This window comes from Mercenaria mercenaria, chromosome 5, assembly GCF_021730395.1.
Source record: "Mercenaria mercenaria strain notata chromosome 5, MADL_Memer_1, whole genome shotgun sequence".
In the NCBI taxonomy this organism is placed as follows: domain Eukaryota; kingdom Metazoa; phylum Mollusca; class Bivalvia; order Venerida; family Veneridae; genus Mercenaria; species Mercenaria mercenaria.
The window spans coordinates 37,830,971-37,903,059 of NC_069365.1; the positions used below are offsets into that span (position 1 = coordinate 37,830,971).

The 72,089-nt window shown below is 34.7% G+C and overlaps 2 protein-coding genes across 3 annotated transcripts; one reads left to right on the forward strand and one right to left on the reverse strand.

The window, feature by feature from the left end:
* The first annotated feature begins 661 nt into the window (after positions 1–661).
* LOC123556934 (RING finger protein 121-like) lies at positions 662–25,824 on the forward strand. Of its 2 annotated transcripts, none has more exons than XM_045348034.2 (8): positions 662–748; positions 9,766–9,806; positions 15,185–15,326; positions 16,508–16,662; positions 17,693–17,921; positions 18,790–18,923; positions 21,352–21,453; positions 22,144–25,824. In XM_045348034.2, the coding sequence occupies exons 1-8, from the start codon at positions 698–700 to the stop codon at positions 22,262–22,264; spliced, it is 975 nt and encodes a 324-aa protein (XP_045203969.1). In that variant the 5' UTR covers positions 662–697; the 3' UTR covers positions 22,265–25,824. The 2 variants fall into 2 exon arrangements, with proteins under 2 accessions (XP_045203969.1, XP_045203970.1); XM_045348035.2 differs by lacking the exon at positions 662–748 and adding an exon at positions 8,518–8,592.
* Positions 25,825–30,373: 4,549 nt separating this feature from the next.
* Positions 30,374–48,872, reverse strand: LOC123556935 (WD repeat-containing protein 55-like). The gene is given in 9 exon segments (XM_045348036.2): positions 30,374–30,426; positions 30,429–30,750; positions 33,236–33,405; positions 34,320–34,419; positions 36,784–36,890; positions 40,857–40,929; positions 41,589–41,774; positions 43,832–43,950; positions 48,808–48,872. Coding segments are annotated over 9 exon segments (1,107 nt in total). The 5' UTR covers positions 48,811–48,872; the 3' UTR covers positions 30,374–30,399.
* Positions 48,873–72,089: the final 23,217 nt, after the last annotated feature.

Below are 72,089 nucleotides of genomic sequence, written 5' to 3' on the forward strand. Positions count from 1 at the left end.
GGTTCATTAGAACAATTTATTAGCCAATATTATATATGGGCTCTAGCTAGAAGTTTTGTTCAGTATATATGACGAGGTCCTATAAAAGGTGACTTGGTTTATAATGGGACTTTAAGGTCTAGCTAGATGCCAAATTTCAGAACACTTTTGCCTATTTTGCTTAAATTATTAGTGTGGCTGTTTGTCATACAGGCATATTATGCTATACTATATATATATAGTGTGTTCAAGTAGCACTTACTCTTTTAAACAGAAATTTGAAATGTTTAAAGCGACTCCTCTTACAGAGTGTTGCACTAAGGTAACAAGTTTTCTCCCTGACAATTAGAACTGATGCTGAGGCTACACAATGAGAAGAAATTTTCATAAAAAGTTAAAACCCTTTCTATAATCACAGCAACTTTTTAAAGTTATTAGCATTTAGTGTTAGTATGTAATGAATTTGTGTCTTTCAAAAAATCTATTTCTTATTGACTCAGTTGCATAATAATGTTTTGCAAAAAGTCAAAATACAATGTAACACAGCCACTGCCAAAATTGTGGTTAATGTCTAAAGCTAGTCTATAGTGGGATATAGTAGTGGGATATAGATAAAGATGAACAGTTTCTGTTGTACTTGCATAAATTTGTATTCGTCCTACCAATTCCTTATATTTGGAATGTTTGGATTTTACCGTAGTTAAAAAATCAATCGAAAATGAACCACGTAGAACATGCCCACATTCCTCTCAACTTACCAGAAAATAAGGTAATTCAAAGATATTATCTGTTTGACAACTGTTTAATCATGTCAGTAACTATATATTTCACCAGATCTTGCAATGCAGGGTTCTTCAGCGGCATGCAGCTTTGAGGTAGTGTCGGATACTGCATATATTCGGACATATGTAAAGTTTTGAGACTTGCGCTGTTGTTGTTTTGTTGAGATAGAAACTTTCAACTTCCAACACAGATAAAAAGAATAACCTCGCATATATTTGCCATCATCATACTTAAACACTGGATCTGTGTGAGCCTTAATCATTTGGCTTATCGGGGTGACTTATTTTATGATCTGATATTTTTTAGTTGTCATCCCAGGAAGCCTTACCCGTGTCTGCATTTTACTGTTAGGAAAATGAAGATATTAAAAAATCCAAAAAAGTCATAATGTACTGGTCAGACTTACTTGCTGTCATAAATTAGACATTAATATTCATGTAGAAACTTCAAATGGGTTGAATATAACTCATAATTTGAAATAAGAGACTTGAATCTTCGAAAATATAAAGTGACAGGTGCAAGGAGATATCTACACTGACACTGGTTTCAATACACAACAGACTGCCGATAATACAAAATTGCAGAAACAAAACACAAAATATACATTCATAAAATGTCAGCATGGTAAGTTTATGCTTTAATGTCAACATAAATTTATTCATTATCAGAGATGTAATCATTACAAATACTTTGTACATATACCAGAAAATGTTCCCAATGGATTTTCATTGGGGATTTCCTAACAGAAATATGCAGAATAAGATTGGACATGACGGATACAGTGACAGTCAAAAGTTGTCACGCTGTCCCGAAATGTCCTATTATTTGGACTAGATCTGTGTGTACAGATAACTCGCCAATAGCGGGACACTATCTACACTTTTAGCATGTAGTGAAGAATGTTTATTTAGACTTTCATGATATCTAAACTTACTAACACTTGGAACTATTGCTCGCATTCATATAAATGTTTGGTTTATTTGAATCTATCTTTTATGTCTGAAGTTATGAAGAAATATTTAAACCTGTCCAATTCACCAATAGGGGATCAATTCACTTTTGCCAATAGGGGGTCACCTAGATTATCATGCTTTCTATCCATTTAAAAATATTTTTTTCTGACAAAACATGACTTTGGTATTAGAAATAAACATTTCAAGGCAGAATCAGGGCGTCCGCTACCTATCGCATTTGGAGCCACTGGCTCATACTTTGGCTAAAGTGTCTCAAAAAGATCTCGAGTGGCATAACATTATTGCTCCATATATATTTTCATTTTTTCCCCCCCAGTGTGTTATTGTGTATTTGATTGGAAGTGTGGTTCCCTTTCTAATTTTCTGTTTAAAAGTTTAGATGAAAACAGCTATCTAAATTTTTGATCATGCAATGGAATAATCGGCAACTTGAGTGATCACACCTGTTAACCGGTTCCGAGCGAAACAGTTCGTGGCGGACAAAACAGTTCACCGATATTTTTGCCGGTATCTGCATTGGGGTAAGTATTCTCCATCCAAGAATCTGTTGGTGCAAAATATGTTAAAGATTTTTATTTCTGTAAAAAGTAGCATAAACGAAGAACATGCCATGTGCTTCCCGTTTAAAACTAACCTATATTTAATAAGTTATGACGAGTTAAAAGTGTGATTTTGTTGAAAAAATGCGAAAACGAAAGTTTATCGCGATATATTTAATTCACTTTTCAACTTGGGTCTATTATATTTACGTCAACCTTTATAATAATGTTTGCCCTGAATATTGTCCAATTTTTAAGCGACAAAACGCAATATTCATCAAGTTATAGACATTCAAACATGACATGGTCGAAAAAAAGTGTGGCGGCATTGCACAGCTCAAAATTCTTTGTGTGGCGAGCAAGAGCAGTCCTGAGTCTTTCTTTATTTAACTTTAATAAATGGTCTAAATAGTGATATCAAGCCTGTTACTCATTGTAATCTGACAAAAAACAAGTGGTACTAGCACAGCAATGTTCAGAAAATACAGCGGGGATGACATGATGCAATTCGTATGCATATAGTGATGTAAAATACGCGTATAATGATTATACACATCACCAGTATGATTGGTTTAGAAGGCACTGCAAAGTTTATACTTGAGTTTTGTGTAGAACAATCACGAAGAACTTGCTGTCAACTTACAACTTGACCTGTATTTTGGGGACCAGCCATGAAACGCAACAATTTCCCACGGAACAGTTTGTAACCAACTTTCCAATTTTTTTTTAAAAAATTCATGCATATATCTCATCCGGGATGAAGAGGATTTCGAAGACCATTCTACAAAATCGAGGAACAACAAATAACATATGTTTTCCATTGGGAACTGTTTACTAGCGACTAGTGATAGCCATTTTTTTTATATAATTCTAACTGACCATTTCATGTAATGTTTTTATTACCTCAGGTATATTGTCATAAATATCAGTTAAATTTACTTCAGGTGGGTCTGTTTCTTCTGAAAAACAGGGAGAGGATTGCCGTTGAGTAAATATGCTTCATTCAATAATATGATATATTCACCATAGACAAAAATATTTGGTGACAGTTATGTTACACGCCTGGAAAATCATACCAAGGGCAGTATGCATTAATATATAAATGTGCCTTCTATGGTGTATCTGGAATGTCAACTCGTAAAAAATATAGGCCAATGTATGATTAAATCTACAATTCATCGCTGTTTTAGTAAAACATTGAATAAGTGTTGATACATTTAAGTATATATGTATATGGCTATATAAGCTTTTCGTGTGCAAAAATAAAAAATATACTGAATGTTCCTGTTTTTCTTCAATTTTTCAATTTGCAATCATATCGACAGTTAAATGAAATTAAATAAAAGCTTATCATATTTATCTGCACTTCCCTCGTTAGACATTATTTGTCACATGTCACTTGTGTGTGCTTTCAAATATACTGATTAATTGATTATCAATAGGTGTGATAATCCAATCAAACTCTATCGGGGCTAATCAGAGACACGTGTTTGTTACGCTGCATACATTTAAAGGATGGCAATGAACGCAGTAAACGTTTGTATATTTATATATTAAACATGATATAATTCTTTTGAAAACAGATTTTTCAAAATATATTTTTTTCTTAAACATGTTAAATTATCAGATTAATTCTGAGGAAATAATTCAATTAGTTCCAATAATAAACATATGGTCGGTCCTTTCCGATCAGCGCGGTTTATGCGCTGACATGTGTTTTGTGTATAATTCATTTAAAAATCGAATATTGATATTGTTTTCTCAATTTCTTTTCTTTTTTATTTGTTATACGAAATCTGAAGAAATAATTAAATAATTTCCAATAATAAACACGTGACATGCCCCTTCCGATCATGTTATGCCCTTTCCGATCAGCGCGGTTTATGCCACTCGTATTTTGTCTATAATTCATTTTAAAATCGAAAAAATTGCTATTTTATAATTCCTAATTTATTTTCTGTGTTATTTGTTAAATGAAATATGAAGAAACAATTAATAATTTCAAATAATAAACATATGACAGGCCCTTTCCGATCAGCGCGGTTATGTCATGACCCGTATTTTGTCTATAATTCATTTATAAATTGAATATCGATATTTTTTTATTATAAATTATTTTCTTTGTTTCATTTTTTAAATAAAATGTGAAGAAACTATTAAATCATTTCCAATAATCAACATTCCGGTATCTAGTCACAGCGATGTAAGCGTGCAACATTTCCGTAAGCTTGCCGAATTTCAATCTCGTATAAAATCATTTTGCGTTAATTAAAGTATTTTATTTTCCTTTTGTAAACTTATTTTATATTATACTCAAATGTTTTCTGCATTAGCCCCTACAAAAATACCATTTATTATTGAAATACGGGTATATTTCGGTTATGGAAATTTCCGGCGCGGACGCCGAACTTCAATCTCGTATAAAATTATTTTGCGTGAACGTATTTTATTTTCTTTTCGTATATTAATCATTTATGATAAATATGATTGAATTATATCAAAAACACTTCAAAAATACCTTTTAATTAAAAAATACAGGTGTATTCCGATTATGCAAAGTGTATTCCGGTTTTTAGGTGGATTCCGGTTTAATGTGTGACCGGAGGATTCTAATTTAAATGTTAAAGTGTTTCGTAATTCCTTGTTTTCGTTAACATTTAGTGAAAGATTGTCTTCTGCTACTTCAGATAAAAAAAGAATTTTCAGTGTTGTTTTCTTCAAGAAGAGATATGTGTAACTGATTGTTTTCATCAACGGATAATATATGTGACACAGGTTTAATACATTCAAATATTTTTGTTCGATATCTAGTTTTTCCCGTAAGACAGTCAAGCTCAAGTTGTTTGTACTTGAACGTGTCAAACCTATGGCTATTACAGAGGTGCTGAATTAAGTGCCTATAAACGTCAGCTGTTGTATTGCAGTAGTAGCACAGGTACATATGCATTGTGATCCTGAAAGAAATATCGCAAATGATATAATAAAGTAAGTGGAACGTTCCTAAATGGGAAGGCATCACATCAAACTACCATACCACTGTAAACATAATTGAAAAATGTATGAAGAAGTGTTGATGATATATTACATTGTTAGACGGTTGTATGACTTATATATGCTTTGATTTACATCTGTTTGTTAATTAAAATTAGTGTAAATTGCTGTTGTCTGATTACAAACGTTATTTTTCAAGACTTACAAGCTGGATATCACTATTTAGACCATTTATTAAAGTAAACTAAAAAGATACAGGACTGCTCTTGCTCGCCACACAAATAACCTTAAGCTGTGCAATGCCGCCACACTTTTTTTCGACCATGTCATGTTTGAATGTCTATAACTCGTTGAATATTGCGTTTTGTCGATTAAAGGTCCAATACTAAGGAAAGTGAACATTTTAATTTCTTTTAAAAAGCACAGAAACTATTTCATTTTATTGGAAAATGAAAGTTGGTATGTAGAAATTCGAAATAAATCGCAGTATATGTACAGTTATTTTTCTATGAAGTATGAAGAAAGTTAAAAAGACCTGGGGGGTCATTCTGTCGATTCATTGAAATTTCAACATAATACACATACATTTCTTTGAGTTCCAAAGACCTTCTGTAAATTTTGACCTGCCAATCTTCATTATTTAGTGTCTTGCAGAAGTCTATGCACTGGCTATGAAAAAAATTGCCAACTCACTTTCTCTTAGTAATGGACCTTTAAAAATTGGACACTATTCAGGGCAAACATTATAAAGGTTGACGTTAATACCATAGACCGAGGTTGAAAAGTGAATTAAATATACCGTGATAAACTTTCGCTTTCACGTTTTTTCAACAAGATCACACTTTTAACTCGTCATAACTTACTAAATGTAGGTTAGTTTTAAACGGGAAGCACATGACATGTTCTTCATTTATGCTTTTTTTTCAGAAATAAATATCTTTAACATATTTTGCACCAACAGATTCTTGGATAGAGAATACTTACCCCTATGCAGATACGGGCAAAAATATCGGTGAACTGTTTTGTCCGCCACGAACTGTTTTGCTCGGAACCGGTTAATGGGTGTGGTGATAACTATTTACATTGATATGTATTAATTGAGACCTTTTTGGAACACAAATAAAGCCACTTACTGAGATTTTTTGTTTTTGTAAATCCTAATTTTCCTGTATTTTCAATCATAATTTAACTTTTAAATCCCAGTATTGAGTGACAAAATTGCATCAATATTTTGAAATAAACACGGGCACATGGCGGCTGAAGTTCAAAGGAAAAGTGCCGATTGGCATTTGGCCTTTGATGTAGGATGAAAGGAAGCCCTGTTTGACAGCTAAAAAATTTAAATGTTGTGATGTATGTGATGTAATTTGACCTAATTCTACAAGACCTGTACAATTTGTGTATCACCTTTAGAATACACTTTTGATTTAAAAGGACTGAGATGATTTATGGATTTGTAGTTGAAAGTGCTGTGAACTTCGTTTCTTTTTCCTTACTTTAAGGATCTAAATCATGACATGCATACACATACTTCAGCTTGTGTTTAAAAGTGAAGCCTTTCAGTTTTCACAAAACAGAGACTAAACAAAAGCATGAGAAGCTCCACAGCTGGTCAAAGTCTCCTAGTCTACACAAACCTGGATTCAAAGGGGTTGAGGGGTTGGATGGCCTATGCTCCCTTGCCCCTAGTGGCCCAAGAAGTTACCTGTATTTAACAAAGTTTTGACTAAAAAATGCATCAGAACCCACTGTTTTACACTTTCATTAAAAAAAATCCTGGACTCTCTATCTTCCATACCTACTGCCAAGAAAATATAAAACACAAAAGATATGACATTAGATAGATAGTACTTGTAACAAGTTTTATCTTGGATGACTTTACCAAAGTTGTAAAGGCTATTTTCCAAAAAGACCAGTTCAGCAGGGTGTGGAGATATTTTTCCCATATTTATTGCTTGAAACTTTAAAATCTTAAAATAATATATATAGCACAAATGTTTCTAACGCTGACCTTTTAGATGTGATTGTTTACGAACAGATTTACCAAAAAGCACCGCCACTACAAGGTTAGGCTATGAAGCTCAGATGAGTGATCTAGGGCTATCATGGTCCTCTAGTTTTTTTCAAATATTAGTACATGTATGTATTTCTTGAATTCAAACAATATAAATCTGTGTTATCTATGAAAACTGGAACCAACTGTGAGACATGAATCATTACAGCACACAAATGTATAGTTGGCTGCTGACTTTATCAGATAAATCAATAAATGTGATATCCATTTCAACAGTATCTATACTTCAAACAGCATGGAAACCTGAGAATAATAATAGGAACAAAGAATTGCTGTTAATGAAGACTTTAAAGAAGGAAAAAATTTATAAAATTGATTACTGAAAAAAAATCAAAGCCTTGAGTGACCTTTGGTTTGTGGGGGTTGGGGGGAGGGGTTGGTAGATTTATTTAAGAAATAATATATCTCATTTAGCGATTTGTCGCTGAATAAATCATTGTTTGGAGTTCAGATACGAAGGAATTATATCATGAGGGCGCAGCTTGAGTGATATAATAATACGCATCTGAACGACAATGATTTTATTCAAGAGCAAATCACTAAATGAGATATGTTATTTCGATTCTAACACGTTACCAAGGACTTTAAAGTACGTCCTTGACGGCATTCATTAAATATTGGCCCGTTTTCAGTCGGTTTCTTTTCCAGCGCGCCGCTATTCTGTTTGACGCTACGACGTAGTAATTGTGACGTCAGAACAATGAATTGTTGTATAATAATTCACTGTTTTCAGCCCTCTTTGTTTTATAGGAAAATGAATCGGATCTTGTTAGAATTTCTGTTATATCACAGCTACTGTGTACCTTAATGCTATTCACTGACAACAGCTATGATAACATGTGAATTTACATTTTATCCATTCCATTCAATGAAAAAACTTTATAAAACAAAAAACAACAAACAATTTGCATGCAAATCAAAACCAAAACTCCACAGTGCGAAAAATTAACATTCATCACCTTTACTTTATAAAAATCAAATTATTAAAACTCATAGAATACAGAGAACAGGAAACAATGTTATAAAGCAGATTAGACCAGTCTTGGAATAGGACCATGCCGTTGGTTAGTTTCAAATTTAAGCTCAGAATCAACCAATCAGAAGCTGTTGTTTTGAGAGTTGTTCATTACACATTAAACAGATACAAACACAAACCCTTATGCTTTTCTATTCATCTAGGCCCAAGCATACTAGAATTTGAAGTATGACTTTTCCAAAGTATTCCAAAAACCACTATGCTCTTGACATGAAGGTACATTAAATGGTTTTGGGCTGCTGTAGTATAACAGAATTTCGTTATTTTGCTTAGTTTTACTTGTTTTGACTATTCTAAGTTTTACTAAGGTGCAATTTGAATAGTTTTATCAAATAGATGTTATACACCTATTTAATGGTTTGCCTGTCAATTGTACAAACTGTTGCCCAAGGTCCGAAAACTTAACAGGTCAAATTGGTTAAAATTATTCAGCCAAGGAAAATGACTGTTGACCCTCCTCAGAAAACTATAAGTTCCATACTTCCTGGATTTAATTTCTGTTCATGTCTTTGGTATGTGGGTACATGTATATATCTTAGCTATACATGGACAGACCCAGTGACTGGCCTTTCATCGCTTTCTTACTCTGGATGGAACACTCTGAATTTGTTTTCTAGGTTGTAAACGTCTTACAAATTTTGCATGTTTATAGCTATACTGTGGTAGTAATCATGTCCTAACCTGTTATTGCTGGCTTACATTTTCTGTTTCAAGTCTGGAAGTTACGGCTTTCTTTCTTTATAGAATAGTTGGTTTTATGTTTTTAAAAAATACAATATATACAATTTCTGTAATTATTACTGTCTATGTACATTCATACACCAGCATTACATATTCTGTTAGATAATTCTTTCCTTTTTGCATCATTTATGTACCAGAATTCAAGAATATTCATTGATATATAAAAGCAAGTGTTTTCCTTGTAAAGCATGTGAAAATAACAAGTGTCACATCCTGAGAACATTTCTTTCAAGTCATGCAAATTCCACTTAAAATTTATACATCAGGTAACATATAAAATTCATGTTTACGAAAAGAAGACAAGATCCATATCTTGGTTTAGACAGATGTAGTTACAAGTACATATTTCCAGTTGGTGTCTGTTAAATATTAAGATCTACATTTTGTGTAGCTGTACTAGTATTTTAAGTAAGATATCAATTTACATGTAGTATTTTAAAAGCACATTAAGTCATGTACTGAAGATTTTATTCATGTGGCACATTCTGATTTCCATAGTGTGTATTAATTTAAAGCAAAAATACTATCTGACCCATTATAACATGATTGTATTTGAAGTTTTTGTTTTAACTAACCTTAGGCCTACTTATAAAGTTCTTATGTGTGTTTCCTGTAAGCTTATTCAGATATTTTCCTTCTGTATTTCAGACAATAGATCTGTCAAAGTTGTCAGAGAAGGAAAGATGGAAGTAAGCAGTATTTATATTTTTATTTGAACCCAAGATTCATGTTGAGCTGTAAGACTTTTAGTGTAGGTGGATTGTCTCACTCTGTGTCCGTTTGGTTTCTGATGATCAATAGTGCTTGGTCTCGCAATTATCAGACTTAGTAGAACAATAGTCTGTGATAAGAGGATGGTCTCTATTGTCTTTTTGGGTCAGGAGGTCAAGGTCACATTGGCGTTAACATTTTGGGGGTCAGTAGGTCAAGGTTCAAGGTCATAGTGACTGAGATTCACAATGGTTGCCACTTGATATCTAGACATTAGACTCATTTCAACCTACATAAGATCTTGGTTCCTTTCTTGAACTGGCCAGATCCCATAATGGGTTTCAGAGTTATGGTCCCTGAAAGGGTTAAAATTAGCTATTTTGACCTTGTCTGCACAATAGCAGCTTCATTTATGATTTGATTTTAACCAAACTTGCACACAACTTGTATCACCATAAGATCTCGATTCCTTTTTATACGCCCTAAGAGACGTATTATGTTACCGCCTCGGTGTCCGTCTGCCTGTTGGTTAGCAATTTCCCTTCCGCTCTGTAACTCTTAAACCCCTTGAAGGATTTCAAAGAAACCTGACACAAATGTTCACCTCATCGAAACGATGTGCAGAGCACATGTTTCGGATGGCTCACTTTAAGGTCAAGGTCACACTTAGGGGTCAAAGGTCATATGACTTTGTTTTGTGTGTATATTGCTCTGCATTTGCATTGCATTGCAGTGCTCTTGTTAGCTCACCTGAGCAATGCTCAGGTGAGTTTTTCTGATCGCTCGATGTCCGGCGTCCGTCGTCTGTCTGTCGTCTGTCTGTCTGTCAACATTTAGCTTGTGTATGCGATAGAGGCTGTATTTTTCAACTGATCTGCATGAAACTTGGTCAGAATGATGACCTTGATGAATTCTAGGCCGAGTTCGAAAATGGGTCATCTCGGGTCAAAAACTAGGTCACTAGGTCAAATCAAAGACAAATCTTGTGTATGCGATAGAGGCTGTATTTTTCAATTGATCTTCATGAATATTGGTCAGAATGATTGCCTTGATGAAATCTAAGCCGAGTTCGAAAATGGGTCATCTCGGATCAAAAACTAGGTCACTAGGTCAAATCAAAGAAAAACCTTGTGTATGGGATAGAGGCGGTATTTTTCAATTAATCTTCATGAATATTGGTCAGAATGATAGCCTAGATGAAATTTAGGCCGAGTTCGAAAATGGGTCATCTCGTGTCAAAAACTAGGTCACTAGGTCAAATCAAAGAAAAACCTTGTGTATGCGATAGAGGCTGTACTTTTCAATTGATCTTCATGAATATTGGTCAGAATGATTGCCTTGATGAAGTCTAGGCCGAGTTCGAAAATGGGTCATCTCGGGTCATAAACTAGGTCACTAGGTCAAATCAAAGAAAAACCTTGTGTATGCAATAGAGGCTGTATTTTTCAACTGATCTTCATGAAATTTAGCCAGAATGATTACCTTGATAAAATCTAGGCCGAGTTCGAAAATGGGTCATCTGGGTTAAAAAACTAGGTCACTAGGTCAAATCGAAGAAAAACATTGTGTATGCAATAGAGGATGTATTTTTCAATTGATCTTCATGAAATTTGGTCAGAGTGATTGCCTTGATGAAATCTAGGTCGAGTTTGAATATGGGTTATCTGAGGTCAAAAACTAGGTCACTAGGTCAAATTAAAGAAAAATCTTGTGTATGCGATAGAGACTGTTTTTTTCCAACTGATTTTTATGAAATTTGGTCAGGATGATTGCCTTAATGAATTCTAGGTCAAATTTGAATATGGGTCATCTGAGGTCAAAATCAGGTCACTTGGTCAAATCAAAGAAAAAACTTGTGTATGTGATAGAGGCTGTATTTTTCAATTGATCTTCATGAATTTTTGTCAGAATGATTGCCTTGATGAAATCTAGGTCGAGTTTGAACATGGGTTATCTAGGATCAAAAACTAGGTCATAACTAAGAAAATGCTTGTTTTATCGCAAGAGACCAATTTTTTGGTTCAATCTTAATGAAAATTGGTCAGAATATTTGTTTCCATGAAATCACAAGGTCAAACATGTTTTACACTGTTATGGTGTGTTTCTTAGGTGAGCGACCTAGGGCCATCTTGGCCCTCTTGTTTTTATTTGGCAGATCCTTCTTTTGTTCACTTACAATAATTTTTTTTAACCCTTTCATGTTACTATAAATAGCTTATTTAGTAACTTTTTTAGCTCACCTGAGCAATGCTCAGGTGAGTTTTTCTGATCGCTCAATGTCCGGCATCTGTCGTCCGTCGTCTGTCGTCTGTCGTCTGTCAACATTTAGCTTGTGTATGCGATAGAGGCTGTATTTTTCAATTAATCTTCATGAATATTGGTCAGAATGATAACCTTGATGAAATCTAGGCCGAGTTTGAAAATGGGTCATCTCGGGTCAAAAACTAGGTCACTAGGTCAAATCAAAGAAAAACCTTGTGTATGCGATAGAGGCTGTATTTTTCAATTAATCTTCATGAATGTTGGTCAGAATGATAAACTTGATGAAATCTAGGCCGAGTTCGAAAATGGGTCATCTCGGGTCAAAAACTAGGTCACTAGGTCAAATCAAGGAAAAACCTTGTGTATGCGATAGAGGCTGTATTTTTCAATTGATCTTCATGAATATTGGTCAGAGTGATTGCCTTGATGAAATCTAGGCCAAGTTCGAAAATGGGTCATCTCGGTTCAAAAACTAGGTCACTAGGTCAAATCAAAGAAAAACCTTGTGTATGCGGTAGAGGCGGTATTTTTCAATTAATCTTCATGAATATTGGTCAGAATGATAATCTTGATGAAATCTAGGCCGAGTTCGAAAATGGGTCATCTCGGGTCAAAAACTAGGTCACTAGGTCAAATCAAAGAAAAACCTTGTGTATGCGATAGAGGCTGTATTTTTCAATTATTCTTCATGAATATTGGTCAGAATGATAACCTTGATAAAATCTAGGCCGAGTTCGAAAATGGGTCATCTCGGGTAAAAAACTAGGTCACTAGGTCAAATCAAAGAAAAACCTTGTGTATGCGATAGAGGCTGTATTTTTCAATTGATCTTCATGAATATTGGACAGAATGATTACCTTGATGAAATCTAGGCCGAGTTCGAAAATGGGTCATCTGGGGTCAAAAACTAGGTCATTAGGTCAAATCAAGGAGAAACCTTGTGTATGCGATAGAGACTGTATTTTTCAATTGATCTTCATGAATTTTGGTCATAATGATTACCTTGATGAAATTTAGACCAAGTTCGAAAATGGGTCATATGGGGTCAAAAACTAGGTCACTAGGTCAAATCAAAGAAAAACCTTGTGTATGCAATAGAGGCTGTATTTTTCAACTGATCTTCATGATATTTAGCCAGAATGATTACCTTGATAAAATCTAGGCCGAGTTCGAAAATGGGTCATCTGGGATCAAAAACTAGGTCATTAGGTCAAATCGAAGAAAAACATTGTGTATGCAATAGAGGATGTATTTTTCAATTGATCTTCATGAAATTTGGGCAGAGTGATTGCCTTGATGAAATCTAGGTCGAGTTTGAATATGGGTTATCTGAGGTCAAAAACTAGGTCACTAGGTCAAATTAAAGAAAAATCTTGTGTATGCGATAGAGACTGTTTTTTTCAATTGATTTTTTTTGAAATTTGGTCAGGATGATTGCCTTTATGAAATCTAGGTCGAATTTGAATATGGGTCATCTGAGGTCAAAAACAGGTCACTTGGTCAAATCAAAGAAAAAACTTGTGTATGTGATAGAGGCTGTATTTTTCAATTGATCTTCATGAATTTTGGTCAGAATGATTGCCTTGATAAAATCTAGGTCGAGTTTGAACATGGGTTATCTAGGGTCAAAAACTAGGTCATATCTAAGAAAATGCTTGTTTTATCACAAGAGACCAATTTTTTGGTTCAATCTTAATGAAAATTGGTCAGAATATTTATTTCCATGAAGTCACAAGGTCAAACATGTTTTACACTGTTATGGTGTGTTTCTTAGGTGAGCGACCTAGGGCCATCTTGGTCCTCTTGTTTATTATTGGCCTTTGGGAAAAACCGAGACCACTTTCCTGTGGTACAACATGGATGGTACCTCCAATTTATAGGTGTATTTTGACATATCTGTACCTTTAAGAAAATTTCAACTATATTTTCTCATGATTCTTTTGATTGATCTTGATTATGATTTTTTGACCTTCTTGTCCTTAAGTGCAATGATGACAGGTGAGCGATATAGGGCCATTATGGCCCTCTTGTTGTGAATATTAGGTCAATAGTCAAGGTCACAGTGACCTCTAGACGGAATGCTTTGGCTGTTACTTAGACTTCATTGGATGATTGCCTGTGGTCAGTAGAGGTCAGATATTTTTGATGTCATTTATTCCATTGTGAAGGTCACATCATGTAAAATTACATATTCTTTTGCCTCTGACAGCTCACAAATGACTCATATCAGTGTCACAAACAGCTTTTGTTGAAAAGTTACGCAGTTATTTGCAGTAAGGTAATTAGGGACATGTTCTGTTTTCAGGACAATAGAGCTGGAACCCAAGGAACTAATAGGAGGAAATTTACATCATTTTAATGTTATTAAATTTTAGAAATCTGAAATTTGCCAGCAATAAAATATTAGCGGCATGTAAAAATATCCATTTGAAATTTTGCACTATTTTGTATTAATGTTTTCAGTGTTGAAGTGTTGAACTTATTATAATAAGTAGATCTGAAAGATTGCACAGTCTGCACCTCTAAATTGGGATAATATTACATTTGAGCCGCGCCATGAGAAAACCAACATAGTGGCTTTTCGACCAGCATGGATCCAGACCAGCCTGCGCATCCGCGCAGTCTGGTCAGGATCCATGCTGTTTGCTAACAGTTTCTCTAATTCCAATAGGCTTTAAAAGCGAACAGCATGGAGCCTGACCAGACTGCGCGGATGCGCAGGCTTGTCTGGATCCATGCTGGTCGAACACCCACTATGTTGGTTTTCTCATGGCACGGCTCATTTAATTTAATACTTGACAATGTCACTATGAGAGTGTATAGATAAACCAAGAGAGAGTTTAATGCCATAATTTTGTAAAGTTACTGTTGTATTTTAAGAATGAACTGTTGTGCTGAGGAACTGTGAAATCATTAATTCTTGTAGGGTACTTAAATTTTGTTGCGTTAGTCTGCAAAATTAATCCATACAAACAAGCAAAGTTCCCATTCTTTTTATCTCGGTAAGTGGAAATCCACAAATTCATATCCTGGTGAAAAAGCTGAACCACAAGATTTTAACTTTCAGAAATTATTTCCCAGTATATACTTACAGGATAGAGCATCAGAGGTTACATGAGAAACATCGTGGCCATGAGGCGATGCATGCTGAGATGGTTCTTATTTTGATTGCCACACTTGTTGTTGCTCAGATATTACTGGTACAATGGAAACAGAGATACTTCAGGTCATACCAGGTAGGATCTATTTATAGTATCAAGCCCCATTTTCACTAACATTCATAATTTTAAGAATTGACTCAGGAAATTGGTTGTGATGAAAAATTTAGACTTGAATAATACATTGTGTACATGAATGTAAAGGTAAAAGGTAAATTTTATTTACTGTTGCTTTGTGAAACAATTAACATAAGCTCTGTAGAGCTTTTTAGCGACCCTATATTAAGAACAGTTAAAACTAATTATACCTTACCCCCCAGCAATTTGCTGGTACCCATTTACAGCTGGGTTGACTGAGGCAATCGTGACAAAGTGCCTTGCCCAAGGACACACCGCAGTGGGAATAGCCAGGATTCGAACCAGGGGCCTTCACCTCCATAGGAAAGCGTCTTAGCCCTCTTGACCAATCGACCACTCAATGTATTATTACAGAACCTGTACTGGATATTACCAAAATTTTTTTAGATAAGTTATTGACATGTTGTCCAGTATGTAGGTACTATAAAACATTTCATTACTGAAAATTGTATTTTGTTTTTCACAGTGTTTGCAGATTTTTTAACAAAAAATTTGAAGTCAAAGTGAAAACAGTATTCCTATACATCAGGGCTTGACAAATTGTTCGAAAGCAAGTCATCTTGCCAGGCAAACTGCCTAGAATTTCCGTGCATCCTGCTGCAGTTTGTACTTATCCTGCAGTGAAGTAGGGAAAAACAGTATTAATTAATCCACTGCAATGATTTTAAAATCTACTGAAAATGGTACGTACCAGAATCTGGTTGTGGAGTATCGGGTGTCTAGCTAATGTGATCATAAAATGATACCTTAATGGAACAGGTCCTATTTTAGAGTTGCCAACAAGAAATCAACTTCTGTTTTCAATTGTTGAAATTTTACGGCTTCTATGCAGCTCTCTTTTCATTGAATTTAATATACTTTTAGTAAAACTTGCACTCGTCAAGCAGAACAAGTAACAGTAAATTCCTCTTGCCCTCAGCCAATTTTCACTCATAGTTATGAGCAGTTGAGTGGCATTTGACAAGCTCCGTACATGTCTTTCTTGGTGTTATAGTCTGAAGTCCAGTTATGTCAAATTTTCTGTACCACAAAGTCCAATTAGAAATTAAGGATTTAGTCAAATTTAGAGTTGAAAACTGAGAATTTTGTAAAAAAAGTGAAGTTATTTTCCTTTCTTTCAGAGAGCCACATTAATAGGAATGTGGGTAATTCCTGTAGGATTCTGTGTCAAGTTTGGCTGGATGAGGTTTATAGTTGTCTGGGCAATCTTCTCTATTATCACTGCCTTTATTGTGTTCAAATCCACACGGAAACCCCTGGAGGGAAGGACTCCTAGGTATGTCAGTCTTACTGTATTCATCTGAAACAGATTTGTATAGTATTGTTAAATGTTAATTAATCTGTGTTATAGAAATGGCCCTGGGAATGTCTGAGGTTATTGTGCCCATACAAAGAGCTGAGGTTCCATAATATGGCCATTGTGAAAAAGCACATGTTTACTAACAGTTTTGTTACAATTTACATTCCTTTTACACCACAAAAATATGCAGGAAAATTATGTGAATATTAAGTTGGCCTGTTGGATTTTGGTCATTTCATGAATTAGTTTGTAACTTTTGTGACTGAACTTTTACATGTGTAACATAATTCACAGAACTCTTGGTACATGTGAAATACCCACTGGACATATTTTTGTAAACTGTCTGCCCACAGAAGATAGAGCTTCTTGATTTAAAAAAAAAACATCCTGTAATGCCTGCATGAAATCTTGTCAAAGGTTTACTTCGAAAATCATATATATATATAGTGAGCTGCTGTGGCCTGATGAATAGGGCACCTGCACAGCAATTGGAAGGTCAGAGGTCAGAGCCCTGACAGAGGCTGCTAGTTAAATAATGCTGTGAAATCATTAGTATTCGTGGGGGACTATTTTCTGGGATTTCGTGGTTGAGTCAGTCCATGAAATTTAATCCCAATGAACAAGTAAAATTCCCATTTATTTTATGTTCAAAAGTTGATATCCACGAATTCATATCCCATAAAATTGCCGTTTTGGCCAAAACCACGAAATTTCATGTCCACAAAATTAAATGATTTTACAGTGGTTACTGATTGCCTACCTGCTTAAAAATTAGGAATCAGGAAGATATGCTTCCAATGTATTTATGTGTCTTATAAGCCGACATAGCTTTCCCTTTCAGTATGGGTTACAGGATCATAAAACAAATACTTCACTATATACAATGTTCAGCAACTGAATGGTCAACCTAGGTTGACTGAAAATAAACTGAATCTGCTGTTAGCAGTTTTAGAATGCTTTTTCACTAGGTATATCCTTTTAGTAACTTTTTTTTTTTAAATTTCAGACTTGTATATAAATGGTTTCTGCTCATCTACAAGATCAGTTACGGCTCAGGGATTTTGGGATACATGGTGATAATGCTGACAATGCTGGGTGTCAATATGTTGTTCCTGATAAAACCACAGTACTCTATGGATTTTGGTTTATTAGTCATGTTTTATGGCCTGTATTTTGGTGTTGTGTCGAGAGATTTTGCAGAAGTCTGCAGTGATACAATGGCAGCTCATATTGGGGTAAGAACTAGTAAGATATTGGGGTAAGAACTAATAGGGCATTGGGGTAAGAACTAGTAAGATATTGGGATAAGAACTAGTAAGGCATTGGAATAAGAACTAATGGGGTACTAGTATTTGGGTAAGAACTACTAAGGCACTTGGGTAAGAACTAGTAAGATATTGGAGTAAGAACTAGTAAGGCATTGGGATAAGAACTAGTAGGGTATTGGGTAAGAACTAATAGGGTATTTGGGTAAGAACTAGTAAGATATTGGAGTAAGAACTAGTAAGGCATTGGGATAAGAACTAGTAGGGTATTGGGTAAGAACTAATAGGGTATTTGGGTAAGAACTACTGAGGTATTGTGGTTATAACTAGTGAGGTATTTGTGTAAGAACTAATGGGGTATTAGGGTAAGAACTAGTTTGGGAAAAACAAGCGAAGTACTGTGTATAAGAATTTGAAGGGTATTGTGGTAAGAACTAGAGGGGAATGATTGGGTAAGACCTAGTGAGGTATTTGGGTAAGAACTAGTTGGGTATTAGGGTAAGAACTAGAGAGAAGTTGTAAGAACTAGTGAGGGCAGTTAAGAACGTATTTTAATCTAAACAAATTATTCCCCAACAGATAGTTTCTAGAGGTGAAGTTACACATTATTTAGAAAAACATTATGATATTCTTAAAAAAAGGTTTCAGTATGAACTAAATTACTACACTATTATTATTAATAGTACATTTACTGGAAATATTTTTCTCTGCAAATATTTCATCTAGAGACATGCTGCTTTATGCTCCAATCCCAAAAGTAGGCTATTTTCTGACATATGGAAACTATAATAGTATTAATGATTTGTATGATCAATAATTGTATGTTTTTCTATTCCAGTATTATACAGCAACTGGTCTACCAGGGAAAAGATTAGATCCTAATATCTGTGCTGTGTGTGGAAATCCAATATTAGTAATGAACAATGAAGATGCAATTATAGAAAATACATGTAAATTACAGTGTGACCATGTGTATCCTTTCTGTTCATGAAAGAAAAATACAACAATATAATATTAAAGTGTCAGTTGTAGCTTGCCATGACATGTCGTCCGTCAACATTTGCCTTGTGAACATTCTAGAGACCACATTTGTGACCCAATCTTTATGAAACTTGGTCAGAATGTTAGTCTTGGTGATCTCTAGGTCAGGTTCAAAACTGGGTCATATGGGGTCAAAAACTAGGTCAGTAGGTCAGATCAAAGGAAAAGCTTGCGAACACTCTAGAGACCACATTTATGACCCAATCTTAATGAAACTTGGTCAGAATGTTAGTCTTGATGATCTCTAGATCAAGTTCGAAACTGGGTCATGTGGTATCAAAAACTAGGTCAGTAGGTCATATCAAAGAAAAAGTTTGTGAAAACTAGAGACCACATTTTTGACCCAATCTTTATGAAACTTAGTCAGAATGTAAGTCTTGATGATCTCTAGGTCAAGTTCGAAACTGGGTCATGTGGGGTCAAAACTAGGTCACCTGGTCAAATCAAAGGAAAAGCTTGTGAACACTCTAGAGACCACATTTGTGACCTAATCTTTATGAAACTTGGTCAGAATGTTAGTCTTGATGATCTCTAGGTCAAGTTCGAAACTGGGTCATGTGGGGTCAAAAACTAGGTCAGTAAATCAGATCAAAGGAATAGCTTGTGAACACTCTAGAGACCACATTTGTGCCCCAATGTTTATGAAACTTGATCAGAATGTTAGTATTGATGATCTCTAGATCAAGTATGAATCTGGGTCATGTTGGGTCAAAAACTAGGTCAGTAGGTCAGATCAATGGAAAAGCTTGTGAACACTCTAGAGACCACATTTGTGACCCAATCTTTATGAAACTTGGTCAGAATGTTAGTCTTGATGATCTCTAGGTCAAGTTCGAAACTGGGTCATGTTGGATTTAAAACTAGGTCACCTGGTCAAATCAAAGGAAAAGCTTGTGAACACTCTAGAGGCCACATTTCTGACTCAGGTTAATGAAACTTAGTCAGAAAATTTGGCTTGATGATTTCTAGGTCAAGTTTGAACCTGGGTCATGTGGGGTCAAAAACTAGGTCACCTGGTCAAATCAAAGGAAAAGCTTGTGAACACTGGAGGCCACAGTTGTGACCCAGTATTTATGAAACTTAGAAACTTTGGTTTGATGATTTCTAGGTCAAGTATGAATCTGGGTCATGTGGGGTCAAAAACTAGGTCACCTGGTCAGATCAAAGGAAAAGCTTGTGAACACTTTAGAGGCAACATTTGTGACTCAGTCTTTATGAAACTTGGTCAGAATGCTTATCTTAATCATTTCTAGGTCATGTTTGAATCTGGGTCATGTGGGATCAAAAACTAGGTCACTAGGCCAGATCAAAGGAAAATCTTTTCAACACTCCAGTGACCACAATTTAAGTTTGAAACTCAGGAGAATTCGTCAGAATGTTTGTTTTGATAATCTATAGGTCAAGTTCGAATCTGGGTCATGTGGGGTCAAAAACTAGGTAACCGGTCAAATCAAAGGAAAAGCTTGTGAACACTCTAGAGGCCACAGTTGTAACCAAATCTTTATGAAATTAAGTCAGAATGTTTGTCTTGATGATCTTTAGGTCAAGTTCAACTCTTGTTCATGTGGGGTCAAAAACTAGGTCAGTTGGCCAGATCAACTCTGGTGAGCGATATATATGGCCATCATGGCCCTCTTGTTTATATAAATTATGCATGATAGTTTACCTTCACCCAACCCTCACCCTTACCTAACCCCATGCACACACACATTACATCTCATTTTTCGTTTGTTTCAGTTACAATGTACCGGTATGTATGTATGTATTGTGGTTTTTTTTTTTTCATAGTATACCTTCATCTGCTAACAACAATACTTTTTATTTAGATAGTTTTGTTTCACTTTGTTGTATTTTTAAGTAATTTCTGACTTTCTTACCCCCCCCCCCCCCCCCCCCCCCCCCCCCCCCCCCCCCCCCCCCCCCCCCCCCCCACACACACACACTACCCACACCCATCAGACATTACACCCTGATAACCCTCATTTCAGAATGTGCTCTTGTCAGACTTTCTATCTTTGGCAACAAACTTTGCTGTCTGCTCACATCTTTTGTGCTTAGCAATCAGTCATGTTTCAGCAAGTTAATCCCTGTTAGTAAAAATAAATGAAGAATTGTCAGATATTTCATGAGTGAAGATTTGGATAAAATTTCAGATTCTGACAGCCTAAAACTTATTTGTTTGGTCCTAAATTTTCACAAATGGTACCATATTAAGTATGAAATTTAATTTCTCTACTGTTCATGGTATTGGCTTGAAAATGAAGCAGGTTTTAGTGACATTTGTTTATCAAATGTATTTTCCATTTGTCTCTGGTTATTCTGTATCATGAGCATTATGTTCCTTAACAGGTTGTTTCAGATTTCACGAGTTCTGTATACGAGGCTGGTGCATTGTGGGTAAGAAGCAGACGTGTCCTTACTGCAAAGAGAAAGTAGATCTCAAGAGAATGTTTCCTAGTCCGTATCCTTTCACATAATATAATCATTTTCATTCATCGTTTAAGGCCCCTTGGCCGACTGGTTAAAGTTTCGGAAAGCAAATCACTTCCCTCACCAATTGGATCCAGGTCTGTAAAGAATGAAGAATTATTCTGTTTAAGGATGCAGTCTAGATGGCATGCTGAAGGTTGATAGTTCTACCTAGTTGTGGGGAAGTGCATGAAATACTGCTTGGAGGGGCACTGAGTCTTCCGCCAAAAAAAGTTTAAGTTGCCTATATAAACTAAATTGCATTGATGTGGTTGAAGCACAACAAAACAATTAATTAATTCATTGTTTTGTTGGATGTGTATGCTTGAACAACTATTTAAAGGACAGGAGACAGCAGCTTAAATAGTAGAGCAGAAGTCCTAGGTAGAGCCACTAATCTTGCCCAAATCTGCTTGGTAGACATGCTCGCAAGAAATCCGCTTTTTATGAAGCTCAGCACCTGTGAGGGGAGGTTCATTTATGGACGGTGATCTTAATACTTTTCAAAGAAGAAGCAAGGTTTTTAGGCTGGTAACTTTTTTAAGAAATAGTAATAGTTGACAGATTGTAAGGACAGATCTTTCAGAATGCTATAACCTCCATAATCTTGAACAAACATTTCTTTGAAAAAAAAAAAGTGTATTAGAGAACCAGTTTATCTCTTTCCTTAACAAGATTTTAGATGGGATAGACCACATGTAATGTATGGAAATTTCCTGGACTGGATTAGATATTTAGTTGCGTGGCAACCAGTAATTATAATGTTAGTTCAGGGAATTAATTGGAGTTTAGGGCTAGAATGAACATAATATATTAGAGCATAGTATTTATTAAATCCAAGAAATTCAAATATGAACCCACTGACCATGATTATGTGATATTCTGTAATGAGGTGTGCACAAAAAATGTGTAATACAGTACATGAATGAGTTTGAAGCATGACTAGCAGTGATCATAGCAAAACCAGGACTGCAAGGAAACAAAAATGTGATAAACTGAATGAAATCGGCTGCCATATTGTTGCGTCAAGCATTTTGATGCCATTTCAGTCTTTTTAAGACATACTAGTTAAGCTTTAGTTGATCAAATTAAGTGCATGTAATAATGTCACAGAAGGTGGGCAAAAAGTGTTCATTTGATAGTGTCAACAGGCTGTGGAAATGACAGGCTGTGAAAATTTAAGACAGGATGTGAAAAAAATGCAAGACTGTGTAAATGCGGCCATCTGAAGTTGCAGCAAAAGTCTTATTACTTTGCAAACATATGCAGCAGTAATTGAAATCATTAAATGAGCCGTGCCATGGGAAAACCAACATAGTGGGTTTGCGACCAGCATGGATCCAGACCAGCCTGCGCATCCGCGCAGTCTGGTCAGGCTCCATGCTGTTCGCTTTTAAAGCCTATTGGAATTGGAGAAACTGTTAGTGAACAGCATGGATCCTGACCAGACTGCGCGGATGTGCAGGCTGGTCTGGACCCATGCTGGTCGCAAACCCACTATGTTGGTTTTCCCATGGCACGGCTCAAATGCATAAAAGTGTAAGTGCCAACATTTTATGCTGAGGGCTAGGACTTCTTACAGTTTAAATGGTAGAACAAACCAAAACAAGGGCTGTTGCTTTACAAGATTGTTTAGAATGATAACTTGTTATTTTTGACAGTTTGAATGGTAGAACTATGAAGAAATACAATGGCTTTTGCTTTGAAAGTTGGTTCGCAATCTGTTATATTTATTAAGTTTATAAATTCCCAGTTAGTATTGGCTTCATATATTGCTTGAGAAATGCAGATCTCTCAACATTCAAAATTGGTGTTTTGCAAGTTCACTTTTGATTAACTTAAAGAGAAATTCAGGTAAATTTCCAAGAAATAGACAGGAATTTTGAATAGAATTGTACTCAAGTCAGTTGAAGGAAACATTTTATTGAAGTACATCAGCTATAGTAGTTACTATATGACTTTATGCATAGTTGCAAAAAGCATGTGACAGATCACCCATTCAAGAATTTGACCATCATATTTTACTTTTGCTTTGGTGAAAATGCGCAAGTTAAAAATAGAAGAGTGGAATATGACATTTTAAAGCAATTACCAGATATTTTCCTTACCTGGTGTACATGAACGCGAGTCGGCTTATCAAAACGGTGAAAAATGCATACCAACTTCTTAAAAGTAAGAAATTATATATCTGTTTGGCATGCCAGTGAGATGTCATCAAAGTAAGAAATTATCTGTTATAAGTATGTCAACAATGTGTGAGAAATATCATTTATACAGTAACAAGCCACATTTCATCTGTATATCTCTTCAAGTTAAACATTTTTGTCTAGTTTTTTGAAAGTACTGTTAATAACAGTGTTATACTGGCAGCTATGAGCGTTTTGTAGTTCTTTGATGTCTTTAGTGCTGCTTTATCATGTTTATGTACAATTGCTGAAATACATTTATATTTTTTCCCAGGGGATTGACACTGTGGGGAATCACAATCAAAATAATCTCTAAACCAAAGTTATATTTTGAAGAACATGAATAAATTTCCTACCATGATAAAATATGAAACATTTAAACATTGCCTAACATATGGGTAATGAAAATTGTTAAATCATTATGTAGTTGACAATAATGATAGATATCCAGTAATTACAAACACTAAGGAAAATAAGAAGTCTCACTTTCTTGAAGTGTTCCAGATAATCAGACTGACTATGATTGAAATCTATGTAGTTTTAGGATACATCTATGTTGCCATATGATAGGCTATAGTTTAGATTTACAGCAAAAGTTGCTTCAGTATTATCTCATATTATTCATAAATTTATTTTGGTTTTGAGATTATTTTGATCATATGATTGGCATGAAAAGAATGGGGACTCTGGTTTATTTTCTCTCTTCTGGCTTTGATTCAGTCTCTGTGATCCAGTCCTTTTTGCGTTTTGTCAGTAGAATCTATAGACAGTTTGGAAGTGACCATTAAGGTAAAGGGAATATGCATGCCACAGTATTTGAAGTACAGTTCAATGACTTGAAACATTTTTCAGCTTTTGGTGAGACTCAGTTCATGGATATTTACTGTTTGTTTTACGATGAACTCTGAAAAATCCACCATATTAAAGCGACTTTTTCGTCCATTTTAGGTGAAAATTCTCTCAGAAATCCATAATATATGGGTACTGTGAAAATGATCAGTTGTACAAATTTATTGTAAGATTTTTGCAAGGTGTCTTAAGAAATAACCACAAATACTGTGCAGAAGTGAGTACACCATTGCAATGTTTTTTTTTTGCAAATATGGAGAAAATTGGCATTCTTCTTGCCTTTTACCAATATCTAACACTAATTTTCACTCACTTCATCCTTTTTCAGTGTTATGCCAAACTTCATGAAAATGAACATATTAAAAAATTTCATAATCACTGTAGGTGAACATTTTTAACACTAAAACTTTTTTTCACAGCTTTTTTTCCAAAGTTATGACTCTTTTATGTTTTTATAGGTCTGTGAATGCATTATTGATTAAATAAATATATATAGTTTGTTTCAAAGTTGTCTTTTGGGCAGAGGTTGCAACATATTAATTGAAAATCAAAAATACAAAAATGGGGTCAGAAAGGTTATGCAGGCCTCATATGTTTATATTTATATTTTACAGGGTATTGTTATACACAATCATGACATAAAGAAACTTATGTATTCAAGACTTAAGTACACCCTTCATTTTTCTAAAACAGTTTTATCAGTGGAATGCATGCAAAGTGCCCAACTATACAGCTTGGCAGATTTACACTCCAGGAAAATAGTTGTGGCCATGATTTAATCTCAGAGACATGAATGGGTATTTATATGTATACATATGTATTGTATCATTGACTCTACAAAATAAATGGTGGGCTTCAGAATTGTTCATACATGTAGTTGTCAAAGCTTGATGTTCTAAAGTAGATTTTGCAATTTACCTCCAAACATAAAGAAAGCATAACTAACTACTGCAGTATGGTTTCTGTAGACTGAACCTTTGTCTTAAAGTATTTTATTTACATGCAGCGGTATAAATAAAGCCAATTCTTAAACCCTTGTCCAAAAGGTCATTTTGAAATTGAACTAGTTTTTGGCAAAGGACATACAAATGTAGCTGTCTTCTGCTATCGCTTTGTTAATTCATGAAAATTGTGATTGTAGTCTGTGTGTTTTAGATTTGTTTTATCTTCTTTGTTGCATGAACTAATTCTTGCTAATTCTTTATTGCTTAAAATAATTCTTTTTTGAACAAATGAACATGTTACAGGCACTGTATTTAATGTAAAAATTCAGTGTGTGTTTTAGATATTTGGCAAGAAAAACACAATAAAAATATATATATTTTGCATTCCATTGTATATTATCTATTTACATGTACACATGTAAATCCCTTAAATTAGTGCCTATCAGAATTAAAACATGATGAAGACTGGACAACTGTGTGTTTGAGCTTCTCTACTCAGCTAGAGCAACTAAGGTGTATTTTATGCCCTCCCCCTATCCCAAACCCTGCTTTTTATGGAGGGCATATTGTTTTGCTTATGTTGGTTGGTTGGTACTTCCGTTGGTAGACTACTTGGTTTCCCAGCAGGTGCGAGGGAACGCTTTGGCCTATAAAAGTCAAACTTCATAGAATGATTATCTGTTGACTTTTATTGATTTGAGTCAGATGGTCAAAGTCCAAGAGACTGTAAATTGTTCGTAATGAGTAACTGGAAATACTTTGATGCTGGACGGTCAAACTTCATTTAGGATGATGGCCTGTGGTCACTAGGTGACCACTTTCTTTTTGGGGTCAGTGGGTCAGTAAATCAAATGTTAGTATCACAGAGACCATGAAACTGAAAATGGTTTCAAACTAGGAACTAGAGAACACTTGCTCAGAGTGCTCAAGCTTCATATGAGCCACACCATGAGAAAACCAACATGGTGCATTTGCGACCAGCATGGATCCAGACCAGGCTGTGCATCAGGATCCATGCTGTTTGCTTTCAAAGCCTAGAGAAACCGTTAGCGAACAGCATGGATCCTGACCCATTCATTTCAGGGGTTGAAAGGCAAAGTTACAGAGGCCGTGAGACTTAAAGCTGTTGTCTGTCTTTTAACTGGATAATGGTATGGCTTAGGATTGTCGAACTTCTTAAGGCCATCGTAGAGTCCAGTTTAACTCATTAAGGACGCAGATCGCATTTATGCGTTCATTTTAACTCTTATCGAGTGCCGCATGTCGTATTTATCCGTCAAAAGATAACAGGCGTGTATGCCGAGGATCGCATAAATGCGCTATCCGCCTGATAGTACTGTATGCTGCGTGGCGTGATTTTACATCTGTATGAGTACCAACGATTGGACTGCTGTCAAAGTCAACCAATGAAAATATTTTACTCTAAAGATTTATAAAACCCGGAAGCGATCGAAACAATCAAAATATTTATTATTTAAGCATATTTTTTTAATATACTCATTACAAAATATCGGAATTAGAAAGTTATTTGTAGGTATTGCCTGTTTTATCTTCTCATTCCATTATACCGAAGAATCTTTCTTTTTTATTCAGTATTTTTAATTTTATTAAATAAAGTATAATTTTGTTCTTTCATAATGTCATTTGCTTTAACGTTTAGCAATAGATGATATTTGAATAAATATAAAATAATCAAGTAATGGCAGTTTTTCTATGTCCAATCTTTCTTGAATATTGCAGTTTTCCATATTCATGTTACTTCAGTTGGCCTGTAAAACAATTTTGCAAATCAAAATAATAGTAAATTTTAAATTATTGATTAGATCATGAATCATAGCATCAGTTGTGAAAATTTCAGTTTTATTCATCGTTTATAAACAGATGTTTGTCCCTAATTTTGATCAAAGGAGGCCTAGATCTTATCGATTATTGATTATCAGTGAAAATCCACAGGCATACAAAGCAGATAAATCGATAAGTGGCTCCGGAATATATCGGAAAATTGATACCAGTAATTAAGCGGCGATATGGCTGCAGGTGTTAATGAGTTAACAGATGACCCCTATTGTCTTTTGGGCAAAGGTCAAGGTTAGTGACTGTTTTGGCTGATGGCTATCTTTCTTCTTAATACATTTTGTATGCAGTAAGTAAATGATCCCTATTGTTTTGGGGGTCAGGATGTTGTGGAAAAAAATATGATTTGAACATGTAGAACTACCTTGAAGTAGAGATCATAGTGACCATATGACTAAAATGGTGTATGATCTTTAACTGGAGAGTGCTGTGTTCATCAAACTTCATAGCAAGACTGTATATGGGAAGTTGATGATCCCTGTAGACCAAAAATTACATCTGTACCAAGGGGCATATGTGTTTTACAAACAGCTCTTGTTATATACTACTTTTGGATTTTGTATATCCACAGACTTGTTCTGGACTAGTAGTAGAAGACCAAAGTGTCCCCTGCTACGTTATTTTGCTTTTCAGGCACTGGCATACAACTGGTTAAAAGAAACAACAACAGACACTGCCGCCAGACATCATGTCCTGCATAATTCTTGTACTATAATGGTAAACACTTTTGTATCCATTAAAAAGTTTGAACTATCACATCCAAGTGTGACCTTGTCCTTGGATGGCCTAAGTTGTGAGCTATGCAGTTTTTTTTACGAGATAAAAAACGAATCTAGCTATATGAAAACCCTTCCTAAAGTTCAAAAGATATGGAGTGGAAACATTTCACCTTCGACTTCCCAAGTGTGACCTTGACCTTGGACCTAGTCACTTGGGGTCATCATGATTGTCATTTGAAAATCCATCAATGTTTTCACAGATATGCCTCCCAAAGGAAGTTCAAGTATGGACCAACACACACTCGTTTATCCAATAGTATCTTGGGGTACAATGACAGAACATTTTCTGTCAGAAAGCTTATATTCATTGTTTCATTCCCATGAAATAAAATTATTTTCCACGAGACTCTGCTTTGCATAATTATGGTTTCATCAGTGGAAAAGCAAGCAAAGAGCCAAATTAGTTGTAGACTTCCACTGCAGGTGACTAAACAAGGCTGTGTCAGAAACATTTTTTTTAGGTAACAATTACATCTGTCAGTGAATGACTTATACAAACTGAACTAATAGACTCAAGTCAAATGAAGCATTTTACCACTACATTTTTGAAGGCTATTATATCTACTACAAAAGGAGCTGTGGTGTTGGGCTCCCTAACTGGGAGGTCATGGGTTCAAATTCGCAGACTTTGACCAAAATCTCCTATGACCAAGATCCTATACTTAATCATGAGTATGATCAGAAGTCCAGGAAGTATTTTTAAAATGTAGTATGGGTAAAAAGCAGTTTGTAGTGATAGAAATGTAGGCAATGTCCCAGCGCAGGGCTTCGGAAATTTGCCGGTTTGTCGGTTTTGGACCGATTTTTGACTTTTCAGACCGATTCGTGAAGTGAAAAAACGAAAAAAATCGGTCCCGTAAAAATGGAGAAAAGTATAAATTTCGGTCTGATATCTCAATACACGATCACCTGCCAAGTAGGAAATTGTTGGTCGCACCTTCAGATAATCAATAAACGTGTCAATAGTCTGATTGTCACTTTGATAATCGGTATGTAATTAGCGCGAGACGCAATCAGTGCTCGCGCGGCACATCCTTTAATGTTTGCAGACAGCCGACTGCGGTGTATTAAACATTTTTGACTGGTTTCCTAACGTTTCTGACTGGATCCAAATCATTTCGACGGGGATCCACTTCTTTTATTTAGAATCCGACGGATGGTTTATTTCAAAAGGCTATGTTTGATCACGGTAACAAACAAATGGTCGCTGCATTTAATCAAAGAGCTATAATTGTACATTATAGGTCTTTGATTTAATGAGACATCACACGGAAAACCGATAAAAATAATTTTTATAATTACTTGATCTGAAAAAATTACATGATTCATTTGTTGGGGCTCCAGTTGAAACAAATGCAGAAAATCGTCTTTGCAGCCCGACTGTATAAAAAAGAAAAAAATGGACGGGCAGCCACGAATGATAAAGAAAACCGGAGTGGCTCTGTTTATCAAATCGGTCTTTTAAAAAACGTTTGTTTACATCAGAAGAGAACATATAACTTTATAAAATGTACATGTAGTTGCTTACTGAAGTACAACGTAAGTGAAATGAAATATCCGTGGCCAACCCGCGTGACGTTTTGGTACTATACATGCGGGAAAATCGATCTCAGCGTTCAAATAACGTACACATTCGGTCCGCGGCAAAGTATTCTTTTAATACTGAGGCTGTTTAGCAGAGAATATGTGTCGTGTAACTCACTTTGACGCATTGTATTTTATAGAATTCCGTCAAAGAATGAGGAAACATCACAAAGTATCTGCCGTGTATACGGTATCGAAGTCACGTGCGTTGGCTTTTAGACTAGTTACGCACACGGTGTCAATGCCTCGTATTATCTCGGAAAAACATCGAAATTTAAACAAAGTAACGATCACACATAACACTGAATAACTGTCTTCATTGTATGGTAACGCGCGGTGACTGGTAACTCAGTTTTAATGCATGACATGCTTATTTCTTTACCCTATCACGTTTTACAAAATATGTAATATTGGGAATGCGGTGGGTGGGGTAGCGCCGATGTCAGGATTTTCGTTTCGGACCGATTGAGTTATCAAAATTTCCGGAGCCCTGTCCCAGCGTCAAAGTAATTTGGAATATTGGCTTTAACTTAATTTCTCTACAATAGATGTAAAAAAAAATAAGTATGGACTGATTACTACATTACGAATGAATCAAGCTTAGGCAACAACTAACTGGAATTATGTTTCTCTTGCATGTCGCAAACAAAAGTGGTCCAGCATTTTTGCAAACCTCTATCATATAGCATTTACCACGTAAGGAAATCGGAACACAATTTGCATCTTATAAAATTTTTTTTATTCAATCATCCTCATCATCGCTATCATCTTCATTTCATCACTATCATCATCATCATCACCTTCACCCTGACCACTTGTAGAAGCATTATTTTCATCAGCAGCCATGTCAGCAAAGAAATCCCCTTTATCTGATGATTTGAGAAATTTGGATTTGTTTCCTTTTTTCGCCCTGCTTTTCACATCAACAGTCTCATCCTTGATACTGTCTACATTCCAGAATTTAATTTTCTGATCATGAGAACAACTTGCTAGCCAGTGTTTGTCTCTAGAAAGTGAAAGGTTCTCCACAGGAAAATCACCTGGATGCTCCCCGACAACTCCCAAGAAACGGTTCGGTAGAATATTTACTGCTCTGAAATATGAAAATAATTTTTAAAGAATAGTTTCCAACACCTGAAGAAGCAACTACATGTACTGTAAGTTTAAACTCAAAATCTGATATCTCATCTTTTTACACTCATCCAAGTAATTCTCTATAGTCACTAAATTCCCGTATTTAGACGAAAAATTGTAACAGTAACCATATCCCAAAGGACATTTTGCATACAACATAGGACCTCATACTTTAAAATAAGGGGTTTGGCCTGTATTTTTGACTTGCAGAACACTTGTCATGAAATATAGACTGAAAAACTATGGACCAGGCCAAGTGACCTTCACCTTCGATCAAAATGTGTCCATATCTTAAGACTGATGTTTTGGGAATGCAAGGAATGATCTGTTTGTTTGTTTGATTTGGGTTTAACGCCGTTTTTCAACAGTGTTTCAGTCATATAACGGCGGGCAATTAACCTAACCAGTGTTCCTGGATTCTGTAACAGTAAAAACCTGTTCTCCGCAAGTAACTGCTAACTTCCCCACATGAATCAGAGGTGGAGGACTAATGATTTCAGACACAATGTCGTTTATCAAATAGTCGTGGAGAACAAACACCCCGCCCGAGGATCGAACTAGTGACCCAGCAATCCGTAGACCAATGCTCTACCTACTGAGCTAAGCAGGCGGGTCAAGGAATGATCTGACCTTTTGAGTCTATCACATGGCAAACTAACTCACTATGTAGAGACAGACACTAAAATTTTCAATGATAGTAATACACTAAATAAAGTCTAGAAATTGATTTCCAAGTCCTTGAAATAACCAAAAATGATTTCACAAATGTGAAGTTTATGATAGTTTAGTTAATATCAATAACAGAAGTTTTAATTTTTAATTTAAAGTTGTGATCCGCAAACAGTGACAACTCTTGCCTTGGGCTAGTACTTATAAGCAGAGATATCTGTTAGTTTACTTCGCTTGCAATTACACAATTGAGTGGAAAATGAAAACTGTTTTAGACACAATATTATACTTTTTTGCACAACAAAAACATTTAGGATTTATTCATTTGTGTTTGATTTGCCCCTCAAAACATGGTTCCTATGATTCTGTCAGCTTACATATGGTAAAAGATTAACTTTTAACAAGCCAACAGTAAAATGAAGTACCAGTAAGTATAACTAATAGTGCAGATAATACAGTATCAATATGTCACAACAGAAGCACTTTTGTAATGCAGAACACCTGGTAGGATTAGTAAAGGTGCAATTATACATGTATTGATCTCTATTTCCTATGCCTACACTATGCATAACATTTATAGCAAGTAATATTAACATCCAGTAAGGATGGCAAAGTTACGTACATGACAAACTTTATTCTCCAAAATTTTAATGTGACCTTGACCTTCAAGAGAAACAGTCATAAACTGCATCCAAGATCAACTCAATGAAACCCCATTAACAACACAATGGCTCCTCTTATTTCATGGCAGGTGAAAATTAATAACTAATACTGAGTTACCTAAAATAGTTTAAATTCTTATAGTTTTAATGTAAAAACCATACACAAATTAAGTTACAATTTGTCATTCATTATTATCCCATCACATACACCAGTATTTTTTAATGTTAATGAATTATCAAAATATTAAAGTGGAATATATCTGACATTATCACAGAAAAAAATATTGAATATATTTTTCACTGGTAAGAATCTATGAAATGGGTCAATTTAGTCAAAACATGTTCATTTTACTTGTAAGATCAAATATCTTTTATTCATGAACACCATATATTTTACATTTTCAATCGTGCGAAGTAGAGTTTTGTATCCTGCGCATTACATGTCAAATCATGACAGTGAACACGTGTGTGAAGTTTTAATCCATTCCCATTAGTGAGTACAGAGATACCAGCTTACATACAAAAACTTAACCAAAAACTGCTAGGTCGAAAAAGGGGCATAATTTTGTAAAATTGCAAAGTAGAGTTATGTAACCTGTGAACTGCATGTCAGATCATGACAGTGAAGTGTGTGATGTTTCAATCTAATTTCCATTAGTGGGTACTGAGATATCAGCTTACATACAAAAACTTAACCAAAAACTGCTAAGTCAAAAAAGGGGCATAATTTTGAAGATAAAAACAACAACAAAGTAGAGTTATGGGACCTGCTTAGTGCATGTCAGATCATGACAGTGAACAAGTGTGTTAAGTTTCAATCCATTCCCATTAGTGGGTACAAATAATTACCAGCTCATATACAAAACCTTAACCAAAAATTTCTAAGTCGAAAAAGGGGCATAATTTTCTAGACTAGCAAAATAGAGTTATGGAACCTGTGCAGTGTAAGTCAGTTCATCCCAGTGAATAAGTATGTGAAGTTTCAATGTATTCCCACAAATAGTTACTGAGATACCAGCTTACATACAATGCACGGGCGAGTCCAATAGCTCTACTATTCTTTGAATAGTCGAGTTTAAATATAAACGTCATCCTCCATATTACTGCTTTTACCTTATCATTCCATCACATGAACCAGTACACACTATGTCATCTGTTAAGGGTACCATACAATCTACTGACATTGGGTGACCCGGGAACCGGTCACTTATATTACCCCACTCTCCCCATGTGAAGATATTCAACTCTCCCATTCCACAGCCACATACTACTTTCTGACCTCTCTGAAAAGTCAAAAATCACAATTGCTCTATGAAATAAGTGGGTTCTGATATTTGGTTTTAGTTGGGATTTAATGTTGCACCTTCACAAGTATAGGTCATTTGGCAACTTTGTACCTTTTGAGGAGGCCGAGGACCCAAGGTGCCCCTCTGTGCATTAATTCTTCACAGGCAGGCTCTTAATAAAAAAGCATGCTTGACAATTCAACAACTTCTAAGTCAAATAAGGCCCATAATGTAAGTGACAGGTTATTTTTATCATAATTTAATACTGAAATACAGATTTAAAACTTGACAGCTACTAGTAGTTGCACACAAAACTTTATCAAAAACGTAACCAAATCTTTTTTAAAATTAAACAAAGGGCTATAATTTGAATTAAATTTAACCAAGCATTATCTAACTTGGTTATTTCAGTAGCTTTGATGACTATGAGGCCTTGTGTGAAGTTCCATTTCTTAACATGCAACGGTTACTGTCAGGTATTTCCCACAGTGACCATAGCAATGGTGAAGACCATGTGAGCAGAATAGGTCCAACAGTTCTTCGAATAGTCAAGCTTTTAAAGTGTGAATGCCATAATCAATGGATAGGCAGTCCCTATTGGATACCTTCCTTTGTATGAGAAATGTATCTTAAACATATTTATCTCATATTTTATTAAAACTAAGAATTTTATCATTTCAATTTGTATAAATGAGCTGCACCATGAGAAAACAACATAGTGTATTTGTGACCAGCATGAATCCAGACCAGCCAGCGCATCCGTGCAGTCTGGTAAGGATCCATACTGTTTGCTTTCAAACCCTGTTGCAATTAGAGAAACCGTTAACGAACAGTCAGACTGAGTCTGGATCCATGCTGGTGGCAAATGCACTATGTTGGTTTTCTCATGGTGTGGCTCAAATGTGTATTACCTTTACAATAGCCAATGAGAGAAACTCGGAATCAAACAATTCTGACTGTGTATCCAACTTTTTTCGCCGCAGATTAAATGCTGTGAGGGTTCCTTCTCCACTGCAAATAAAGTTTTATTGTTTTAATAACACAACAAAAGCACCGCCTTGCGGGTGCTGACGCTCATCTGATTTTTTTGTATAATAGAAATATTGTCCTACCCATGATTTTCTAAGTCTAAAAAGGGCCATCATTCTTGCAAAAAGCAGGATAGAGTTATGTTTCTTGATGTACAGCGTCCGCTTATGATGGTGAAAAACTGTTGCAAGTTTTAAAGCAACAGCTTTGATAGTTTATGAGAAAAGCTGACTTAAACATAATACTCAACCAAGAAAACTGATTTTCTAAGTCCAAAAGGGGCAATAATTATTGCAAAAAGCAGGATGGAGTAAGTTTCTTGCTGTACAGGGTCAGCTTATGATGGTGAACAAGTGTTGCAAGTTTCAAAGCAATACAAAAAAAATGTAGCTTTGATAGTTTAAGAGAAAAAGTTGACCTAAACATAAAACTTAACCAAGAAATCTGATATTTTCTAAGTCCAAAAGGGGCCATAAATCTTGCAAAAAGCAGGATGGAGTTATGTTTCTTGCTGTACAGGGTCAGCTTATGATGGTGAACAAGAGTTGCAAGTTTTAAAGCAATAGCTTTGATAGTTTAGGAGAAAAGCTGACCTTAACATAAAACTTAACCAAGAAAACTGATTTTCTAAGTCCAAAAGGGGCAATAATTCTTGCAAAAAGCAGGATGGAGTTATGTTTCTTGATGTACAGGGTCAGCTTATGATGGTGAATAAGCGTTTCAAGTTTCAAAGCAATAGCTTTGATAGTTTAGAAGAAAAGTTGACCTAAACATAAAACTTAACCAAGAAATCTGATATTTTCTAAGTACAAAAGGGGCCATAAATCTTGCAAAAAGCAGGATGGAGTTATGTTTCTTGCTGTACAGGGTCAGCTTATGATGGTGAACAAGTGTTCCAAGTTTCAAAGCAATAGCTTTGATAGTTTAGGAGAAAAGCTGACCTAAACATAAAACTTAACCAGGCAACGCCGACGCAGACGCCGATCAAGTGATGACAATAACTCATTTTTTTTTCAAAAAATCAGATGAGCTAAAAATCAAGGCTGAAAACCAATTGGTAAGTATGTATGAAAGGTAACAAGGCAGTCTGAAAGACAGCTATATCCCCCGCCAATGTAATGAATAGTGAAAGAGTTGATGGTATTGGGTGGAACCAATTAACATTTGAGTTGTGACCTTGGCCTTAAGCTGGCAAGGGTGAGCTTTGAATTCTGCACAATGTTTTCATAAGAGAAATATTACCGCCAAGTCATATCAAAACCCTTCAAAGAGTTTAGGAGATACAGAGCAGACATGAAATGGAAGACTCAAACCTTTGACCTTGAGTTGTGACCTTGACCTTGAGCCAACATGACTGACTCATGAGTTCTGCACATTGTCCTGATGAGGTGATCAATTGACCTAAATTTCATGAAAATTCTTCAAGGACACAAAATGGAAGGCTCAAACATTCGACCCTGAGTTATGACCTTGACCTTAAGCTGACATGGCCAACTCATAAATTCTGCACATTGTCTTGATAAGGTGATCATTTGACCCAAGTTTCTTGAAATTCCTTCAACGGGTTTAGGAGATACAGAGCGGACACAAAATGGAACACTCAAACATTTGACCCAGAGTTGTGACCTTGACCTTGAGCAGATATGACTGACTCATGAGTTCTGCACATCATCTTGATGAGGTGATCATTTAACCAAAGTTTCATGAAAACTCTTCAAGGGGTTTAGGAGATACGGAGTGGATACAAAATTGAAGGCTCAAACCTCTGACCTAGAACTGTGACCTTGACCTTGAGCTGACATGGCTGACTCCTGGGTTCTGTACATCATCTTGATGAGGTGATCATTTGATACAAGTTTCATAAAATTCCTTCAAGGGGTTTAGGAGATACAGAGCAGACATGGAATGTTAGGGACTAATGGAAGATGGAAGGACAGACAGATGCACATACTGAGACCATTCCTATAACCCCACAACGTTTGTGCTTAGTTTAGATTAGTTAAATGTTTTAGGAGGTTACCAATATACTTCTGAGGACTTACTTGATACTTTCCTCAGGCTGACAGAAAACTAGTCATTTTGCGAAGTTTTCTTGGCTTCAAAGAGAAAACACAATTCTGTTTAAGTTTATGAAGATCAGGTATAAAGTATTAACAAACTGTTTTCCTTTATTTCATGTAGCGACTCACTTTTTGACACTAGATGGCCCAATTTCAAAACTGACAGAGACTTGATAGAATCAAAGATTCTGACAATGTTTAAATCTGACTGGACCGAAACCGAGACCTCTAGATTGCTAACAGTAGCTCAGATGAGCTTATTTAAAAAATATATTCAGTGACTTACCTAGTGGTTAGAAGTGTTCTTTTAGCATCGTCCACAGCTATATCACTGATAAATTCTTCTGATTCTTTCACTTCCATTACAGCCTTCTGTTGTCTCAAATCCCATAACTACTGGAATAAACACAAGTTTTATAGTTTCTCATCCACATAATATAACAGCAAGAACAGAGTAATTACAAAGAGATCTATTACTGCAGACTGGTTATATTCACAAAGGTTTTATCTTCACTAATGTTTACAAATAATGCCACTTTCGAATTCAAAATATTCTTGTATATTAATCTGCATCATGTACTAAAACACACTCATGTTTCTTGAATTCTTAACATCGGGTTTGGCGATATATCACCATTTTGTGTCGATTTGCCGTAAAACCCAACTCACTCACTTACTCTTAACATAAGGAATAAGACTGCTAACCAAGAAATTGTTTAACCTTTACCCTGCTAAATTTCTAAAATGGGCTGATCCATCATTCAAATTTGGCAGTACCACTTATAATTATTCAAAGGGGTATTCACTGAAAATTTATTGACTTAAATAGCAAACAGTGCAGACCAAGATCAGTTTGCACTGATCGCAAAAGCAGAATCACTTGCTATCAGCAGGTTAAAGTTTGATAAATTAGTAACTTTTGCGAAAATTACTCAAACTACTACATGTAAAGTAGACACCCATGCAGGAAGTTTATTCTGGACATAATTCACATGTTGCAACATTTTCCAACCTTTGTGAATTATGACTTTATCTACAATACTGTGAAACCTATAAAATGTCTTACTAGTATTTCCAACCAAAGCTTCTCTTTGTTTGGACACTTGTAACACAATGATAGCCCGCAGGTCAGTTTTCAGCTAATTAATCATTGTGTTTATTTTATCTGTTATTGATTTTGGTAGATAATCCTGATAATTCTTACAAATGATACGCATTCTGTTTACATGCATAGGTCATTGTTGGTATTTACTACTCAAGCAAATTTCGTAACATCGGAGTGTTTTATCCATTACGTTTTGGCCTAAATGACTTTGTTTACTATTATTACAGATCAGATATTGCGAAATTCTCAAAAGAAATTGATTTGGTCAGCCTTAATTACTTTATTATTGTTTTTGATGGAATTTTCATTAATTGGCCAGAAATGTTAATTACTTTGTTTACCTGTTCAGCATATTGTTGTTGTTTACAATTTATACAAAATGAATCACCGTTGAATGTTTTATCTATTAGATTTGACCCTAATTATTTTGTTTGTTTCGGTAACAGTAATTTATTTACGAAAATACACAATCGTGATTGATTCTACATCTGTTGTTTACTATTATATGTGTACATAATGGACGTTTTGATTGACATGTTTTGAAATTGCTTCGAATATTTTGAAATACTTGTAAACATGTTATTGCATTGTAGTTCGTAAAAAAGGTATAAATACTCAGAGAATTAAGAGAAGAGAGGAGAATGGGGAGAGGAGGACTGAGTCAAGAGAAGGGAGGACTGAGTTAAGAAGACAGAGACAGAATCAGGACGTTAGAAATGTTTTACAAAAATGGGATCGGATAATAGCAGTTCGGATTGGTTCAGATCAGCTCGGTTAAGTTCGATTTTTTGGGCTCGGGTTTAAGAGCGGGTTAAAAATAACTGTGGAAGTTTCAGAACTGATATTATGTTATAGAACTTTTGGACTTAAGAATAAAAATTAATTAAAAGTTGGACGCGGGAAAATACTATTTAAAAAGCTGATGTATTTATACCTGAAGTGACTGTTAGTATAGTTGACGTCTGTATAACCTTGTAAATAAAACTGAGTGTGAAAAAAACTGCTGACTTTCTCAATCTATGCAACCAGTAGTGGTGGTGTTACACACTTTTACATAAAATTCCATAGTTCAAAACAAATAATAATTTCATGGTACAGGGCAAAAAATGACTCAACGTTAAACATAAATCAGGGATTAACACATATTTCAATATTATCAAAAGATGAACTAGAAATGAACTTGTAAAAAAGCGCATGTCTCCCCCAATGCAAAGTCCTATAGGCAAGAAGTCAATAGGGGTCAGGAGCGAAAGTCAAAGAGACACTGATGGTTGGCTGCAATAGGGATCATCTACTTGGCATGTCCAGTCATCCCGCTAAATTTCAACACTCTTGGCCTAGTGGTTCTCAAGTCACTGTTCAGGCTCCTGTGACCTTGATCTTTGATCAAGTGACCTCAAAATAAATAGGGGTCATCTACTCTGCATGTCCAATCATCCTATTAAGTCTCAACATTGTAGGTCAAGTGGTTCTCAAAATATTTTCCAAAAAATGATTTTACATGAACAGGCCACTGTGACCTTGACCTTTAATAGACTGACCCCAAAATCAATAGGGGTCATCTACTCTGCATGTTCAATCATCCTATGAAGTTTCAACATTCTGGGTCAAGTGGTTCTCAAGTTATTGATCGGAATTGGTTATCAATGTTCTGGCCTCTGTGACCTTGAACTTTAACGGAGTGACCCCAAAAACAATAGGGGTCATTTACTCTGCATGAACAATCATCCTATGAAGTTTCAACATTCTGGGTTGAGAGGTTCTCAAGTTATTGATTGGAAATGGTTGTCCATGTTCAGGCCCCTGTGACCTTGATCTTTAACAGAGTGACCCTAAACTCGTTAGGGGTCATCTACTCTGCATGACCAATCATCCTATGAAGATTCATCATTCTGGGTCAAGTGGTTCTCAAGTTACTGACCGGAAATGGTTTTCAATGTTCGGGCCCCTGTGACCTTGACCTTTAACAGAGTGATCCCAAAATCGTTAGGGGTCATCTACTCTGCATGACCAATCATCCTATTAAGTTTCAACATTCTTAGTCAAGTGGTTCTCAAGTTACTGACCGGAAATGGTTTTCAATGTTCAGGCCCCTGTGACCTTGACCTTTAACGGAGTGACCCCAAAATCGATAGGGGTCATCTACTTTGCATGATCAATCATCCTATGAAGTTTCCACATTCTGGGTCAAGTGGTTCTCTAGTTATTGATCGAAAATGGTTTTCAATGTTCAGGCCCCTGTGACCTTGACCTTTGACAGAGTGATCCCAAAATCAATAGGGGCCATCTACTCTTCATAAACAATCATCCTATGAAGTTTCAACATTCTGGGTCAAGTGGTTCTCTTGTTATTGATCGGAAATGGTTTTCAATGATTCAGGCCTCTGTGACCTTGACCTTTGACGGAGTGACCCCAAAATTAATACGGGTCATCTACTCTTCATGACCAATCATCCTATGAAGTTTCAACATTCTGGGTCAATTGGTTCTCTAGTTATTGATCGGTAATGGTTTTCAATGTTCAGGCCCCTGTGACCTTGACTGTTGACGAAGTGACCCTAAAATCAATAGGGGTCATCTACTCTTCATGATCAATCATCCTATGAAGTTTCAACATTCTGGGTCAAGCGGTTCTCTAGTTATTGATCGGAAATGGTTTTCAATGTTCAGGCCCCTGTGACCTTGACCTTTGACCGAGTGACCCCAAAATCAATAGGGGTCATCTACTTTTCATGACCAATCAACCTATGAAGTTTCAACATTCTGGGTCAAGTGGTTCTCTAGTTATTGATCGGAAATTGTTTTCAATTTTCAGGCCCCTGTGACCTTGACCTTTGACGAAGTGACCTCAAAAACAATAGGGGTTGTCTACTCCAGCAGCCCTACAACCCTATGAAGTTTGAAGGTTCTAGGTCAAATGGTTCTCCAGTTATTGATCGGAAATGAAGTGTGACGTACGGACGGACAGGGCAAAAACAATATGTCTCCCCCGGGGGGTGGGGAACATAACTAGTCACTTCAAATATAAAATATTTGTATCTATACTGAGAAAATCTGAAATGTAATGCACAAGGCATAAGCCTCTCAACTGCCAGGCTTTTCTTAGGTCACAACTCTACCAATTCATTACAGCGGTACTAGATTTTCACTAGTTAGTATACTCAGTATTTAAATAATATAATAAACTGACAAATAAACAAGTATCCTATTTCTTTTCAATGCAGGAATTCCATAAATGTTCTAGTCATACTTACCTTTAAGTGACCATCATCATCTCCCGTTACAAGAAAGTTTTCCCCAGTTACTAACATACTATATATTGGAGACCTGCAATTTACAAAGACGTTTATTCAGAACTATGAGTCTTGTTTTCTTGCGTTTATAGTTGAGAAAATATTGTGACTTTCCATCTTTAACAGTGGAGCACAACCTCTGCAGGTGATCTTATGGACAAGTGATCAATAATTTCTTGCTGGCAGGTGGCGTGTATTTGACTTAAGTATAATGGAAACCACCTAAATAGGAGCCTATGGAAAGTGGAAAGTCCCACTTAGAACTATGGTCTTGGTCCAGAATATTGAAGAAAAGTGCACCCCTAAGCCCTCCCAATTGAAAAAACAGCCTTGGCACAGAACAAGAAAAATGTATCCCTAAACTGGAATCTCCTAAAAAATGAAAATTTTCTTTGTCCAGAGGCTATTCAGGTTAGAGCAGTTCCAGTATAATTATAGTTATCAGTTAACCCTTACCACGCTGGAAATGACTGATTCTGCCTTTGCGACCATCCATGCAGTATGATCATGACCTGCACAGTCATATACAGTCAGTATCTTTTGGTAGGCATCCCTTTTAACAGTAAATGGTACTGTCGAAGTTGGAAGATGGACAAGTTTATTATAGAAATTTAGCTGGGTAAGAGTTAAATTTCAAGCATTACAGTACTACTGTGATTAAATCATAAGTAATACTTTAACATTTACACTTACTCGTGGGCGCTCTTCACTTTTCTCTTCACTGTTCCTGTGTTGAGGTCTATAGAATTGAATGATTTGTCTTTTGATGCTGTATGAAGTTCTTCTCCGCTAGGGGAGAAACGAACGACACGACATGACTTTTTGTGATGTGACAATTTCATCAACTCGCTATTCTCTGATGTAGTGGAGTACGAATGTCTGTGTTAAAAAATACAAGTTTTAACAGAAGAAACAAAGCACAGAAAACAATGCATCTGAACATAATAAGAATACATTGTATATACAATTATCCCATTTTGTTAAAATGAACCAGGAATGAAATGTGTATGTATGTTCCAGGTTGAACTCATCAAAACGTCATGATTTAAGTTCAATTTTAAATTTATTGAGTTGATGTAAAACACATTTACAATTAAATTCCAATAATAACCTTTAGCCCGCTGGCGGCAAATGATTCTGCCCTTGCGACCAGTGCAGTTCAAGATCAGCCTGCACATCCATGCAAGCTGATCATGGTCTGAACTGTTTGCTATTCAGTCATTAAATTTTCAGGGAACACCCCTTTGAATAATAAATGGTATTGCCCAAACTGAATGATGGACCAGTCCATTTTAGAAATTTAGCAGGGTATGTGATAAGATCACCATCAGTCTCAGTACAGCTGATGGAATCGAGCACACAGGTGTGGACTGAAATATCCAATGTATCTTAACTATTAATATATTTTTATTGTGATTTTAATTTATAAACATGACCGAGCAGCAGTTACTGTAGGCGTACATTTATTAGCGCGGCAAAAATTTAGCGCAAACGCAATTTTTGGTGATATATCTAATTAATGCGTGGACGTGAATTAGCGCTCTCGCGAGACCGCTAATTTCTAATTTTAGCGCTGTCCGAGATGAGGCTCTCGGAGATTTACGGAGATTCACGAAGATTTTCGGAAATAAACTTAACCCTCGGCAATATTTATGTAATGTGTTTCTGCTGTAATTATACGTCATACTGATTATGAAATCAACTTTTATCACTGTTAGAGGGCTAAAGAAAGTACGATTTATTTGAAATTATTTATTCAAGCGAAATATCAAACAAAGTTTCCAGCGCTGGTACAGTGATAAAATTGAACATGCCCTCGCAGAAGGAACCGAGATTGAAAATCTTGACGTAAACTTAAAATTGAGTAGTCTAAAGCCTATCCATGCTGCCTGGCTGGTCTATGCACACAGAAATGTGAAAAAAGAATCAGTCAAGACTGCATATGTAAAGTACATATAACATTGTAATAATAGTAATAATAGTATAATATGTATACTATTGCCTACTTAACTGTATTTTCTTCTTGTATTTAAATATAATAATCTGCGTGTTTTATATTCTGTATACTAGTTATAATTGCTGAAATAAAACAAGATTGTCACACATTTTAATCATTGAATCCCCTTTGTCCTACATGCATTGTGTCTTAATACAAACGTTCACACCTTTCCGTAAACAAGCAACTGCAACAACGGACATACCCGAAGGTGATACGGAAATCGATAACAACTTGATTAGATGAGAAAAAAACACAAACTACAAGCTTAAATATTTTATTTTGCATGATCATATATTTAAAATAATAATATGAACAATAAACAGGAATATCATACGAACCTTAAAATATTAGCAAGCAGTGTAACTAGTGCAAACTCTCTAGAGTATTTATTTGCAAAAGTTCGAAGAAAACATCATATAATGAAAATGTACATGAAAATGCTTGGACAAATTAATGCGCAGACATTAATTAGCGCACGTGCGAAAGCGCTAAAAGCACTGTTATTAGTACACCGCTAAAATAAGTAACCCTACAGTAGTACTTTTACTAAATAAATATACTGTATAATATTGATTATGATATATCAATAATCATTTGGACCTAAGTGCGTTCAAGGAAAAAATAATTAAATTCTTTAAAGAGATCCAGCATGCGACAAGCTTCCTTAAACTGTATTTTCATAGTTACTATCTCTGAACCAGTAACTGCCTTTAATAACTTCATAACTGACGCTACAAAAAATTAATCTGTAGCGTTATTTTGTACAATTTCTACTTTGCACATAGTTAAAGTCAAATAAGATCTCTGAAACAATTAAGATATGTCATTTTTAAGTTAGAATTACACACAAAGCAAGTTTTGCAAAAAAACTTGAATGCTCAGATAACAAAATCAAACTCCTAATCAAAAATACACAGAGGACAGATATTAAACTTACAAATATGCATCTCCTTCTATGGTACCAGAGGCGATGACATCTTTTTCAGGGTGGAAGCATATATCAACAACTATATCACTGAAAGATATATCTTTAGGCTTTCTTATCATGTCTGTAGCCTAAAAGAGAAATTAGCAAAACTGTAATGATTATTATTACAAGGTATATTAAACAGACCTAGTGTCTTGTTTTTCATTTTTGGGGAATGGTGAAAGGGCTCATCACAAAGGGAAAAGGGAGTCATAATGACTAAAATAGGGAAAATATCACATCTTCATAAAAAGACTTTTTATACAAATATTACATTTTAAAAGAAAACTAGAGCTGCTTTTGAGAAAAGCGAATGTCTCCAACAACTGCCTAATCATCTAAATATATTATATACTGTTTACTCACTACAATTCAAGGGCCAGAACTCCAAAATGCCTGGACCGATTTGGCTCATTATCGAACTTGTCCGAGGTCTTATGGTCAAACACATTTTGTTCAAATTTGGTGAAGATCGGATGAGAAATGTTCTACTTAAGAGTGCGGACAAGAGCAAAAACACCGCTGACAAGAGTAAAAACGCCGTTTCGGTAATTCAAGGGCCATAATTCCGAAGTGCCCTGGCCAATTTGGCTAGATATCGAGCTTGGCCGAGGTCTTATAGTAAAACAGACTTTGTTCAAATTTGGTGAAGCTTGCACTTAGAGCGCACATAAAGTGCCGTTTTAGCTCCCAAGACCTGAGCATATTTCGGCAATTCAAGGGCCATAATTCCAAAGTGCCTAGACCGATTTGGCTAGTTATCGAACTTGGCCGAGGTCTTATGGTCAAACACATTTTGTAAAAGTTTGGTGAAGATCCAATAAGAAATGTTCAACTTAGAGTGCAGACAAGGTTTGTGACAGACACACAGAAAGACAGACAGACAGACACACACACACACACAGACTGGAGTAAATCAATATGTCTCCCACACCATTGTGTGATGGGAGACATGATAACTTAAAAGCACATTGTCTTGTGTTTTAAATGGTATGGCTTACGCAATTACCGAGATCTACAAAGAGTTTTGGTTGGAATACATAACAAGGGGGCCAAGATGGCCCTAGGTCGCTCACCTGTGTAACACACCACAACAGTGTAAACATGTTTTACCTAGTGATTACATGGAGACAAATATTATGACAAATTTTCAGTAAGATTGGACCAAAAAACGTGGCATCTTGAGTGTAAACAAGCATTTTCTTTGATTTGACATAGTGACCTAATTTTTAACCCCACATTACCCAGATATGACCTTGTCCAAGATTTCATGATAACAAACCCTCTGACCAAAATTTATGAAGATAGAATCAAAAATATGCCCCCTAGGGTGTAAACAAGCTTATTCTTTGATTTGACCAGATGACCTAGTTTTTGACCCCACATGACCCAGATAAAAAGTCATAAGATATTTCATACAGACAAACATTCTGACCAAGTTTCATGCACATCAAATGAACAAGAGTGTTAACATGCTTTTCCTTTAATTTGACTGGGTGACCTAGTTTCTGACCCCATATGACCCAGTTTCAAACTTGGCCTAGGAACCATCAAGATAAACATTCTGACCAAGTTTCATGAAGATAGGTCATAAATTGGGCTTCTAGGCTGTTTACAAGCTTTTCCTTTGATTTGACCTGATGACCTAGTTTTTGACCCAACATGACCTAGTTTCGATCCAGGCCTAGAGTTCATCACGATAATCATTCTGTGCAAGTTTGTATCAAATCAAAGCATAAATAAAACCTCTATATGGCTGCAAAAGCCAAAATAGCAAATTTTGGACCTTTAAGGGGCCATAACTCTGGAACCAATGACAGGATCTGGCCAGTTTTTGAAAGGAACTGAGATATTATGCCAATACAAGTTGTTTGCAAGTTTGATTAAAGTTGATTGCAAAATGTAGTCTCTATCGTGTTCACAAGCCAAAAATAGCAAATTTTGGGCCCTTTAAGGGGCCATAACTCTGGAACCCATGATGGGATCTGGCCAGTGTTCAAAAAGAACCGAGATATTATGCCAATACAAGTTGTGTGCAAGTTTGATTAAAGTTGATTGCAAAATGTGGTCTCTATCGTGTTCACAAGCCAAAAATAGTAAATTTTGGCCCTTTTAAAGGGGCCATAACTCTGGAACCCATGATGGGATCTGGCCATTTTTCGATAGGAACTGAGATATTATGCCAATACAAGTTGTGTGCAAGTTCGATTAAAATTGATTTCAAAATGTGGTCTCTATCGTGTTCACAAGAAATTGTGAACGGACAAAGGGGGTAATTATTAGCTTAAGCAAGAGCACCGCCTTGCGGGTGCAGACGCTCATCTGACAACTGTTTTGATAATGGTTTGCTATTATTTTGATATCGAAATAAGTAATTAAACAATTTTTACACATCTCTTTATCATTAATCTCTCTAACGATGCACATGAAAGATGACCTGACTTTCAATAGCAGATACGAAAGCAAAGAGACACTCTCAAAAACTCAAATTTCGTCTTACACAAATTCTTGATAATTCAAATATATATAGAATAAAAATAAGTGCAAAAATCTACAGCCCTGCATTTTATGTAACTATAACTATGAAATTAAAAGTAACACATGTTATCAGCAAAAAATTAATATGTAGTAGTAAGTTTAATTTATTTCTTCCCCACTTGATACCTCGACAAGTTAAAACTATCGCACATCGAAAATTATTTTGTAAACATAGGTGAGGTATCATCAAAAAACCTAACATTATAAAGCTCGTAGACATGAAGAACAAACATCCCAATCACCTAGATGAAACAACTGCATGAATAACGCTCAATTAAAGCTGCTATAGCATAAGTCCAGAAAGTGTTCCTTCCCAACCAGTAAAAGCGTTTATGAAGGAGCTTTGGAAAAGTCATTTTTTATAACCAGATCTATAGTTAGTCCAAATAATTTGACGTCAGAACTGATTCAGAGATATTTTCGTGATAGGGCAGAATCACTCTCTTTACGTCAAAACCAGTACCGGTAGACCTTTCTGTGGTGAAAATAGATTTAGGTATAAAAACACGATTAGGCAATATACTTAAACGACGAAATTGTAAAACAAAAAAAACAAAAAATAAAACTGAATCATTTTAAGGTTTAAACATATTTACAGTAAAACACATTAATAAAGCGTCTGTTTCATTTGGCTGCCATGCTGTATTACTACAATTTACATGTCTGCCATTACACTCATGCAGTGTAGCTGACAGTGCATGCAGTTTGTCATTATCCAGGGCACGCGTTTGGCAATTTTTGGGGCCGAATATGGGTACCATTCCCCTCCTAAAATAATATGCTTTTTTTCCCCTTTCTCAGAAGAAAATTCCCCTGATGATAGGTTGTTTGACACAAATAGATATGAACTCTTTCTTTTAATAATATATAGTGCCTCTAAGGAAGATTTCTGTTGCAATATAGTCACATCAATTAGGAATGACTGAAAACAGTATTAATAAGTGTGAAAAGTAGTTACATATACATGGCTTAAACTTCCCCTTTTCGTCTTAAAATGTCGAAAAATTCCCTTCCTGAGGGTATGGGTACCTGTCCCCAAAAGTTGTCTAGTGCCCTTTATCGATCACGTAACATGAAGCGGAGCCACGTATGTGTGTTAAAGGTGGATAATCAGATTTTGGCCATGTAATGGATTTGTTCGAAACTTTAGCATCTGATCATTTACACTCATTTATGGTCACTTAACACTTAATACAAATTAGATTTTCACTGGAGGTATTTTTAAAATTTCATTTTCCTATCCTGGTTGCCCAACCAAGATAGAGTTATTTTATCATAAGTATAAATTTGATAAACATACTTTGCCTAAGGAAATGTATAAATATTAGACATATTGTAATATATTTGTAAAATATTTGCATTAAAAATTATGTATTTAGATGGAATTCATTAGAAATGCAAGTTTGAAAAATTATTATTACCTCCCTTTGCCTATCTTGGTTGCGCAACCAAGATAGATTGAAAATAAATGAATTCAGAAGCTACACACAGCTTTAAAACTTGCATTTTGGTTCAGATTGTTCAATAGTTGATATGTCTATCAAATGCAAATGTAAAAATAGACATTCTATCGAAATAAAAAGAAATACCCAGCTTTTTATATACTTTCATATTAAAGGGGAGTAATTACAAAATTTTATAAAAATAATAAAATATACATTTCAAATAGGAATCTAACTCTATGTAATCGGTCTTTTTGTTCCTTAAATAATTCTCTACCAGAATATACAAAAAGTAAAAAATGTCATTAAATGTTGATTAAATGTGACTGACCACCTTTAACTTTAGGGTTGTTGTTTAACACAGTGACAAACTTGTGTTTTGCCGTTTATTCACATAAACGTCTTGAGTGCATGAATGGAAGGAAAAACTGGATATATTCTTTCCAGGTATATTAAAATTTCACTACAGTAATATTTTTGTTTTTTAACAGTTAAAGTGTGATTTAAAAATTGCCACATAGAATCGTTGCGGAAGGTTCACCACAGAAAAGGTCCTTCCTACATTGTAAGTGAAGGAGAGATATTGACCTGTGCAAAAATTATCACAATAATCATGTAATAAGACTAATTTACAGCAGGCTGGCAGCAGATAATAGTAAAGAAAATAAAAGACAAATATTGGAATATGAAGAAGGATTATACTCTGATGCTTACTTAACCATGTCATTAATATACTTGGTCACCTGTCTTAATAAAACTGCAATGTAGCTGAATAAAACATATCCGAGTACTATGTATGTATCTTAAGTAAAATTACACATTAACTGTAATGATTGTAGCGAAATTATTGCTCAATACGTATTTTTCTGCTTTTTTCCATAATAATACAGTTGTAACTGAAAATCTGCTAGCCTTTTAAAAGTCAGTTTTAGAATAAAACATGAATATCAACACATGTAAACTTACCATTGTTAATTTAGAGTTATTATACCTTTGAACAGTAAAAATAAATAGTTAACTGAGACCTAATTGTACTTAAAGGTCAGAGACCACCAATTCAAAAAAGTACAGGGGACTTACTGGGAATGAGGTAAGTGTATACCTGGGAATAAGGTAACGTCTGTGCGTTCTGATTGGTCAGTCATGTAAACAAACCCAGGAAGTGATTATTTTTTTCAAAATTGATATTTTTTCACTGCATTTACAGTATTTTATTATACATTTTGACAAAATTTGTTACATTTTATGTGTATTGAATTTTTTTTTTATCAAACGAATTTCTCCCGCTATGTCAATGATGTAAACAGGGGGTCATCTCATTCACACGAAAATTACTTAAATAAGGTATCACTATTCATATGTTTTTCGTCTGATATTTTGGTAGAACTAAGATAGTTCTTGAAAAACTTGTAATTAGATACACATGTTTCGATGTATGGAAGGCCGTACACGCCATAATGTTGCAATGTAAGTCTATGGGAAACAATTGGTGGTCTCTAACCTATAGGTGGCGTATAAAATTTTGTATTTCAATCACTTAAATCTTTTAAAAAGGGTTTATAACGTTAATTAGGACACTGGATCTCTTTTACTATATAAATAATACAGAAAGTAAAAATCAATCTTGTAAAACTTACTGTATACTTTTTGGGAAAGGGGTTTTAGATATCGAGACTGATTGTTGAGTGCATTTAGAACTGCAAAAGGATATAGGAGAGATTTATAAAGATAATTGCTAAGAAAATATGAAAATCGTAATAATTTCAAAACTTTTTGAATTTTCAAAATCCTTAAATAAACGAAAAAGTAATTTTCTTTACCCACTCCAACATGGATTTCGTCGCGGTCGTTCTTGTGAATCCCAGCTTCAATGGTAGAATTTGTAGATGATATTACTAGAAACATGAAAAGTGGGAAAGAGACATGGAAAAACAATTTAAATATTTTTTAAAAGTATCTATTTGTATCTTTTAAGGGACATATCTATTTCGTAAAAAAACAACTCATTATTTAAACGTTCTAACCTGTCTAATATTTCTTATGTAACTATGTTCCATATAAAATACGGCAGGTTATCAAAAGAGTCTAACATGTAAGTTAAACTCTAATCTATCACATCTGTCAAAGAAAATGACGATATCTTCAACATTAAAGTAATAGAAATGAAATAAAAAGTTCATTTCGTACAAGTTTGGTGCACAATTTCCATTTCCTATGACGCGCTCTTAATTTACATTGTAATAATTCTGTTATAAATAACAAAAATATATCATCTAAAATGACCAATCCAATGTGAAGGTTTATCTATTATTTAATAAAATAAATTGAAGAAACTTCATAAATCTTTGAAATTAATGCCGCAATTAAAAAATAAATGTCCATTTTGTATAAGATTTTGTATGAAAATGTCCATTTCGTAGGCCGCGGTCTTGATAAATCGTACAATTTCTTTTATTCACCCTACCAATTTACCATCAAAAATAATCATCATGTAGGTGAAACTATCCTCTATCAGATTCATTTAAGAAAATACAGATATATTTGAAATTTTAAGCCGTATTTTAAATAATAAAAGTCCATTTGTATAAGATTCTGTATGAAAATGTCCATTTCGTAGGCCGCGGTCTTGATAAATCTTACAATTTCTTTTATTCACTCGGCCAATTTACCATAAAAAATAATCATCATGTAGGTGAAACTATCCTCTATCAGATTCATTTAAGAAAGTACAGATATATTTGAAATTTAAGCCGTATTTTAAATAATAAAAGTCCATTTTGTATAAGATTCTGTATGAAAATGTCCATTTCGTAGGCCGCGGTCTTGATAAATCGTACAATTTCTTTTATTCACCCGGCCAATTTACCATCAAAAATAATCATCATGTAGGTGAAACTATCCTCTATCAGATTCATTTAAGAAAATGCAGATATATTTGAAATTTTAAGCCGTATTTTAAATAATAAAAGTCCATTTGTATAAGATTCTGTATGAAAATGTCCATTTCGTAGGCCGCGGTCTTGATAAATCGTACAATTTCTTTTATTCACTTGGCCAATTTACCATAAAAAATAATCATCATGTAGGTGAAACTATCCTCTATCAGATTCATCAAATTGGCATACACACGTAAATTTATATCTTTAATAAAAGCTTAAAATGATTTTTAAAAATATTCATTAGTTGAAATTTTATGTCTAGATTTTGCCTGCCACTTGAAGTTTCTGCCCATATATAAACTCTGGCGAAATCATCACCCGTATACGTTTTTCGTTTCAAAACCACCTTATATAAATACTTTTTCTTGAAAATGAACATGCAAACTTATGAATATATTCTTAATAAAAACCTAAAAAGATTTAGAAAGAAAATTCATCACTTTAGATTTTACATCTTGATTTTGCCTGACACTTGAGATTTCCGCGCATGTAGAATCGGGCGAAATCTAGACCCGTATACGTTTTTCGCTTCAAAAACACCTTAAATATAAATATTTTTTCTTGAAAATTGGCATACACACGTAAATTTATATCTTTAATAAAAAGTTAAAATGATTTTTAAAAATATTCATTAGTTTAAATTTTATGTCTAGATTTTGCCTGCCACTTGAAATTTCTGCCCATATAAACTCTGGCGAAATCATCACCCATATACGTTTTTCGTTTCAAAACCAACATATATATAAGTACTTTTTCTTGAAAAATGTCATCCAAACTTATAAATATATTCTTAATAAAAACCTAAAAAGATTTAGGAAGAAAATTCATCACTTTAGATTTTACATCTTGATTTTGCCTGAAACCTGAGATTTCCGCGCATGTAGAATCGGGCGAAATCTAGACCCGTATACGTTTTTCGCTTCAAAAACACCTTAAATATAAATATTGTTTCTTGAAAATTGGCACACACACGTAAATTTATATCTTTAATAAAAGCTTAAAACGATTTTTAAAAATATTCATTAGTTTAAATTTTATGTCTAGATTTCGCTAATTTGATTAGATTTCGCGAAATCTAAGTAGATTTCGCTAATCAGTCATACCGTCCATTTTGTATAAGATTCTGTATGAAAATGTCCATTTCGTAGGCCGCGGTCTTGATAAATCGTACAATTTCTTTTATTCATCCGTCCAATTTACCATAAAAGATAATCATCATGTAGGTGAAACTATCCTCTATCAGATTCATTTAAGAAAATGCAGATATATTTGAAATTTAAGCCGTATTTTAAATAATAAAAGTCCATTTCGTAGACGTAAAGTCCATTACGCGAAATGGAGTCCATTTCGCACTCTATCCCTACCAGAAACAAACTGACGTTTTAGTTATGGATTTCAGTAAGGCGTTTGATAAAGTGAGCCATTCCCTACTTTTAGTAAATAAACTTTATCATTATGGAATTCGAGGTAAAATAAACACTTGGATAAAAGTTTCTTGGAACATCAGTCACAGTCGGTTATCGTCGAAGGAGTCTCCTCTGAACCAGTAAATGTCGAATCCGGTGTGCCTCAAGGAAGTGTTCTCGGGCCGAGTTTATTTCTATTTTATATTAAATGACATGCCCGAAGGCTTAACATCCAGACTTAGACAGATGACAGATGACACCATTGCATATATGACAGTAACATCTATGTCGTATGCGGAAACACTACAGTCTGATTTGGATAAACTAGCGTCTTGGGAACTAAAACGGAAAATGGTTTTCCACCCGGAAAAGTGTAAAGTAACCATTTCTCGCAAACGTTCACCTATTAAACATCAGTATATTTTACATGGGCATACTCTGGAATCAGTATCGTCAGTTAAATATCTAGGCTGTAATATTACATCAGATCTTCGGTGGAATGAACATATAAGTAAAATTTGTAATAAAGCAAATGGAACACTCCCAAAAAGAAGGAAAAAATCAATAAAAAGGAAGAAAAGAAAGAAAAATCATTAATATGAAATAATAACATGCTCTTAACAAAAAACAAAATTACAACACTATTTTTTAAAAAGAAAGAAAAGAAAAAAACACAATATTTTTTATGGAAATTGTAAAATATGGGCATGTAGTCGCCACCATTAATATATCGTAACCAAAAATAACGGATCGATAACACAAAATAGTATGACAGGCATGAAAATCGATATTTTAAGTGGAAAAAAGTATGTTTACAGCATAATTTATACATGTCCTTAAATATATTTGATGCCTCTTAAATACTTCCGTAATCCTAGCCTATCCTCGTAGGGTTGTCTAGAAATACGGAACTTCCGTAATCCTAGACTCGGAGGCTAGGATTACGGTACCGTAATCATAGCCACTGCCTTTTTAAAAAGGAACTTGAACATCGGTGCAACCAAAGTGAAAGAGAATGCGTACAAGGCATTAGTTCTGCCTACTGTAGTGTACGCCAGTTCTGTGTGGGACCCATATCACCAAAATTATATTCAAATGCTTGAAATGGTTCAACGCTGGGCCGTGAGATACGTTTTACATCGGCACGGAAACAGGTCTAGTGTTACAGATATGTTAACACATCTTCAGTGGAAATCCCTTGATACCTGTCGACGAGAAGCTCGTCTGTGTATGCTATATAAGATACATCATGATTTATTATGACAATGACAAATTAACTGCCCTAATTCAAAAGACTTTTGCCAGAGAGAATGCTACATTTATCGCTTGCAATTTTGATAAAGCTTTTTTTACTAGCAATATTATTAAACATTATACTATGTGGACATGTGACGAAGTTTGTAAAGCCCTTTCCTTTTTATTGAACAACATTTACATCAGGTTTGGGAATGCAGTTTTTAGACAAGTTGTTGGTATTCCCATGGGAACAAATTGTGCACCCCTTGTCGCAGATTAGTTTTTATATTGTTATGAAAGAGACTTTATGTTGAGCCTTTCTCCACATACGCAAGCAGATATTATAACTGCATTTAATAATACATCACGCTATCTGGATGATATTCTTAATATGGATAATCCGTTTTTTTGGTCATGTGGTGGGTACTATTTATCCTAGGGAGCTTCAGTTAATTAAAACTAACAATTCGGATACTGATGCTTCATTTTTAGATTTACATCTCTCTATTTATGACAATATTATACATACCAAAAGTTATGACAAGAGGGATGATTTTAATTTTAGTATTGTAAATTTTCCCCATTTGGATGGGGATGTACCTCAGGCTACATCTTATGGGGTTTATACTTCTCAATTAATTCGGTTTGCCAGAGCGTGTAGTCATGTCAAGCATTTCAATGAACGTAATCAATATATTACAAGTAAACTTCTTCAGCAAGGCTACCGTTATTACAAATTGCGTAAATATTTTACTAAATTTTATTATCGTAATTCTGATTTAGTTTTAAAATTCAATAGTAATTTAAAGACACTTCTGCGAGAAGGTATTTCTAAACCCGTTTTTTATGGGGATGTGGTTTACAAACTTCGTAAGATCTTGGGTCATGGTAATTTTCCAAATGTATTTGAAAAGATTATCAAACGTTTTATTAAAAGAGGTTACGACCCAACTGTTTTGAGACATACCGCATGTTTAGTGTTCAACCCGTTTACAGTTGGACACTACGCTTCCCTCTTTGATTGCGTCTGACGGAAGAGGGGGAGGACTCTATGATGAGCAGTTTTTAAATCCTACCAGGACTGAACTGTTTTTATATTTGTCTTCTGGCCTGTTTCGTCGGGCCCTTAAGGGTGTTTCTCTTGTTGCTCTGTCTTCTGAAAAGGCATTGAGTACATACGTTTTTGGTTCTTAAGGTTTGCTTTTTATATATTTATACACGAGCATTTTTGTGTTTTACATGCCATGCCTTTTTGTTTCCATTACGTGTGTTAGAGATTCACCTGGAGGGGATTACTTTTATTTACACTGTCCCATGTCTTTGGAACATGGTGGGGGTAAGAGTGAGGTTGGGTGCGCACCATAAACCGGTTTAAGCTCCCCAGTGGTGTTTTTGCTACTGACCGTTCCAAGGCGGTGCCCCACTGTGTTCCTTTGTTTGTTCGTTTTGTCCTTGTATGTTGACTTTGTGTGCGCGCGTGTGTGTATGCTTATTGTTCGTCTTGTCCTTATGTGTTGGCTTTGAGTGTGTGTATGTGTGTTGTTCGTTTTGTCCTGGTGTGTGGGCTTTGAGTGTGGGTGTGTGTGTGTGTGGTGCACGCGTTTGCGTGCTGGGGGGGTTCGTTTTGAGGAGGCTGCGCTTTTGGTGCGTGGCATTCCCTGTTTGATATTTTTCTTTGTTTTTAGTAGCAATCGATAAAACAGATAAACTTGTGATATCCGCGAACAAACACCAATCCAGAACTGGGCATTTCTGTCAAGTTCCATCGTGTAGGTGTGACTACAGGAAGGAGTCGTTTTTTCCCAAGAACATTACGTGATTGGAACACATTACCTCCAGACATTGTGTCGGTAGGGTCGCTTGAGGCCTTCAAGTCTCAGGTGGCACAACTCTTTATCTAGACTCAGTAAGTTCTTTGTTTTAACCCTTTCACTGTACATATCTTCACACTGTATTTCTTTCTTTTCTCGCACATACCTAAAAATGGCAGTTTTATCAATTTGTTGATTTGTGGATCAAGTCGTTTCTCAAGGACCGATCCCAAAGAGTAGTTGTGTGGCTTCACCTCGGATGAACTTCCTGTTCTGTCTGGGGTTCCACAAGGGTCAGTCATAGGCCCCTGTCTCTTCCTAGCCCACAATAATGACCTCCCAGAGTCCATTAAAAGTAAGTCACGACTTTTTGCAGAGGACACTATTGTCTATCTGACGGTTAAATCCTCCCTTGATTCCCAGTCCCTACAAAATGATCTCCATTCCATTGAAGCCTGGGAAAAGTATTGGTCAGTGGAGTTCAATCCGGATAAGTGTGAGTTATTGAGGATTACTGGAAAGAAAAAAACTTACCATCTACAATTATACACTCCATAATATATGGAAAGAAGAAAACTTACCATCTACAATTATACACTCCATAATATAGCACTAAAAGCTAAAGAAGCTGCTAAATACCTGGACGTCACACTAAATAAAAATCTCAGCTGGTCAAAACATATTGATAACATCACATTAAAAGCAAACGATTCACTCAGATTTATGAAAAGAAATGTCAAAACAAACAACAGAAAAGTAAAAGAAACAGCTTACAATACCTATGTCTGCTCACAGCTAGAATATTGCTCTTCTCTATGGCACCATTGGCAAAAATCCCCCACATACAAAATTGAACGAGTACAACGATCTGCACCTCAGTAAGTATGTAATAACTATGGGCAAACAAGCAGCGTCACTCAAATGCTAATGGTCTCAACTGGCAATCCCTTGAACATCGCCGTATCAAAAATTCCCTCATTATATTTTTCAAAATAAAGTACAGTCTTATTGCAGTTGACCATAACCATCTCATACCTACAAGGAACCTGAACTACTTGATCCCACAATCTCATACGCAATACCGCTCCAACTCCATTTTTCCAAGAACAATTCGTTCCTGGAATGGTCTACCCCTTTACATAGTCCAGCTCCAGCTTGATTCTATTCACTGAGAGGCTGACAACTTTAACTTTCTAATCTATATCTATGTTTTTAATCTTAGTAATTGTAGTTCATTTTAACTTTGCACCTATTAATGAGATTGCTCATCTTTTAACAGTCTGTCCCAGACAAAGCGCCTCCGAGTTATAATCAATACTGATTGTTGGGCAGTACACTGTAGATGAAGATGTAGGGTGACCTGTTTGCTGCGGTGACTCAGGAAACTATGGATCCAAGCCTATGCCAGTGACTTCAGGCGTCCCACAAGGCACCGTGCTAGGACCTCTCCTATGCCTAATGTTTGTCAAATCCACAAGTCTTTTATTTGCTGACGACTCGCTGGTGTACTGGATTATCAAGAGTCAGGCTGACGCCCAGCTGCTTCAGGAGGATCTCAACAGACATCAAAAATGGGATAGAGACTGGCTGATGGAATTCAACGCTGACAAATGTGAAGTCCTTCGCATGTCAAACAAGAAAACCATGGCCAACAACTTGAACTAAAAAACAGTCAAAGTACCTAGGGGCTCTACTCTCCAAACAACATGTCATGGAATTCCCATGTATACATGATCATCAAAAAGGCTTAACTACACCACTGCCTTCTTGAGTCGTAACCTATTGATCCGCTACAAAACACTTGTGAGACCACAAGAGGAGTACGCCTCCACTGTTTGGGACCCTCGCACCCAAGTCAACATAACTAAGGCCGAAGGGGTTCAGCGCAGAGCTGCAAGATTTATTTTCTGGGACTACGGTTGTAAAAGCAGTGTCACAATGCATGACACGCTCGTTTGGGATAGTCTTGAACAGAGAAGGAAGCAGGCAAAGGCGGTCATGTTATATAGGATTGTTTATGACCTAGTTACCATTGACAAAACGCCTCACTTACGCCAAAAGGGCGCGTCCACCCGTGGCCACTCAATGAGGTTCATGCCACAAATCTGTAAAACACGGGTCATGAAGGAATCATTCTTCCCTTCCACCATCGTCATATGAAACGAGCTGCCAAACTGCATTGTCACAGCACCCACCTTGGATATGTTCAAGGCTGGTATTACGGCAGCCCTTGCATAATTCAGTGCTGAATGTTTTAACCTGTTTTTTAACTGCACTTGGGGACCCTTACTCATGTAAATAGGCACAATGGTGCGAGTATGCCTGCTTTAATGCGGTTCTGCACGTCACTGGAAGATACAGTCTTCAAGTGGTTAAGGTTGCCTACTCCCAGCTCCAAATGCATTGTTCCTGACTGCTGTGGGTTCGAAATGTAGACTATAAATTTTCATGTGAGGAAGCAATAATAAAGTTTTCATTGGCGGTACAGAATCTGATATAAACTTTAGTATTTTGAAAGTGTTCTTTGGCCAATGAATAAATCCGTATATTTTGTTGCCTAATACCACCGTCGTTTATTATTCCTTCTGCAATATAAATTCAGAAACTATTCAACTTTTACCTTAAGACATTCAGTACCAGGTCATAATTATTCTTGAAATCGCTTTGTAAATCTTTTTATTAATCATATTTAGGTATATTAAAGCCTAATAGGTCTTTTCAAACTAACTGTTATAACCTTTTTATTTCGGATACTGTTATATCATTATTAATGTGAGTTAATGAAAATAAGCATGTATATTAATCTATGTCCAGTTTGTTTTGTCAGATTTAATTAGTTATGAAATTGACTAAACACTCAATTTCGATCCCGATTCCCCAGTTCTCTTCCGACAAGATAATTCTTTTAAGTTCTTCTTATTGAAACTTTGATCCGCGGGATTTAGTACTTGGTTAACTGTTAAAATGTACAGAACAACTTATTTCTTTCCCTGTGCATAAGCTAAAAGGTTTGAAGCATTCTGCTCTCAAGAATGCTGAAAAAATATTCTGGTGATAGCAAAAAATATTTTAAGTTTATTTTCTAGTGATGTCTTTTATGTATGAACATTTAAGTAAATTAAACCTTTTTAGTGTAGATAATGATTTTATTGATGTTGCAAAATATAAATACTTATTATGAAGTTTTAACTGCGCCTTTTAAAAAAAGTGAAATATATTGTTAGATGTTGATATGCGTTCTGAAATTTGGAGTAGAAGAATTATTTTGAAACAGTATAGAAATAAGGTGATATAAATGACCCTGATAACTACAGAGCGATAATAATTCTTAGCTGTTTTTAGCAGATTATTTACTTCTGTGTCACATATTACATTAAATAATTTCTTAGAAAGATATAATATCATTTGTGAAGAACAGGATGGATTAAGAAAACATACAGTACAGTTGACCATATATTTTCTTTGAATGTATTTAGCTCAGTACAGAAAGTTATATTGTTCATTTATAGATTATAGGAAAGCTTTTGATTCTCTGAATAGAGCGGCCTTATGACAAAAGCTACTGAGTTCCAGTATAGATGGTATTTTAAAAAAAATGATATTTCATATGTATGGGAAAGCTAAATATTGTGTCAGAGCTAATAATAAATTATCAGAGTTCTTTGTGAGTCAGTATGATGTTCGTCAGGGTGAAAACTTATCACCTGTATTATTCTCATTGTTTTTAATGCGAATGATCTAAACAGTTCATGTCGCATCAGTATAGTGATCTTCATGATAATGTTAGCACAATGTTAAGTGTTGTTGATATAGAAGTTTATCTTAGACTTTTTATGCTTTTACATGCAGATGATACTGTCATTTTAGCTGAAAGTGAACGTGAAGTACTGCTAGCTTTGAATGCTATGTCTAATTATTATAACCTACGATTAATTCTGGTAAAACTAAGATCGTTGTATTTTGCAAAAATAAAAGGGTTAAAGATGCATTCCAGATTTTGAATGAGATATTTTTTTTTAAAGATTATTGATCATTTTACATATTTAGGTATTCAGTTCTCTTAAAAATGGTATCACAGAAAGGCAACTGGTTGATCAAGCTAGAAAGGCTGTATTTTCGATTATCAAAAAGGCTCGTAAACTGGTACTTTCTATTGATATGCAGTTAAGTTTATTTAAGGTAGTTCTGCACGTTTGATAAACCGGAAGTGATGGCGTAACGTCATTTATTCAGATAACGTAGAATAAAGCCTGTTTCGGCGTACGAAAATGAAAATAATTTTATGAATTAATGGCAACCCGTGAGTAAATTTATTACAATGGCAACGTAACTATCTTTTTAAAGTTAAAATATAATATTAAAACATCTGACGCGCTAAATAATTCAAAATAATATGGCTTAAAACCAGCTTGAAATATGCGGATCACTTTAATCATGGATACATATCTCAAAAAACAAGCATACGGACCTATACATTTTATTTCACCATATTATAGGTACTATGTTTATTTAAGAATGTGAGAAGTTTCAATAAAATCTACATTGTAGAAAAACTTATATTCGCGAAAATGTCATGAAAATTGTGATTTTCCCATAGACTCTTATTATGAAAACTTGCGTGATGACCTAATTTTTCGAATTAGTGTAGCAAAATATTAAGCACACGATCCTATCTTTTTTATATGTTGAATTTTCTAAATATATTCTGATTTTTTGAAAAATCAGTGTTTAATCAAATTCTACATTGTAGAAAAAAAATTGATCCAAATGTGCAGAACTACCTTAATACTATGGTTGCTCCTATTATTCTGTATGGTTCGGAGGTATGGGGTATAGAAAATGTTGATACATTTCAACTTAAATATTGTAAACTTGTTTTTAATCTTAAACAGAGCACACCAAATTGTATGATTTTTGGCGGGCTTGGTCCATATTTGTTACTACAAATTAATGATCGAATTTCTTAATTACTGGTGTAAATTTCTTAATGCTAGAAATGAAAAGATATGTAATATGTTGTATAAAACATCTTTTATGCTATATACATGTGAAAATGTGAATTTTAAATTGAGTTAAAACACACTGGATAATTTTTGGTTAGATCAGCAAGTTTTGTCACAAATATTGTTTAAGAATATTGTTAACGCAAGACTTAAAGATCACTTTGTTCAAAGCTGGAGAAGTACACTAAAGATACACTAAATAATTTTAGTTTATATTTCAATTACGGTATCGTATTTATAAAAAATTATTTCAAATTTTGTCATTTTATCTGATTAATACTCTTTGTAAATTAAGATGCATTAATCAATTAACTATTGAAAAACGATTTTTTTTAAGAACAGACTGAAATCTTAGAACTTGTAATCTGTTTGTAATCTATGCAACCAAAATACTTTAGGTGATGAATTTCATTATCTTTTTAGGTGTAGTCACCTTACAGTTGAGAGAAAATAATTGAAGGAGTACTTTTTTAAAAATCTGGATGCTGTCAATGTTCACAGCTAATGGGTAATATAACAAAACTGACAATCTTTTGCAAACATATCATGTCCATATGCACATATTTACCGTAAATACTCTAGAAATTCTCCGTTTATAAAACATACAGAGAATATTTGTTTGTTTGGATGTGGGATTGGATTGCCTTTCGCGGTAGCAGTATTTTCTCGATGCCAAGAGTCAGAATGTGGGATGTGGTGTTCATGAGTGGGGATGTGTTGGTCATGCATGTGGAGCAAACAAATTCTCTTTTTTATTGCATGTTTTAACTATAAATATACCCATGATTTCTCGTTTGTGAACATAATTCGTCTAATATTCTTTCTAATCAAAGGAACTTTAGGGAATCAACAACAAACAACACCTTTTAGGCGTTTACTGATCGTTTAATTTGTGTAATTATCAATAATAATAATTTATTTTCGACCAAGTGTCGTGGCCTGTTAATTTTATCGACTAATTGTCGCATTCTGCATAATGCCCATTAGGCATAATGTCTTTTCGTCCATTTGTCTGTTCGACCAAACGTGTTTCGACGAAATGTCGTGCACCCGTGAAAATACTGAATATATTTCACTCTTATATTTCGATACTTCACAAATTATGTAATAACTCATATGTCATAAACATATATTTGAGCCGTGCCATGAGAAAACCAACATAGTGGCTTTGCGACCAGCATGTATCCAGACCAGCCTGCGCATCCGCGCAGTCTGGTCAGGATCCATGCTGTTCGCTAACAGTTTCTCTAATTCCAATAGGCTTTAAAAGCGAACATCATGGATCCGGACCAGACTGCGCGGATGCGCAGACTGGTCTGGATCCATGCTGGTCGCAAACGCACTATGTTGGTTTTCTTATGGCGCGGCTCATTTGTCATTGTTTTCCATTTTTATTATTGTGTTGCTGTTTATGTTCTCACATGCCCTTAAAGCGCATTGACTTTTATCAATAAACTTGAAACTTGAAACCCCGTGTCACAAACTTGAAACCCTGTGTCACATCAAAATCATAGATAAGAGATATCTTGAGCTGAATGCAAACAGTTGACTGTAATATATAATAAATTCTATAGCATTAGGCTTAAGGTAAGCCATACAAGAGAGAAATGCGTACACGTACATGTATAAGCATTTACCCTTTTCGTGACGTAAACCTGGTCCACCTCAAACTGAATAGGGCATATTAAGTTAACTATGTGTTTTCAACTGGGACTGCAAGAAGCTTGATACAAGTGACTTTATACACTCGGGTTCTAATAGATTAATTGACCGAGGAGTCAGAATTAATCTTAAAACCACTTTCTTGGCTATTTTAAAGTTTTATGATACTAAAAACTGTATTATTATCACGACTACTTTCATTATAACGGAAGTCAACAGTGTGTTAAAAATGAATATGTTCAGTCTTAAAAATCGTAGCTTGACTGTATGAAATGTCACAAATAAATTCGCATGAAATCTTCTGTAGCAAATAAAATTTATCATCAAACTTCTAAAAGTTTATTCTCTAACAAAATAAATGCAAAGTTCTTAAAACTGGCATTTGATCTTCAAATACAGGAAAAATATTTAAGCCAAAGTGTAAACTAACAGCTAAGAATAAGCAGACGGGTCCATATTTACAAACAAGCATCGAAATGCTGCAATGACAACTTCCAAAATATCTAAAACTTTATTCCGCAATTGCAAAAAGTGAATAAAGGTCAGAAAAACATGAGCACGAGAAAAACTATGTTCTTACCACATATTTTAAAGTTTAAAAGATGATTTTGTAGCAACAAAATTAAATTTCAAAGAAATTACTCAGAAATGACACAAGATAACAAAAGCTTTGCAGTTAAAACTAAAAGTAAAATTAAAACACTTAGTAAAGGCTGTTTGATAATGAAATGCAGTATATGGTATTTTAATAAACATTTCTATTGGTTAGCTCTAGCCATTTAAGGAGGTAGGTTACCTTAATGTTTGTATGTGCGCATGTCCAACCGGAAGCTAACGTAACGATTTACGACGACGTTTACGAAAAACTAAATGTGTTTGTACATCCATTCTTCTGCAAAAAAAAAAAATCATGAACCTGTCTCCTGTTACCATAGAAACTCGAGCCCCGCGACATATACATTTTAAGCTTATATTAGAAAGCTACCGCGCAGACTAGTAAAATTATCAATTATGCAGACTTCACTGGATAACAATGAAACCAAAATACACTGAAAAGTGTTAAATATCCGTATTTTCCTTCTTCTTTCAATATAAAATACCTTTGGAGGGTCAAACCCGGATAAAATTTGTATTTGGAAGGACGGAGATAAACGGAATTGAGATTGTAGCAGTTAAAGCATTAAACAACACGAAATACAAAAATATTGCTGCGGTTCAATTAATAAGAATTTACCCTGGTAACAAGGTAGCCCGCCTCCTTAAGAAAAAAGTAGAACAATATAAACAATTGAACATATTTAAATATTACCTTACTTTGCATAAAATGTTAAAACAAAATGTATTCGCAACATATTTAAGATGAAAATATCATGTCAAAATATGCTACATGTATTTGGAGTATTTTACAGCAACACGGTTCCGAGACGGGGAATTATTAAAACTCTATTTCTGTTCAGAACGTTTTCGTTATCAATCCTATTAACTAAAGTTTCGCGATAAAATGCCCCCAGAGTTATAAATTCACCAAGCTATTCACACATAGCATTTTATTTTTCTAAGCCATTATTTAAGACGGTGTTCTGTAACAAACAGTGTCATGTAAATATAAAACCATGTTAAACTCATTTTAGTATTTTATCAAAAATCCTTTGCTACTAAGGCGATTTGCAGGAGATATCGTATAAACTTTTCCATATATTCCATATACAACTCTTAAAATTTTCTCATCGGTTTTTTTCTAGTGTGTTTTCTTTCTTTTTTTTTTTTTTTTTTTTCGGGCTCCCACTTGGGATAACCCCATTTATTTTTGTAAGGTATGAACATTTACAAAAAAATAACCAGAAAAGAAGTCATTAAACAACCAATTCATACAAACATATGAATAATAAATTTAGTGATAATATTATTTTGAACACAATAGTTACATCGCCAGTGAAATAGAACTTGTTCGAAAAACGAAAAGACAAGTAAAATTTGACGAAGTTTCTATTGTCAAGCTTACAAATATTTTTTCATACGCAACATTGTGAAAATTTATACGTCTATATATGTATCTGACATGGACTCAATAGATTTCAATAACTGTAGTTTTTCATTATTAGTATTGTGCCATTTTATTTGTTCTTTAATTTTTCTAACTAGATGTTTATAAAAGCTTCTTATTGACTGATAATTGTTATTGAATTTATAATTGTTTCTATATTTCCAAATTTCCCATTTTGTTTCATATATGATCGTATTAATCAATTTGTTTACTTGCCTGTCGTCATAATATCCGAAACGAACAGCAAATTTAAAAGCAGAATCACAGATGTTGACATATCTAAACAGGTCGTTCAAGTTCTTATTTAAAAGTGTCCAAATATTTTTGGCAAAATGACATTCCCACACCAGGTGCACTAAAGTTTCTCTGTGTTCTTTGCATATATTACAAACTCCGTTTGATAATTTCATAAGACTGAGTTTATGCTCTGTAAATATAACGTTGTGTAAAAATTTCCATTGAAACTGTTTTGCTACTTTTGAAGAAAAGAACCTGAAATTTGACCCCATACCATTTTCCATGGTATATCGCGCGCAAACAAGCTCTCCCATTTGTTTTCTACCTGTAATAGATTTCTTTTTCTTTTCTAGACAGATGATATTTGTTTCAGTTTTAAATTGATTTGATCTAATATTTTACGATTATTATTCATTAAACATAAACCTGACAAAAAGTCGTATATTTTTCACCGCTATAGAAGTTTTCTTTAAGAGCTTTAATGTACTTTAAAGGAATACTAGCTTTGATAATATGCCATTCTGATATCCAGTTTTGCTTGTATTTCAATTTTGTAAGCAGATGTTCTGCAGTAATAAAATCATTCAGAATCGGATCCCAGATATATTTCATTGAAACAATGTCACTTTTTAAGAAAGATTAAAAAAAATATAGGTTTTCCTCGACATCTTATCTCGTTGTATCCAAATAAGAACATATCTTTTATATCAGAAATAGTTGTGGGGCGAAAGTTTTGTCTGAATTTCACCCATTCACTGGTGGCTTGTTTATAGAAATGGCTCATGTTACATACTATTTTAACATTTTCTAAGGATGAACATTTACAAAGCATAAAAGTTTGTAAAAACAATGGATCGAGAGATTGCAAGTAGTATTTTCCAATTGAATTCCAGTTTTGTAATTCAGAGTGAATTATTCTAAATATTGTTTTTATTTGTAAACCTGTTAAAATGTTTTTTATGCTACACATATTCAAACCCCCGTTTTCACGATCGAAAAGTAATGTGTTACTTGCTACCAATTTTTTGTCGTCCCAAAGAAAATCTCGCATAATTAGTTCAATTTCTTTGATGTAATTATCCGGAATTCCTCTGATCTCTATTTCAAAAATTATCTTTGATATTACATATGCTTTTAAAATGAGGATTTTTCCATTAAGTGTGAGACCTCTCGATTTCCATATTTCTAGGCAACTCTTGATTTTAATTATTTTTGACATCCAAAGTTCATTTAAATCTATATTGTACCCATGACAAATGTTTCCTTCTTAAGGACGCTCGCTACAGTTTCGTAATTTTTTTCTCAATAATAGATTTTGATGAAATGTTTTGTATTAAAAGATCATGTTATGATGTATTGAAAAATGAAATAAAAATACTAGGTCACCAGCTTTGTTTCAGTTTAATTTGCCCCTAGATATGGTGCTATTTTAAACATTTTTCAAACTTTCCGTAATCCTAAAATATCTTTCAGTAAAGTACAATAATCAGCATAAATTTGATTATCTAAGCATTTTGAAAACAATATATCTATTTGAAATATGCTCAGAGAAATCAAAAGAACATGATTTTTTAAAGAAAGGAATACTTGTTCAGCAGACCCAAGGGCTAGTTTTGCATATTTTTGTCAGTTTTAAGTTGGTACTTCTGCTATATTATCGAGTTTCACATAATAGAATTTAATCAAACTCTGCACATACCTTTGGTTATGTCTACCTAATCTAAAACAAAAAGAAAATTGATAGGTCACCATATTAGATTTCGCTTAAATCAAATTACAACGAGGTGGGGTGTGGCGGGCATTTATACAACGCAGGTTGGTACGAAATACTCTTTCAGTGTTTGAGCAAATGACTTAGAAATATATGTATAAAATTATCAAACGGCAGATTTCTTAATAAGCGGATTTTAAGGTGTTTCTGAAGCATGTTGATGGCATAGAACGACGAAAGTTTCCGCCCTTTTTTTTTTAACAAAACCTATAGTTTACGAATGTACGGTACGGGTACGGTACCGGATTAGAAACAGCTGTGACTCAATGCAGAGTTTGAGCGCTGGTATAAATAACAGACTCCAGTATATGTCGGATTGAAGCAATTTGAACTAAAAGTACTTTAAATGTATATATTTTGTAACCATGGTGATACTTACCCTAACCTTTAGTCAGTATATTATACATTTTGTACATTTAAATGCATGCGAACATACAATAATTTGCGAATTTTTGCCTTACGCGACATTAGATAATCACTTCCGGGCATGCGCAGAAGACCGCACCAAGTCTGCAGTGAGCTACATCGATTAGAGGCATACAGACACTAAAGGCTGATCACTACCAAATAGAATGTAAGCCTCCGCAGGTCTAGTCACAAGTAGTCCAAATATAAATAGTACTAATCTTTTTTCCTTTCCTAGTGCATTTTCACGGCAGCAACGTGCTTACTTTTACCCTACCGCGTTTCAGTATGTATCACTTTGCATTCTAATGAAATCGGCATGTTCCTATCGCATGCTAGATAAAAATGGCGGCGTAAGAATTTAATGTCACGAAAAGAGAAATTGAAAGAAGCGAAAAGTAGTAAATTCAGCGGGTTGTATTTAACGAACTGTAGTTTTCTTATATAAAAGTTAACACCCCCTTTTCTTTTTGTTTTTCTAAAGTAGCGATCTAGTTCTTTATGGGAATATAAGTGTCTGAAAATCTGATATGCTAGAAAATGTCGAAACACCGTTATGAAGTGAGTGGATTTTATATGAAATAAAGAACAGCTGGATTTAGTGGTGTTCAGCCTATAAGGGGCAATACATGTTATTTTCTGAAACCCCTCGAAAATGAATGGAAATGCCATTAATCTATTCTTTATGATGTAAAACGGTAACAAATGGCTGAAAACGCTTAAATTTCTTGTGTTTTTGGAATTTAGATCGAATTTTCGATCAGGTGGCACTATTTTGGTTCGTTTTAGGACCTAGTAAATGTCTTTTTCTCGCATTTTAGCTCTTCAGTTGTCTAAATATTATTGAAATTAGCATGTTTCTGAATGAAAATGACAAACATCGTTACGATTAAATGGATGTTAAATGTAAATTCCACGAATAAGGTAAAATTAATTGAAATATTGCTTGCACAGGGCTAAATTCTGCATATTTTTGGGGATGGGGGTGACCTGTAATGAATTGTCATTCTCTATATTTTCTCAATATTTTGCACCAAAACAAAGCAGAATCATTGTGAAATAGGTGTACCTTGAGAATGAATGCAAATTCATGGAAAAATCAAACAAAATATTTCTCTTATAGGCTGATCACTACCAAATAGAATGTAAGCCTCCGCAGGTCTAGTCACAAGTAGTCCAAATATAAATAGTACTAATCTTTTTTCCTTTCCTAGTGCATTTTCACGGCAGCAACGTGCTTACTTTTACCCTACCGCGTTTCAGTATGTATCACTTTGCATTCTAATGAAATCGGCATGTTCCTATCGCATGCTAGATAAAAATGGCGGCGTAAGAATTTAATGTCACGAAAAGAGAAATTGAAAGAAGCGAAAAGTAGTAAATTCAGCGGGTTGTATTTAACGAACTGTAGTTTTCTTATATAAAAGTTAACACCCCCTTTTCTTTTTGTTTTTCTAAAGTAGCGATCTAGTTCTTTATGGGAATATAAGTGTCTGAAAATCTGATGTGCTAGAAAATGTCGAAACACCGTTATGAAGTGAGTGGATTTTATATGAAATAAAGAACAGCTGGATTTAGTGGTGTTCAGCCTAAATAGAACAATGGCGCGAAAAGAAATGGTAGTCGGATAATGGCGGATAATGGCGGATACAAATAGTTCTCAGTTTTTTTTGCTCTGTAGTGCTATTTTCCTTATTTTCTTTGCAATTCTTTTGCTAAAATCACATGACAGATGTATGCTTGACATGTAGGTAGCATTTTCATAATGAAATAACAACATGACAAAATTTTTCATGGAAACTTAGATCATACACCACCAGTGTAATTTTGGGGTCTCATTTTTTACCTGATTTTGCAGTTTGTGTGTTTGACTGAAATTATTTTTCTTGCATCAAACATGACCCCCACTTTTCTTTTGATTTTTATTTAGCATTGACAATACTCTTCACGAAAATGTATATAGGTTACAGACATTTAAAATGGGTCCAGATGTGTGCTGCGGCCATTGGAAATAGGTCAATTTTATATAGAATAAAGAACAACAACTATTTAGTGTGTTATAACCTTAGAAACACAACCAAATTGGCACGGTGTTGGGGTAAATATCGACCCGTCCGGAAAAACTGTAGCGAGTGCCTTTAATTCAAATCGAACATTTAGTTTAAGTGGAAATAACATATAGTCCTTGAGCCAGACCCAGAAATTTTGGCTAGCGGTACCATCTGAGGGGATTAAAGCTCAATGCTATTTTTGGATAGGTAAACATCTGACAATTCAGAAACTATGTGATAGCATTGTAGTGGTGGTAGCTTTTTGTGCGTTATTAGCCATCTAGTAACACCACCCAAAAATAGACTTTCATCAAACTCCCGTTATATATAAACAGACTTTCTATTTCAAACTAATGGTTCTCTCTTATTTTTGAATATATTTACTTGGAAATTGATAGACAAACAGCTCAGTTTATGTATTTTATGTATTTAAAAGAACTGTTATTTAAATATTGCCACTTTAGCGTTAAGTGATTGCAATTACAGACAAACATAGACCAGTGTTTAAACATAATTAAAGAACACAAATATTGTTTCATAATATGCAGTTAGAAAGGTATTTTGCTCATTCTTGAACTAATATGACATGTTTAAATACATAGAGTATAAGGTAATAGAATTCTACATATTACAAAACCAAGTTGTCTGCCATTGGCTGTTGGGGGCGCTTGTAATTTACGGCATATTAATGTGCGTTACCTATTTGTTTGAAATTAATTAATACTTCTATACATGATATGGAATAGAAAAGTATGAAAATCGTTAAATCAAAGCAATTTCTAAACTAGTTTTGATATGTTAAATTAACAATTAGAAGTTATTCGCAGACCAATAGTTTTTAATATCAAAGCCACCTTGTTGTTATTGTAATTTACTTGACAATACGCGTGTAGACGAAAAACACAAAATAAGTTGTTTAAACATGATGTTTTACTATCTGATCTGCCTAAAAGGTGCATATTCATACCTACTTCTGTATCAATGATCTTATGCTTAAACAGTAAATATTTTTATGCTGAATAATACCAAATGGTACTTTTTATACAGTAAAATACGTTACCATAAATTCAAGATTTTCATAATATTTCATATAAACATGTTAAAGTCGTTGTTATTTAGTATTATGTTTAGAAAAGAAATATTTTAACTAATCAATAAAATCATTCTTCGGTTAGATATCAAATGCCATGTAAATTAATAGAATGTAAAAGTGTAATTTACGTTACAATATGTTACCTTAATCGGTAATATGCCGCCGTTATTATTTTCAATTATTATCTTTCTATATCATGTCAAGGTTATTCTTTGTTTTCAATAAACCACATTTTCTATGTATTCAACACACGGGAACATTCTTAGTTATGATTCTTCATCACTGTCTGAATCTTATAAGATATCGTCAATATTGGTACGCGAATAATCTTCATCAGTTTCACTGGTTTCGTTTACAAGTTCGTCAGGTATTTGGTAACATAAAACTTATACGGAGATTACATCATGGAAAAGTTCCTACCAATGCAGAAAAATAGTTATAAGAAACACTATTCAGTCTGTACTTTCAATTATATTGAAGAATCATAAACACCTTGGTCATTGGGTGATTAGTACAAGTAAAATATCTATAATGTTGGAATAAAATCACTGTTACGTAAATTACACTAATTAAGATGTTAACGGGTACGTGAAAGATATATTATTTTAAAGCACATTCAATTCATTGTTATACATGTATAAGGTTGTTAATAAACTACAGACTGCACTTTTTCTTAATCGTTGTGTAGCACTATTTCATCGTCTTAAATGTTTTTAGGAAACATATTAAATGTTACGTAAGTTACAAAAGCCCTAACGTTTAAACGGCATTCATGTAGGAATAAAAAGCATTCGTTATGTACTTTCCGAAAGTCATAATGTTTCCTTGAATCCTTAGGGAAGGCAGGGGGAGATGGTACCTCAAGGTCTAACATCCATCGGAAGAAAATCTAATTATGAGCTATAATTATGCTTATTAATTGTCCATGCTATTAAGATGTTAAACATAATCATTATTTTAATTAACATTTATTCAAAGAAGCAAACCCAAAAATGTCGAAAATTAAGGAAATGTTTTGTTTGTTTTTAAATACTTGTTACAAATACATCAATTATTCAAACTGAAAAGCATATGTTCCATAACTCGTATGCCTACATTGGCTATATTTTAGCTCACCTGAACTTGTATCTAAGTGTAGGCATATATCAAGATGATATCACACCAAAAGCTACCATCGATACATTGCTATCACATATTATCTTACTCCAGGGTTGTATACCTTTCCAAAAAATCAGTATAAGAATTAATCCCCCGAGATGGTACCAATCAACCCTTTGGCTCATGTACTAATACAGAAGTACGGGCGCTATACCATAGCAAAACCCACATGGTATTCAATGTGATACCGGTCGATTATTAAATTACTTATTGGAGATAGAAGCACTTCCCAAACATTAAAAAATATATGCGCCTCACTATGAATAGGTATATTCATAAATGAATAAGGGGTTAGTAAATTCATGATCATTTGTACAAATAAGTCCGATCGGATATCAAGGTTACATAATCCTTCCATATGAAAATACATTTTCAATAATGCAGTTAAACTCCGATCTGTAGAATTTGTCAGACAATTTTTTCGGCAGCAGTTTTAACATGTTTTTCAGTTCATTTTCCTGCTAACTGTATGATTGAGTTGCAGAATAGTTTCCATTCTGGTTCAATATGACCGCCATTGTCATCTGGTATCCACGTCGCATGAGTGTAGCGATCAATCATTTTTTGTAGAGAATAGTCCATCAATTCCTTTTCAACATGTTCAGTCATGAGCATTATAATTGGCTTATTCTGATCATACGCCTCTCCAATCTCCAATTTACACCATGCTTTTCGACAGAAATTTCTCGAAATAATTGCCACAAATACCGACGCGTTTTCCACGCAGCGCATTACCTCCTCACGAAGAGCAAATCCAGGTCGAAAGTGTCTATCGCCTATACACACCAATTCCTCCTCTGAATGAATTATTTCTGATAAGTGTTCACACATTTCTGGATAAATTTTTCTCATTACAAGGTCTGTGTCTTCGCTGCAATGCGACAAAAATGCTAGATGTTGTAAGGGGAATATTCCCATCTCAATTTGTGCAATAACTTCACGAATAATTAATTTTCTTTTACGACGTCTTTTAATGAGAAAAACAAATATGATACATATCATAATTGCTGCGGAAACAAGGGGTGTAGATATCATAGCAACCTTCTGGATTGTTTGCATTCTGCAGAAATGTTTAGTTTCAGCTAGACCTGTTCCTCTAACGTCTACGAGGTTTTCATCTAGAATACATGTTAATGTTTCATTTTCATCTGTAACGTCGGTTGAATGAAGCCATTCCAGAAATCTCATATTTCTCTTTGTCGCATGTACATTCAAACGGATTTCCCTCCAGATACACATAGAATATGTCATGGCCGTCGACAGTGTAATTAAAAGTTCTTGATAAAAACATTTGCAAATCCATTCGGAAATCGTATTCAATCGTGTAAATCCTATTGTGACTGACAATCAGATTTTCAATGTTTACTAATTGCTTTACTACGAAATCTAAACTTTCTATATTATTATATGAAATATCTAAAACTTTCAAATG

Excerpts from the sequence above, each read along its gene's own strand:
- LOC123556934 (XM_045348034.2), top strand. The coding sequence starts at position 698 with ATGAACCACGTAGAACATGCCCACATTCCTCTCAACTTACCAGAAAAT. Across the intron at positions 17,922-18,789 it reads CAATGGCAGCTCATATTGGG|TATTATACAGCAACTGGTCT; the intron begins GTAAGAACTAGT and ends TTTCTATTCCAG. Across the intron at positions 21,454-22,143 it reads AAGAGAATGTTTCCTAGTCC|ATGGGATAGACCACATGTAA; the intron begins GTATCCTTTCAC and ends ACAAGATTTTAG.